Genomic DNA, 69,483 nt, shown 5'->3' with positions numbered 1-69,483 from the left:
GAAGGATGTGGGGGAATTGCTCCATTTCCCAGAGACTAAGCTAATCAAGGAGCGTGAAAGCATTCCTGCTTCCTCAGCCACAACGCTGAGCAAGTTCCTAGCCTGTCATTTTGGACACATCTGTGTGTCAATGGAGACCCATAAAAACTCAGCAGGTTTTACGATCCTGATGGCTTCTCGGCCTTTTCTATTCCATAGCTGTGTGATGCATGGGTACCCTGACACCCTGGGTCTGGGCTGAGCCTATTGCCAAGCCCAGCTTTGATTACAAGCTGGCATTTGGGGGCAGGGAACCACATCTTCTTGTTTGATCATGCTTTGTTGGGAGCTTCATAAGAAAAACTATTTTCCAGGCTGTCAGGAAGTGACACCAACTGAGGAAGAGAATGACCCTGGTATGGTTGGGCAACCCCGCCACGTTCAGGAATTGTCTCTGGTGTTGACAGAGGGGGCAGGCTGGACGGTGGATCTTTACCGAGCCAGGAACTTCCTTGATAAGGGAGAGAAGCATCTTAAATTTCTCCACCTTTATTTGGGAGGGCCTGAGGGAGAGACATGGTGAAGCAATGGCCACGGGGGTTCTGTTTCACCCTGCCCGGAAGGAACTGAGGGCTAACCTTGCCTGCCTGGGGCCGGGGACTGCACCTCAGCATCAGAGGCTTAGAAAGGAAAATAGCGTCAATTTGATTTTGCGGTGGGGCTGCCGTGATTGGAGAACTCCTGAGATTGTTTGTTTCTCTGAGTCATTAGATAAACGGAATTCCTCCCAAGACCTGGCTGGGCAGCTGAAGAAGTCCTATCCCTTCTGGTCCTGGTTCTAGCCAAAGGGTCAGTTCTCTGGCAGTGTCCACAGCAAGGGCCATATAGATGGCTGCTAAAGTAGCCAACACTGACCTTCCGTGTGGCTGGTGCTCCCCGACCCCCAGCTTCCACTTGCAGTATCTGGAAGTGTACAGGGCTTTCTCCTGCTGTCTCTGGGAGTTGAACCTCCTTTCTTGCCCTAAAGTCCTTCATTCCTCACTTTGGGGAGGGGGGTTCTGGTCACCTGACACCTCTAAGGACCCAGGCAGCTTCAATGCAGCCCCTAGAGAATGGGAACCTGAAGATAACTTTGGGGATAGATAAGACCCTGAGGCAGAACACCAGACCCAAATCCTACTCTGGAGTCATCAGTCAGCCAGTCAGCCCAGCCTTCTCCCAACCCTGAGAGGCCCTAGGTCTGTGTCAGTCAAGCGGACCTTCTTGGTGCTACCCCTTGATCACCCCGCCATCGCCATCGTGCTGTTCTCTCATGCTGGCCTGGAGGGCCAGGTTGCTCACTCTCTCAGGACCACCCTTTATACGGCCTCAGGGGAGAGAAGGGAATACTCCCTTACTGGCTCCCGAGGGCCAGGCCACAGCCAGACCACTGGGGCACAGACAGTAGTTCTGGCCCTTTGGACAGAGATAGAACCGAAGCGCAGGTTTCATCCTACACGACGGGGTCGGCGCATTTGAAGAACTCTTTCCTCAGTAATTAGTCATACCCAGGGGCTAGGAGGATTACTCTGACAATGGAGTGCCAGGCAAGCATAAGGACATGATGTTTGGATCCTCTGAACCCTCCCTTTTAAAAAAAAAGCCCGACGAAGGGAATACCAGCACTGGGGAGTCAGGGACAGGGGATCCCTGGAGCTTGCTGGCCACCAAGCCCAGTAGAATCAATGGCTCCACACCTGTAAGACAGCACCTGTCTCAGAATCATTGAAGAAGCTATTTAACAACACCCTGTGGCCTCCACGTGCAAATTCCCACACATGAGCGCACGCACATACACATACACATACACATACACATACACATACACATACACATACACATACACATACACATACACATACACATACACATACACATACACACAAGTATACGGGGAGGGGGGGATCATATCTATTGACATGTATATTCATAGAAAAGTACTTCGTCTGGATGTGCACCCAGAATACTAGAAGGAGACTCTAAGAGATGCCTGAATACCCAGGCTCACGGAAGCACGACTCAGCCAAACCAAAATTCGCTGGTACTTGCACAAGACATCCTGTGTCCACACACCAGGATGCTACCCAGCACATACCTGTAATCCTAGCACACTGAGCCTGAGGCAGAAAGATAACAAGTTTGGGGTCAGTCAGGACCACGTAGAAAGACACCTTGTCTCAAAAGTAGGGGGCAGAGAAATGTGGCATGTGAGATAAGTCAGACATAAAAATATGATAAATTTCTGGGCTGAGCCTGATACAACACACCTTTAATCCCAGTACTCAGGAACAGAGGCAGGTAGATGTCTAGGAATTTGAGGGCAGACCTGTTCCACACAGCCATAGCTATATGGTAAGACCTTTCTTGGATTTAAAAAAAAAAAAGCGAGAAAGAAAAAGAAGAAAAGAAAAGAAAAATTCTACAGGATTCCACTCATAGAAGATCCCTAGAGCCGTCGGATTCACAGAAACGGAAAGCAGAGTGAGATACCTGTTATAGGGAGGGCGTAGCGTCAGCGTTGAACATAGACAGAGTTTCAGTCTAGGAAGATGGAATATTCTGGAAGTGGATGATGAGGCTGGCTTAACACGTGTGACTCAGGAGCTACGCATTGAAAATGACTGTGGTGATTAGTGTTTATGGTCAACTGGGCAATCATGTGGGAAGAGAGTCTCAGTGAGAAAATGTCTACGTTGGCTTGAGCTATGAGTATGTCTGTGAGACGACCAGCCTTAAAGTGAGCAGCACCCTTCCCTGGGTTTGTGGCCTGGTGTGTAAGACTGAGAAAGAAAGCTGGGTGGTAGGCATGTGTGCATTCCTTCTCTCTCTCTCTTGACAGAGGATGTGATATGACTAGCTGACTCATGTTCCTGCTCCTTGACTTCTCCTCGATGATGGCTTGGAAACTTTCTCCCCAACGTTAAAACGAACTCTTCGTCCTAAGTTGCTTTTTGTAAAGGCGTTTTTATCACAGCAACAGAAACGAACTTGGGACACTAAGGCAGCAGATCTTAGGTGATGTATATTTTACTGATTTTTTAAAAATGGAAGGGGGGTTGGGGATTTAGCTCAGTGGTAGAGCGCTTGCCTAGCAAGCACAAGGCCCTGGGTTCGGTCCCCAGCTCCGGAAAAAAAAAAAAAAAAGAAAAAAAATGGAAGGGAACGTCACAGCCACTGTTATTTCTCTGGGTTGAGAACTGTATGTATGCTTTCCCAAGCCTTGCCGACCCTTATGGTGACTCCATTCTTTTGGCTGCTTGGCTGAGCCCCCACCCTCCTCACCCAAAAGTGCTGCCCCTGGGATATCTGACAGTGAGGCTGAGATCACCCCAAACCCTAGCTCCAAGAGCAGCCAGATCAGGGACACTTACATTTTGGGGTGAGCAGAGCCACTCCAACACCCAGCTCTGAAAGCACACAGGCTTGCTTCCACACCTTGCTCTCTGACCATTGAGCAGGTAAACGAACCACAGGTGTCCCGTGTGTGCAGCTCTGAATCACTGCCCCAAGCCAGGTCAGGGTCCCAGCAGGCCAGCCAAGCACTCCTGGCCCACAGGTGCTGGACTCTGCCCTCCTGCACCCAAGTGAGTCCCTGTCAGCCAGTCAACCCTTCAGTCAGAGTTCACACAGAGCAAGCCTGACCCACCATGCTTAACTAGACCTGGTGTGCTCATACACCTAGAGCATACAAGAGCGGCAGCGGAGTCCACCCAAAAGCACCAGGCATGTAAAGAAGACAGGCCCAGCAGCTGGCAGCAGCCCTGAGAGGGGGCACCACACGAGGGGCAGTGCAGATTCACCCACACAGTCCTCAGAATTATAAAACCACAAAGAGGAAGGTGAGGAGGAAAAACACCAAAATGACGGAAGAGCTGAGTTCTGAAGTCAGACCACGGCCTGAGGCCTAAGCAACCCCCACCAGCATGGCTACCTCCATGCAGCTAGCTAGAGTAGTCTACAGCTGCACAATCAGGAGGGGTCTCATCCTCAGGAAAGCTGTGTCTCCTCCCCAGGCCACCTGAGAGGCACAGATATGGGGCCTCCCTGCGGTTTGAGCAGCAATTATTTCCTGAGAACTCAGGATACAGAGATCTGTCTAGATTATTTATGGCTTCCAGGAGCCTAGCTAACACGTATCTGTTCGAGCCTTTTGTCAAGGTTTTTTTTTTTTTTAATTAGGATATACACATCTCAGTAGGGAGAGTGTTTACCAGGCAAATGTGAGGACACGAGTTTGATTCCCAGCACCCATGTAAAAAGCATGGTGGTGCTCTCCTTTAATCTTGGTGCCAGGGGGTGCAGATGGAAGGATCCCTGGGGTTCACTGGCCGGCCAGTGTGGATGAATTGCAAACCCCAGGTTCAGTGAAAGACTGTCTAAAATTGTAAGGTGAAAATTTATGGAGGAATGACATTTTACAATGGCACACGCGCGCACACACACAACACACACACACACGCACACAGAGACAGGTTTTAGGTGTTCTGTTAAGTATGAACTATATTGGGGTTGGGGATTTAGCTCAGTGGTAGAGCGCTTGCCTAGAAAGCGCAAGGCCCTGCGTTCGGTCCTCAGCTCCGAAAAAAGAAAGAAAAAAAAATATGAACTATATTATATACTTTGGGAATACACTGTGATTCCTTGCATTGCCATCTGATGAAGTTCCTGAGTCCGGTGGTACCCAATTTATCAGTTCTCTGTCTTACGCCCAGTGTTCAAGCAGCCTTGGCCTAAGACTCAGTCTATTTTAGGTCAGGCAGACTCGGCCCATGTTTCTCCCAGGATGGTTTGTCCTGGTTCCGCCTGTAAGACGATGATGTACTTGAGTGAGGGGGTTGTGTAACATGAAGTCTGAGGCAGGGTTGTTACTGTCCACTTCCACCTCCAGCTTGCCACCTTGCCACTGTTTTTTCAACAAGGGGCTCAGTGGTGAGTAGAATGGCCAAAGGGTGACAGTGTGTGTCCGGGCTCCTTACTCACTCCATCTGTGTTCATCCCATCTTGACCAGGAAAGGTTTGGAAACAGTATCCTCTAGCTTAGCTCAAGGCCGCTCAGACTGTCCTAGGACCCACAGACCCATGCACACTTCAGAATGACCATGTCACTGTCTAGAAAGAAATCTGCTGACCAGTCTCAGGGGAAATGACATCCCAACCACCCCAAGTGGTCTGTCCTCCACTGATATCAGTCTCTAAATTTCTTCTGCTTTCTCCAGTTTTCAGTGTGGAGGTCTTGTGTATGTTTGTTAAATTGATTCCTAGGTATTTAAGGTTTTTCAAGCCAGCTGAGGAGAGCTGTTTCCTAGTAGTCTGCTGATAGTCTATGACATGTGGATCTAGTGAGTGGAGCATTGGTTTTCACCAACTGTGTTGTCGCTGACAACTGTGTTTGTCTCAATAACATGCCCCGACTTTATATTACTTACCTATTTTGCTGTGGCAGAAATGTCCAATAAAAACAACTTAAGGAAAGATGGTTTTGGTCCCTAGCTTCAGAGTACACTCCTTCCTGGAGGAGAGTGTGGTTGCAGGGCATTTGGCATCTGGTCGCACAGTAGCAGCTAGGAAGCAGAGGTGAGTGTTGGCGCTCAACTCGGGATTTTTTTCTTTCTTAATCAGACTGGCACCCCTGTCCATGGGATGGTGCTGACCACACTTAAAGTGAATCTTCCCACCTAAATTATCACCAGCCAGAAACTGTCTCACAGACATGGTGGTTCTAGACCCTGTCAAGTTGACAGTCAGTATTAACTATCATGAATGTCTGCTAAAGAATAACCTCAAATCTCTTTGCTCAGGAGCTGTCACCTTATGTGAGACAGGATTTCTCACTGACCCAAGCCCACCAAGTAGATGAGGCTCACTGGCCAGTGAGCCCCAGGGATCTGCCTGTTTTGGTCTCCCCAGTGCTATGATGACACATGTGTGTCACCACACCAGGCTCCCCCAACCCCTGGGACTGAGCTTAGCAACCGCCATCTCTTCAATCCCATAGCAGGATTTGTCATTTTCCTGAGGAGATCTTCTGTGTTCCTATCTCTCTGAAGCTTACCACGATTGGTGGTTGAACTTCCCAAATTCTTTCTTCTCTGGCCATGGATTACACAGCCAAATGCTTCTGGTTGTCAAGTGTTTGGAGGGTCACTTACTGTTTTCTGTGCTGATTTCTGACTTGATTCTACTGTCACTGGACTCAGTGTGTCCAGGTTTATTTGAGATCCCAGGACATGGAGTGCCTGTGCTGGTTGCATGAATTTTTTCCGGCAGAGATATAAAGACATATCCTCATCCCAGATAAGGAGGGTACCAGCAGACCAAAGATGAGCCTGTCCGAGTCCAGCTTGGTGAATACCGCGGCTGTGATGTTCATATCTACTACCAAGTATCTAACACGAAGCATCTCAAGAAGGATGGGTTTAGTTTGGCTTTGGTTTAGGAGAGTACAGTCCAGGGAAGACACAGAGACAGGAGCAACTCAGTCTGAGGCAGCGGGAGCCCACACACATCTGGCTGGGGCAAGAAGCAGAACTAGACTGTAAATCCCATGGTCTACCACCAGCGACCCAGTTCCTCCTTCTAGAACCCACCTTTGAAATGTTCCACAGCCTCCCAAAAATAACACCTCCAGCTGGTAACCAAGTTCAAACACAGGCGCTTGCCCGAGGCGTTGCACTTCCAAACCCCAACAGTAAACGAACGATTTTATTGGAGTTATTGGTAGGAGTGTGGGTGACTCTCAGGCAGCTGTGTCACCATAGAGACCCCACCCCAATCAACCCTCCACCCCTTGAATATTCTAGCACCCCTCAAGACCACATACAGTTGGAGCAAGACCGTATAGGCCCCACTGAGGCAGAAGGGAACAGCAACCAGAAGCCCAGTATCCTGTGCCTCTCCCTCTGCATTGGACTATTAGCAGCCCCATTACCCCAGACCACACTATCAGCTGTATTCTTCTGCTTAGCCCCTCGCCATGACTACAGGCCAAGGTCTTCTGTAGATCACTATGTCAGCTCTGCTTCTGGACAACACTGGTCACATAACCTGGAGGAAACAAGTACTCGACAATGGTTCCAGGGCATTTGAGAGGAGGGTGTGTGCCCCAGGGTGGAGTGCCCAGGGATGAAGGCTAGGTCCTGTTGGCGGAGAGTATTAATCTCTGCTACATCCTTGTTGGTCTTCGGTCTCATTGTTCTAACAACTGTTTAAAGAGGGGTGTCGGCGTCTCTAACTATAACTGTAAATTTGTGTTTCTCCTTTTGTTCCTATCAGCTTTAGGGCTTGGGCTTTTCGGCTTTCAGTCCCTTCCCTAAGGTCCTGACCCTTCTGTTTCTCAGAGTTGTCCTTGCTGGAGGGCCATTCTGGGCTGGAGAACAGCTCTTCCCACACTTGGAGGATGCCCTGCCACCTTTGAACTCCATGGTTTCTGATGGGGAATCTGTTGTCAGCTGAGTTGGTCCTCCCTGTAGGTAACATGAATCGTTCCTACAGTTTTCAAAGCTTGTTCTCCTCTGTTTTCAGAAGTTTGTTGTTTCTTAGGTTTGCTCTTGCTTGAGGTTTACATGGCTTCTTGAGCCTTAATATGTTTTGTCATACTTGAGAGATTTTACTTTGTTAAGGGCTATTTTAATTTTTAATTATTTATGATACTGTGTTGTGGAGGCCGGAAGAGGGAGTCAGATCCCCTGGATTTGAAGTCGAGGGCCATTGTGAGTTTGGGTGCTGGGAACACAACTCAGGTCCTTACAGAGCAACGCAAGTCCTCTTTACTGCCGAGCCATCTTTCTAACCCTACTCAGGATATTTTCACCCTTTTTCGTTACTTTTTAATGCCATACCCTCTGCCTCTTCTTCCATGATTCCCACCATTTTGTAAGTCAGCTTTGGTTACTATAACACAAACACCTTTAGATAGACATCTTAGGCTGACAATGGACAATGATAGGGTTGGTTTGGGGCTTGGGGCTCATGTTTTGGAGGTTCTAGTCTATAATCATTGGGCTCATGCTTGAAACTTGTGACAAGGCCACGCATCACAGCAGAAGTGTGCGGGCACTGGAGACCAAGCCTTCAACACAAGAGCCCTTCAGGTAACGCCAAAGACCAAACCACATGTGATGGTTGATATAGAGTGTCAACTTGACATGATCTAGTAGAATCTGGGTGACAAAAACTCTGAATATATCTGTAAGGGAGCTCCTGGATTAGGTTGACAGGCGGGTAAATATCTACCCCAAATGTGGGCATCACCATCCCATGGACAGAATAAAAGGGGAAAAGCTGAGTCCCAGCATTCATCAGTCTCTCCTTCCTGTGGATTCTGTCTTATGATTCTACATCCATGCCTTCCTCACCAGGATGGACTGCATCCCTGAAATATGAGTCGGAAAAAGCCCCGTATTAAGTTGCTTTTGTTGGGTACTTGGTCATGTGAAGAGTAACTGACTAACACACCATGAAGGCATCACCGAGCTCCCTGGTACAGATCGCTGGGGCTGTGTGTGCCTTGCCAGCCTCTGGTGCTCTATCTCCTCTCTAGCCTGTATCATCTTTGTTGACTTATCTCTTCCAGGTCAGAGTGTCCTCCCCTCGCAGGATCTTTCCCCTGCTTTCTGTCACTTAAGTCTACTACGTAGCTACTTTCCTCAGTGCTGTGACCAAACACAAGAGGCAATTTAAGGAGTGAAGGGTTTGGCTTCAGCTCATGGTTTGCAGCGATGCAGCCCATCGTGGTGGGGAAATTATGGTGGAGAGACACTCTGCCAACGGTTGTTCACACCAGAGGACCAGGATTCAAGGAGACTTAGGTAGAACAAAGTTTTGGGTACACCCCTCAAAAGATCCTTTAGTGATTCACTTCCTCCAGCAAAGCCCCATCTAAAGGTTCCACAACCTCCCCAAAACAGGGCCCCTCAGTTGAAGACCAACAGTTGAAACAGATGAGCCTGTGAAGCCCATTTCTCGTTCAGATCCACGCACACTAAACTTTTGACATTTTTTTCTTTCTGTTATTGTAGCTCTCAGTCCTAAAATTTTCATTTGATTCTCCTTGATGTCTTTTGTTTTTTAATGTGAATGGGTGGTTTGCCTGTATGTATGTTTGTGCAAGATAAGTATGTCTGGTGCCCAGAGAGGCTAGAAGAAAGCATTAGATTCCCCGGAACTGGGGCTGCAGATGGCTGAGGTGCCACATGGGTGCTAGGAATCCAACCTGGGTCCCCTGGAAGATCAGCCAGTGCTCTCAATCTCTAAGCCACCTCTCCAGCCCCACTCCAGTATTTTTCATATCTCTGCTTAGATTCTGTGTTCTTTGTTGAGCCTCTATGTGTTGCCCAACGGAAGCCTTTCTACAGTGGCTGTGTAAAGGCCTTGCCTGAGTAACTATACTGTCTGTGCTGTCTCGGTATTGACCTTTACTGATGACCTTAGAGTTCAGCCTGAGATCTTCCTGTTTCTTGCACTGAATTGTTATCACTTTTTATCAAAATTTATGTATTACAGGTTCTGTTGAAACTCTCCATCTTAGAAATCTTTCAGTTGGTTTCCCCTAACACTCAGTGACCAGGAGGCAGAGGCTCACATTCCCTGTAGGTGTCTCAATGCCCAAGGGGCCTCTGCTCCTTGCTCACATTGGGCCTGATGTTGCTTAGGGTGGGACAGGTACCTTGTTACAACTCTTCACAAGTCCTCCACTAACGCAGTGGAGGCTTGGTCACCAGTGAGATGAAGTCAAGAGGGGGAGATGGGTACTTCATTGCTGATAGTGTGGTGGTGGCAGGGGGAATCTGTGTGTGTATCCACGTGGCCTTCATTGAGACTTCACCAGCCCAAAGGGAAGAAGGAAAGGATGCCTAGCTCAGACAAAACCCAGCTAGGGTTTCTTATCTCCACTGGTCTCTGCTGTCCTTTGTGCACTATTTTTTAAGTAGGGTGGACTAAGGCAGTAATCTGTGTGTGTGTGTGTGTGTGTGTGTGTGTGTGTGTGCATGCATATGTCTACATATGTGTATATGTATGTATATTGTGTATGTGTGTATATGTATGTGTGCATATGTGTATGTGTGTATATGTGTATATGTACGTGTGTATATGTGTATGTGTGTATACATATATGTGTGTATATGTACATATGTGTGTATGTGTGCATATGTGTGTATGTGTGCATATGTGTGTATGTGTGCATATGTGTGTATATGTGTGTGTATATGTGTGTGTCTCTGTGTGTGTGTGAGTTTGTGTGAGTGTTTCTGTGTGTTTCCTTTTTATTTGGGAGTGGTGCATGAAGGAGAGGATTGAGACAAGATCTTGCTGTGCAGCCCTGCCTGGCCTGGTATTTAGTGTGTAGATTGTAGAGAAGATCATACAATGTAGCCCAGGATGGTCTTGACCATGTGGAAGTGCCTCATCCTCTCAAGTGCTGGAAATACAGACGTGAGCCGCTATGCCTGGCTCTTTCTCCATCTTCCTAGGGTGTCCCTTTTCCTCATCACTTCAGCTCTAGAAAGAAGATTTTGTTCCCTGCATGTCACTTCTGCTTTATTGGGTTCCACTCTGCTAACCTTCTTGGCTCCATGTCTGAGACATGGAGTACCACGTGCTGAGGTCACCACCCCGTAAAATATAATCTCAGGAGACTCGGCCCTGTGACAGCAAGGATCTTGACTGGTTTTGCACTTCAGTAGATGAAAGGGAGGTTTCTAATTTGCACATGAGTGAGCCAGATGCAGATTCTGTGGGTTTGCTCCTCAGCTCCTTTTTTGTGGTGTTCTAAGATTCCTAGTTCAAGGTCTGGCATCATTGTGCTTGCACCTCAATCTGCTCTATCTAGCAAGCTGCTGCCTCCATCATGAACTCTCCCCATCATGAACCTGCAGACAGGCATCACAGTTCGCATGAGAAACCACTCCCTCCCATCACAGACTCTTCGTTAAACACATGGATTTGGCATTCAGCTTGAGTTCTCTTCCATTCCCTGAAAACTGGAGAGATTCCTTCTGGAGGAGCCAGCTGCCATAGTTTGAAAATGAAATGCCCGACCCCTCTAGCTCATGTGTTGGACACATGCTCTTCACCCTGGAAAGTTCTGGAAACATTAGATGGAGCCTAGCTGGTTGAAGCCCTTGCCTTTGAAAGTGATACCTTCACTCTCTGCTTCCTGTCTGCCACGAGAGCAAGAACTTTCTCTACAACACATTTCTGCCATTACGACGCACAGCGTCCAAGTGGCCATACATAGACCGAATGCACCCTCTGAAAACATGAGTCGAATCAGCCCTCTGGGTTGTTTACATCAGCCGCTGTATCACACCAATGAGGGAATGAGCCACTGTGCAGGTAGGATGCTCACACTTCATTTGCTTCCTTGCACTGGTTTGGATCCCCTCTGATACTGCCCACCTCTCTCTCCACTCCCCAGTCCTCAGCACAGGGTCCTTTCTATGCTGCCTAAATCTGTGACTATGAGTGGCAGATGTGCCCATCTGACGGCAGCCCCTTCTCAGCACTGAAGGGGCCACCCACTCTCTCTGCACACTCTTCCTCCCTATTCACAGGGAACCCTCCATGCCCTCCATCTGTCTTACTACTTTACAATCTCTTTTTCTCTCCTGGACATTTTTCATGGGCCCCACTACAGCTAGGGATGTGTGTGTGTGTTTGTATGCGCGCGCATGCGCACTGCATGTGCCTGTGTGTGTGTTGTTTGCATGAACATGGCCTCCCTAGCCTCTGGAGCTCTCCCTAGGGTCTGTGGATCACCTGGCCCTATGAGTCATCATTTGGATGGTCTAAAAGCCTATGATTTAAAAGCCCGAAGGACTTAGGCTCCCTAGTATGTCAACTGTGGGCTCACTGGGCCTCTCCCCTGCTGATGGAGGATCAAGAGGATCTCTGGGCACCATAGCAGAGGACAGAATTAATGACAACTGGAAATCTGCCCAAGAGCATTGTAAGAAGCGTTAATTTCCCACCAATTTTTATTCCCCAGGCAGGGATCTACGTATGAACAAATAAAGAAGTGTGAATATGGAATACCAAACATGACGGAGGGGACCTAATCCTGGAAAAGCAGGGTTGAGAGTTTGGGGGATGGAATGCCCTAAGACCTCAGGAATCGGGGTCACATACAGTGGCTTCATGGTGACAGTGGCAGGAATGGAGGGTGAGAAGAAGCTGGGGAAAAAGAGAAGAGCTTTGTTCAGAGCTCAGGCAATCCCTGTACTGACCATAATTTCCAGGACCTCAGGAGGGTCTCATGTCAGAAAGAGAGGCAACAAAACTGAGTTTGCCCTGAGCTGCCCTTCCTAGAGTTACTGAGGTCCAGAGTGGCTCAAAGCCTCTGATTGCACTGAACCATCTTCCTGCTGAAATCCTTGCCCTCCCTGTGGATCAGGGATCTGGCAGTCTCAGGGACACCCAAGCTCCTTCTCAGACAGCTTCTGCTTCAACCCAGGTGGCCCCTCCCCCTGCCTAGGTCTAGCGGGTGAGGCTCCTCAGCACCCCCAGAGTGCTTGGAATAGAAGAGGAGGCCCCACACACAGAGTTGTTTGCCTGTCCCCCAGCTCTGGGACAGTACTTTGGCTGTGAGCCAACCTTGGGGCCCCCGGGCCCACTAGCTATAGGCTGCTATTACTCATCCATTTGAGGATAAAGGGTGGGTCGGAACAGGCTCTAGAGGCTGCATTTCCTGCTGAGAGGGCAGGGGCTTTGTGAAGGGGTCTTGGACATAGAGCATTTAGATAAGTGGATGTGGGACTTACGGGGGACACCATGTTGAATGAGGTGCATAACTCTGGCCCAGACTCAGAAGAGACATGCAGGATGTGATAAGGTGGAACCTGATGATGCTAGGTCTCAAGTGGGAAGCCAGGCTGGCTGGGGTGAGACGGGCTCAAACCGGACTGGATGGGGCATGGCTGGATACAAGTGAGCTCTGGGGGTGGGGGTGGACAGAGGAGGAAGTAAACTGCATCTGCTGCTCAAGCTCTCCATTTAACACCTTGTGCCTCCTCACTGTCCCCAGGACCCCTTTTCTTGAGTCCTCCAGCTGTCTAGGCTCCCACTCCATCTGCCCCTATTCTCGGCATCCCATTCCTGCCACCTACAAGCCAAGCCCCTAGCTTGCCTCTCAGCCCGGGGCTCTCACATCTGGGATTCTCTTACAGGTTCCATGCTGGATTTATTTTGGTTTTGGTCCCGGGTCACTATAAGATGCTCAGGACTGCCTTGGGTTGAGATCTGATTGCAAAAGAGACAGCAACGTTCCCCAGTTCCGGCTCCCTTACTGCCGGTGCAGTCTCAGGAGCTGGGCAGAGCAAGCATAGGGATGCATTTGGTCCCACAAGTGGCCAGGGTCAGCTACAAATCCTAGTGTTTGAAGCTGCTCCTCAGTGCCCTCCCCAATGGCCTTCTTGATCCACACACGGGGGACACTTGATGAGGAAGGCTGCCTTTGAGGACCAAACAGGAGCTCAAACTGTCAACCTTGGCTCTTATCCACCTTGGCCCCTGGGGCAGAAGGCCCCTGGCCTGGCCTCTCCAGCCCTGCCCCTTCTTGTCAGGAGCTAGGCAGTGCTGCCTCTCTGTAGCCTGGGAACACCTCTCCCCTGGGCCTGCCCAACTCCACCTGAGACAACATCCTGGCTTCGATAAAGCCTAAGGGCACACGCCAAGCTAAGCAGCTTATCTACCACAACGCAACCGCACCCAAGAGGAGACACATTGAGTGTAGATAAAGGGACAAATGGGTGGGTGGTGTTCCCAGATATCCATCAAGGCCTGTGCCAGAGCTTGGCAGGCCCCTCTGCCACCTTAGTGGGGGAGCCTCAGGTTTCTCTCTGCCTGCACCCCATACCTGTGGGTCATTTGAAGCTGTGGCAGGTATCCTAGGGAATGGTCCACCACAAGTGGCAGTGGCTGAGCTAGGGCTACCATCTACTGGAGGGAATCATGAGGAGCCTTGATTGCCTTCTTCATCAGCTGCCTCTTCTTAGACTTTCAACTGTCTGTGCTCCCTGGCCAGGCCACAGTGGCAGATAGCTCTAAGCAGGGCAATGTGTAGTAGGAGTGGGCCCAGCTCTATCATAAAGTCCTCTGATGTCCCTTCAGGGTCAAGGAGTGACAGAGAGAGAGAGAGAGAGAGAGAGAGAGAGAGAGAGAGAGAGAGAGAAACAGAGACAGAGACAGAGACAGGAAAGAGACACAGAGGGAGAGAGGCTGAGCTGGCATGAGCTTGAGACACCCGTAGTAGGGAAAAGAGAGTGTTGGAGAAGGCGGGCTTCCATGCCCACCAGTGGCCTTGCATGGTGGACAGTACTCAGCCTCCACTCACTAGGACCAAGGTCTATTGTTACCAGTGGCAGGTCTGACTCTCACTGGGAACTGCCTTTTCTAATGTCATATTCCTCCTCCAGCAGCCTGCTAGAAGGAAGGCACGAGGCCAGGGCTGGACTTTCACAGCTTATCTTGTACCTTGTTCCAAGAGTAACATCCTGAGAGTGTTCGATAAACCACTGCTCACAGTGGTCCTATCCCTCGGGTATTATGGAGAATGGGGTACGTATACTGCTATCAGGATATATGATGCATGAAGCCCCCTCTGGTCTGAGTTCCACCCTGGTGTCTTTGGTGCCTGTGCAGGCTCAGGCAGGCCATGTAAGAAGCTTCTACCTGCGGGGCATGGTGGATGGTGGCTTTGACTAAAGAAATGGACCATGGAGCAGAAGGTACAGGTTCACTTCCCGGAAACCAACAGTGGGAGGATGGGGTTGGGGAACCTGGCATCCCCAGCCTCCTCTGTATTCAGGGACCTGTCACTAGTCATGCTCATGCCCCTGCCCCAACCTCACACCTCTCCCCCACTTTCCTGACCTCCTGAGGACACTTGGGTAATTACTCATCTCATTGGCTTGACTTGGGCCCTCCTTGACAATTCCCTCTCCATGTTGCTCTGGTTTGATCCTTTGGCCACTCCTTTCTCTCATCACACCAAAGGCTTGAGGTGTCCCTGGGCTCAGAATTCATAGAACCCTCATTTACATTCTGGTGTCCCTCCCGCTAGCCAGACAAGGGGCTGTAAGACGTAGACAAGCTGTGAGAGACACACTGTGTGAATGGGTCACATGCAACAAGATCTGAAGGGCTGGAACACAGAGCAGAAGACAGCTGTGGCCCCACATGTAATTCTACTATGTAGGGCATGGGGGGCTGTCTGGATGAGAGCCCTCACTGCCGTGCTCATCCTACAGAGAGCAAGGGAAGGCAAGGCATCCATGAGAAAGCTGGACAGGGGTTCCGAGGCCCGCTAATGCTCTCGTTACAAGCATTAAGGAAAGTTTCATTTGGACTGACCATTTAAGAACACAGTCCATTATGGTGGAGAAGACATGGCAGTAGGAGCATGAGGTGGTTGGTCACACTGCATCTGCAGTTAGGAGAAAAGGAGAGATGAATGCTGGTACTCAGCTCACTTTCTCCTTTCTCAGTCTAGGACCCCACCCCAAAGAGTGGTCCTGCTCACATTCAGGGTGGGTCTTCCCACCTCAGTTGACCTCATCTAGAAATTCCCTCACAGACATGCCCAGAGGTATGTCTCCAGGGAGCTTTTATCTCCTGTCAAGTTGACATCAGTATTAACCGTGACAATGGATGCCCATCCCAGGATTATGCAGACCTGTGATACCGAAGGCCTCAGAAGCCTGACCTCAGGAATGGGGGATGCAACTATATACTCAGTTGCTACTCCCTACCCTGATATGCCTCCCTCTGAGATGCACCTGTGGTGGGGGGTTGGGGGGCTATGGAGTGAGCTAGACACTTGGAGCAGTGGCCACTGGTCCTGATACACAGCACGCCACCCAGAAGGATCAGGGAACTAGCCACGTGGATTGAAGATCTCACCCTTGTGCCTCTGAACAGGGCCAGGATGATTAGAACAGTTTGGTCCCTCTGCCAGAGCTTTAATCCCATCTTGGTCAGACTACCTTCCTGAGTGGACACCACATACACACATGCTTGATTCTAACAACAAGCCAGCTTTTTGCATACCCAGGTTCACGTGACTTTACTTCCAAAATCCAAGAGGTGGATAATCAAGTATCTAACAGCTAACTGGACAAACAAAGTGATCCTCTTGTCCCATGTGTGGTTGTCCTCATAGGAGGACATTACTCAACCTTTAGAAGAAGGACACTCACCATAGATGACCATCAAGGATGCTGCACTAAACCTAGCAGGATTCTATATCTTGAAAGTCCTCATAGTTGTCAGATTCATAGAAACAGTGAGAAAAATAAGATAGGATATTGGGTTCTGAGGAATCCATGCCTGACAGGAACAGAGTTTGGGCTTTTTTTTTTTAAAGGAAGTTCAGGAGGTGGATGATGGTGACAATTACATGACATTGTGAGCGAGATTTATACCACTGAATGTACACTCAGACCTGGGTATGGTGGTGAGTGAGATTTATACCACTGGAACATACTCAGACCTGGGTATGTTGTTGGGAAGCTGCTTCCCCGGGCCCTTTTTCTTATAACATGCCTTGCTGTGTGGTAAAGTACAGAATAGGAAACACACCCTTGTGACCGTGCTAATTGCACTGTTCTATGGCACTGATACATTCACACAGCTGTATAACTCTCACCCACAGAACTTCCCTGTGTGCCTAAAGTGGAGACTAAGGCTGGATTGGGCTATAGGATACTTGTCACAGTCAGTACAGGACAAAAATATCCACTGTACAAAGGAATGGAAGGGTTGCTTGAGGATGCAGACAGTAGTGACCCCCCTTCCTGATATTGTACCAGATGCACTTGCTAATCAGGAACCAGTAAAGAACTGATGGAAATAAGAAGAAAGGAGAAGAAGGGGTTGGGGATTTAGCTCAGTGGTAGAGCGCTTGCCTAGGAAGCGCAAGGCCCTGGGTTCAGTCCCCAGCTCCGAAAAAAAGAACCAAAAAAAAAAAAAAAAGAAGAAGAAGAAGAAGAAAGGAGAAGGAGAAGGGGAAGGAGAAGGAAAAGGAAAAGAGGAGGGCAGAGAGAGTGAGGCAGGGTCCCTGAGACTTGTTTGTCCAGACCACTGTTCACCACAGAAAGACTCAACCTGAAGCCTAAATAAGAGACCTGGGACCTTTCTGTGGGCCTGTGGTGGACACATAGGAAGGTGGTGGTGGTTTGGGCTATTCATTCCTCCTCTGATTCAGCAAATATTGACCAAGCCATGACCATGGGCTACTGGCCACTCTGCTCCCGCAAAGTTCATTCAATGTGGAAAGAGCCTTCTGACCAACTTATGGGCTGTTCAAGCCTGTCTGAACAGGGTACCTGGGGAAATACTAGGCCAAGCACTGGTGGTTGTTGGTAGGTTCCATGATCACTTGGAAGATACCTTGTGGATGATAAAGGTGTATAGGCTGCCTAGGGCTAGCCTAGGGTTTCTTCCGGCTAAGATGGGTGGTTCCAGATTCCCTATGGAAGTCTGAGTCACAGGCTATAACCTAGCCAGGTTCCTTGCCTATGAGTCGTGTACCTTGGCATGCATACTAGCAAAAGACTCATTTATTCATAGAAAAGAAAAATATCTTCTCCTGCCACCCTCCTCCTTCAGAAAACAAACTTTAGGTTTATCTCTCCTTGGAGCATTGGGTGGAGAGTGAATTCATCAGACAAAGGACAGACTGGCTCAGACCAAGGACTCAGAGCAAGAACAGCACCTGCCACCAAGGTTGACCAGATGACTGTGCAGGCATGCTTAGCCCTTAATCCCACTTCTGGCTAAGAGAGAAGGTAAGGGGATTTCAGGGTCAGTAGAACACACATGCTGACATACATTCTCAGAAATGGTACCAGAACCAACTATGAGACCTCCTCAATCCAAACCCTTCTTGAAGCGAACTCCAAGAGGAATGTACTGCAACTCCATCTCCTTGCCCAGCACCTCTGGGGAGTCTTAGGACTCTTCTGAATGCATGAAGAAGAGAAACTACTCACGAACTTTTAGCAATGCTAGCCAAAGTCTGAGAGGACTGTGGCCACCACCCTCACTCAGGCTAAAGAAAATAAGTCCGATATAGGCCATCCTCAGTTTTCTTGTTGGACTAGAAACCAGTGGCTCTGCTTGACTGCCTGGGGACATCCTGGTGTCATTAACATCTCCCTGCCCCTAAAGACATGCTGCGGTGCTAGGACCATACCTAGAGTTGAGGGTGCAAGTATGAGAGGTGAACCAGATTCTCAGTTCACAGGAAGGGACAGCCAGCATGTCTAGTGACCACATAAGGTGAGGAGTGTGAGATTGAAAAGGATGGTGAAGGGGGATCTTCCTGGCCCTGGGATGTGGAAAGCATAACTGTGTTCATTGTGGGGTAAGGAAAGATGGCCAAGTGTGGACATCAGGAAACATGGGGCAGTCTAGACACCAAAGCAGGGAAACCTCAAGAAAGGGGAGCAGAGCCTGACCCCTTACCTCTGGGGCTCTAGCTGGGAGCATGTCGAAGGCTACATGGTTTATAATTGTCCCACAGTGGTCTCAAAGTTCCCACAGTACTACAACAGTCCCCACAATACTTCCACGGTGTCCACAGTACTCTCCCAGCCTCTTGCACCACACACCATCCCTGCCTTGCAATTCAGTGTAGATGCCATAAATCCATCCCCCAGGCCTTTGTCCACTCACACCTTGACTCCTATCACCCTGTGTGGCTGCCACATCATTAGTTTAAGCTATCAAGGTGTGTACTCTGTATCCACAACTGAATAGTAGCACAGTTACAACCTGAAGGCAGGACTCCTGGCAGCCATGGCCAGGCCCCAACCAAGAAACCAATGTCACAGTGCAGGGGTGGAGTATATGACCCTGCCGTGGAGTTCCAAGACAATTGGAGCTCCTTATGACCTGAGTCCAGTCCCCTCCTGTGGTTGTCCATCATTCTCTTCAATGAGTTCACATGTTTGGTGACACAGACCCTCTCTGAGCCTGGCAGAGAAGCTATGAACTGGCTCTACAGCACACTGTCACTCTTCTGTTCTGAAAGGACTCTCAGAACCAGGTAGTGTCAACACATGGCTTGAAGGAAAAGTACCAGAACTCTAGTGACTGGAAGGAAGGAGGGGGGATTCTGAGTTCCTACAAACAATGGGGTAAGGTTACATGGATGTACCATGTTTGACCTTAGGGCTAGACCAGCTGCCTTGTTTAGCTATAGATTTGTTAGGATTCGATGAAGCAGTGTCTAGTAATGCCATCACAACTAGATGATCAGCACGTGGGGAATGATCCCACAATCCCTGGAAACACAAAGCCTCCATGTCTCTATGTTCTAACCTTCTAGAACTAAGGTCTGAACCCACGGTCTTTCAGCTACCTACCAGCAGGTCCCCTACATGCTGAGTCTATTCAGAAAGACCTTTCAAAGATTCTAGGTATCTAGCACTCTTATCCTGCTACTTGTAACCACAACTCCCATCTACCTTCTCTCAGCCTCTGATAATTCTCCCAGAAACATGGCCTCACTCTTCTGCTTTGTGGAGAGTGAATTCATCAGACAAAGGACAGACTGGCTCAGACCAAGGACTCAGTTTGCCCTTCATTTGCCCTAGCCCAGCTGGACAGCCAGTAGCTTTCACCTTGACACCCACCTTCTTCCTCCCATGAATCCTTTCACCATCCTCCTCCACCAATCCCAATCCTATGTTTTTCTGGCAAGGTCTGTCCCAAGCCCAGGCATGAGGGCTGTCCAGGAAGCCCTCCCTGATCCTACATTACTAGGCTTGCCCACCTACAGAGGTAAGAGGACTCTGATCAAGATCAGTGACAATTACAAGCCCTTGCTTCTCAGTCACCACACATCCTTATCTCACAACCAGACCCACTGGCCAGGGGTGAGTGGTTAGGCTTTTGGGGCTGATCTGGAGTTAGCCTGGGAGAGGAGTTCCCCATGAAGTATCTATAAAAGATAAGGAATAGGCTGGAAACTGATCTGAGCCCTAAAACCACAAACACAGACTCTGTGTCTAAGTTACTCCCTCACGAGGTAAGAGGGAGAGTCATCCACTATGCACACTTGGCATTGAGGAGACCCTGTGGCACATCTGACATTTCTAAAGTTTTCCCCACCAGCCAGAAGAGAACATAGAACTAGGACAACCCAAAGATGGAGGATTCCTGTGAGAGCCATGCAGCTATCACCCTGGTGACTCTCTTGAATGCTACTTGGACTGTTTATCTTTTCCATAGCTCAGTGTAGACATTAGTGTGGGATAGCAGGCAGTTAATTTCTACCATGGCGTTGCCTGTATCTGAGAAGCCAGTGCAGTTACAATAGTGCCTCACTCCAGAAACCAACGACTCAAGGCTCTGTGTGGTTTGATGGAGAGGCTGCCTGGCTCTGATTCCCAAGGAACCCACAGGATCCTGCAAATAGGTGATTAACGACAGTCCTGGGTGGGTTCCCATACCAGGGGGCTGGATGAAATTGTTGACAGAATTAACTCCCCAAAATTAAGAAGACTGGCTACTTGGCCCCACCATATCCTCTGTCTGCCCTGGGAGGAAAAAAAAGCAAATCTAAATCTGTCTGTACATAGGGCCCCGGGGAGAAGGGCCTTGAGATCCTAGGGTCAAGCTGGAGGCCTCTAGTACCACAGAAGCTAGAGCTGCCAAGCTAATGTGGCCTGCAGAGACCACTAGGAGGGCAGGAAGGGAGCACCTACAACTCAGTAACCTTGCTATCCTACACAATGAGGGCTCCTGAAGTAATCTGGTTTCCAGAGCCTGGGATTAGGCCTGGTAGGACTTTGCCCCCACTGTGGTGGGGTTAGAAGGGCCTCTTCATCTGTGGGAAATGAACCCTTGGAAATGAATGTAGCCCTTGGCCCTCCACCATGCCTACACTGCAGAAAGGAGTGATGTGGAGGAAGTCAAACTCCTGGACTAAGATAAACAGGGACACAGAAACAGACAGAAATAGGACACAGTGAAAGAGACAGAAACAAAAAAGTCAGAGACAGGGATACAGGGAGTTTCCAAGATCCAAAAAGAGAAGGAGGACACAGCAACAGAGACAGAAAGACACAGAGATAGAACGCCTAGATGACATAGAGGCAGAGTAGCACAGAGAGACAGAGATGGACAGACATAGGGAGACACAAACAGAGATGTCTGCATTGATAAAGAGACAGAGTTGTGAAGATCCAAAGACAGAAAAACAAGGGGAAACAGAAAGACACAAAGACAGAAAAATAAAGAGGGGCATCGAGACACAGAAGCAGACAGACAAAATCAGACAAAGTCGAAGGAGACACAGAGATAGAGACCAAGACATGACAGCTGATCTCCAACACTCACACCAACATTGTTGGCAGAGGCCAGAAGGTGGAGCACCGTCAGCAGGAGGAAACAATGGAGAGAAGAATTGGGTCTCTCCTGGAGTTTAATAAGATGAGTAAGGGAGGATGTGTTGGCCTCACACAACATGGCTGCCTCGAAGAGTTGTAAAAGAAAACAGTTACCGTGTGCACGGATTTCAGTCAAAGCTGATGCCAACAGGGCCTGCACTTAAGATTCAGAAAACAGGAAATATACAAAAGGGGGAAAGAACCAGAATGACTTTAGCAAGAGTCTGAGTTCTGGGAATGTTCTAGGTCTTACCTGGAGCTGGTTATGTATGTGTACCGTGTGGACACTCACCAGGCCATTCACCTCAGATTTCAAGGCTCGATTCAACTCAGAGAGACTGTTCTTGCTTCATTTCTGTTGCTGTGATAAATATCCTGACAAAAAGCACCTTAGAGGATAAAATGGTTCGTTTCAGCTTATAATTTCAAGTTACAGACCACAATTGAGAAAATCAAAGGAGGAACTTCAAACAGCTGGTCATATCACATCCACAGTCAAAAGTCATGAATTCATGTGTGCTCACTTATTTGTCTGTGCTCACGTCCATTTCCCTACTCATACATTTCATAATCTCCTGCCTAGGGAATGGTGCTGCCCACAGTGAGCTGAATCTTCCCACATCAATTAACTTAGTTAAGACAGTCTCCAACAGACATGCCCACAGGTCAGCTGAATTTAGATAATCCTTTATTAAAACTCTGTTCCCAGGTAATTCTATGCTATGTTTAGCTGATAGTTAAAGCCAACAGTCAGAGAGAGCTATCAACATTGTCAACTCAGGGCCTCTATGGCCTGGGGAGACAAGAGGCAATGTCTGTAAGAAAAGAAATTGATACTAGCATTCTAAATGAATTGTTTGTTTTTCTTATTGCTATGACAAAATAAGTGACAGAAGCAACTTAAAGGAGGAGGTCTTTTTTTTTTTAATCATAGTTTCAAAGATACATCTCACAGCACAGAAGCCATGGTAACTGGGATAGCTCCATCTGTGCAAGCAGAAGTTGCAACTCAGCTTGTTCACTTCTTGGGGAAGCAAAGGGCTCAGAACAGCTCTAACACCCATCCCTTGTGACTCATTTCTGGGCCCAAAAGTTCTATAACTTCCTAAAATAGTACCAGAAACTAAGGACCAATTGTCAAAACACACGAGCTTGTGTGGGACACTTCACATTCAACACACATCGGACTGTGTTCACCACAAGAACAAAACTGACCCCTCGTCTCTGCGACTGAGGTGGGTTTGGCAGAGGGTTGAAGATCTGTGAGGTGAAGGGCTCGGTACAGGAACATGCCCTGACACCTTGCAGACATATAGCAGGCAAAGTAGAGAAGATGCCTCCACAATTGGCTGCCATTCCCTCTGAAAAGGAAGACCTGGGGAAGCAGAAATCTGAAGTCATGACTCAGCAACTTCTCAGAGGCAGTAAGAGTAAGAGTGGGTCAAAGAGCTTGGGACACTTCTTTCAAGGAAAGAAAGTAATGTGCTACCCCCAGACTGCCTTGGCTGTGGCTCCTGATACCCATGTCTAGCTCTTGGAACTCCCTACCCACTCTGTGTGTTAAGGTTCCACTGGGGTTCTGGGTAGCATAGCCACATGGTCCTCTGTTGAGTTAACATTTCCCTGGCTTGGCACATTGGAGTGACAGCCTCAACCCTCTCAAGTCAGAAGGATGTGACTGACCCTAAGGAGAGGGCCCTGTGGGCTCCAAGATTGAACCAGGCACCCTCATCCTTCCTGCAGACTCTGACCTAGCTTAACACTTGTCTTCAAAGAGGCTCTGCCACAGGAGTAGGGATAGGAGGCCATCTCTGTTCTTAGATAAACTTATGTGGCCTGGATCATGGCCCATTACCCTACACACACACACACACACACACACACACACACACACCACACCACACACCTAGCCAGAGCTCTGAGGTCCTATGGTTCAGCTGGATTTTGTTGTTTTAGGTCTGGGTTCTACTTAGGCTCTGGTCTCATGGGTAGGAGCCTCTGGGAATGCTTCTGTTTAGTACAGCATGTCCTCTGCCTGCCACCCATGACCTGGCCTCAACAAGGAAGGAGCTCAAAGGCACATCACAAAGGAAAGCCACAGTGTAGACCCTACAAGTAGACATTAAGTTCAACTTGCACTAGGGCCTCTGTCCTGAATGAGTGAGGAGTCTGGCCAAGATTCAGTTTTCCCAAGGGTTTTCTACGAAACAGAAGCTGAGTCACTACACATAAGCAGAGTGGCCAGTATAGGGTCAGTGTATCCAACAGTGCCCAGTGCAAGACAGGCAGATCACCATGGCCAACTTGATAGTCCAAGAGGAAGGCTCTATCTTCCCTCTGACAACCTGGCCTAAACTGGTCTCAGGTCCCCTCTAATAGGACTGATCATACACTCATCCTGTGGCTACATTTCCCAGTGCCCATGTGAGAAACGTGCCGTAGAAACGAGGTGTTGTCAGAGACACTGTGCTGACCAAAACAGACCAATGTTATCTCTATCCCATACCCCAGAGGCTGAGGCTAGACCAATTTGAGTCCACAGTAAAGGAAGGGGCTCTAGTTACAACTGTCTTAGCAGGGAATCAAATCACAGGGCCCTGGATCAAGGGGTCAGATGATCTTGGAACCATGTGCTTCTCTGGAGACCCCTAAAGTTGGAGAGCAAAGTCACAGATGCAGAATGACAGCCAAGCCACTACCTGTATCCCTGGGCTACTAAGAACCACTGTCATCTGCACAGGAAGTGTGAAGACAATTAAGTGACTCATGGACGGATGCAGGAAACCACCAAGTCCTGATAACCAGCATTTTGTGTCCCAGTGACAGCCCCTGAGATGAGAGGATGCCGCCAGGCTTGCCACCAATGCCACCTCTCAACAATGAGCAATGGGAGTGGTCTTACTGGGGCCTTGTTAGATAAGCCTGTGGGGAGAGAGAGGCTGTGTGGAAAGCGCCTGTATGCCAGGATCATGCCAGGATCGGACTTAGCTTTACACCTGGACTATTCAAGTGACCCCCAGATTCATGAAGTGGATCTGGTCCTGATTACAGCTCCATCTGCAAGGTGGGAAGACAGCATCTTGAGCCAGCTAAACCAATTTGAAGCTATAAACAGTGGGATAACACCACAGACTTCACCACACACCCGGAGTTTCAATGACCATCAGACCTCTGGGGTGACAATAGGGTTCCCCGAGGTAGGGTGGTCAGGCAGTCTCTACCTCTTCTAGCCCAATGCCAAGGTCTCGTGGGATCCATCCATCCAGTCTTGTACGCTGTTGCTGTCAGGTTTTGAGTATTGTGCCCTCAGCATAAGATCTGGATACATCCTCCCAATAAAGACTACTCCTGTTGTCTCCTCCGGGGTGTGATTTCTCTATAGGAATGCTTTGGGCATTGGCTAGACATCTCCATGGCTTCTTTTTTTTTTTTTTCCCCGGAGCTGGGGACCGAACCCAGGGCCTTGCGCTCACTAGGCAAGCACTCTACCGCTGAGCTAAATCCCCAACCCTTCTTTTTTTTTTTTAAAGATTTATTCATTTATTATCTATAAGTACACTGTAACTGTCTTCAGACACACCAGAAGAGGGCATCGGATCCCATTACAGATGGTTGTGAGCCACCATGTGGTTGCTGGGAATTGAACTCAGGACCTCTGGAAGAGCAGTCGGTGCTCTTAACCGCTGAGCCATCTCTCCAGCCCATCCATGGCTTCTTGAGAGTCACATTCCACTCATCTGACTTCCCTGCCCGTGTATGGTCATACTGTGTGTCTGTGTTCTGAATATATCCAATTAGATTAGACACCATTAAAATGACTTAACTGTGGTTTAATTATCTCTTTAAAGACCATATCTTCACAGGATGGATAAATGGTTTAGTGGTTAAGAGCACCTGTTCTGGCAGAGGATCAGGGATTCTGTTCCCATCATACACGTTGGCTCACAACCATCTGTAACTCCAGTTCCAGGGGATCCTGATATCCTCTTCTGACTTTGGAGGACACCAGGCATGCAAAACATGCACATTCATACACACAGGCAAAAACACTCGTACACAAAAATTTAAAAAATGAATTTTAGAGAAAAGAAACCTCTTCCTAAACGGTCCCTCAGGTGTTAGAGTTAAAGCTTCAATGTCTCCCACAGCACATACAGTTCAGCCCAAAGCACACAGAAGCCAAGTAGAGAAAGGGTCTAAGTCACAGGGAAAGACTGGGTCCTCTCCTGGGCTCTGAAAGAGGGTGGGTTGCTGCTGGGGCTGACAGAATCCTGCACAGACTAGGTCTGACTGGACATCATTCCTTCTGCAAATGCTGGATCTGCCAGCACTGTGAAGTTTGCAGAGCCCATTCCCTGTGCACAGCTCCTACTCAGCTCTGGTTTCTGGCCATTGATGTTAGATTAGTGTGCACAGCTCAGGTCATGGGGGGAGGGGGGACAGAAAGATCAGAGTGGTGAGACCTTGCCAAGCAGAGAAGAAAGGCAACAGACTCCAGACCGTGTGGCCTCAAGAGCCCCTGCTTGTGGCCCAGCACACACTCACTGACTCTCCAGAAGGTTTTCTTGGTTTGGTTTGGTTTTTCAAGACGGGGTTTCTCAGTGTAGCCCTGGCTGTCCTAGAATTCCCTCTGTAGACCAGGCTGGCCTCTGGTTCTGAGTGCTGGCATTAAAGTTGTGTGCCACCACTGCCTGAGTCCTTAGCTCTTCTTATGATGAGTGACTTTAAACCTCACCACCCTCAGATTAGCCTGTGGTCAGTTTTGCTTTCAAACGTTCTTCCCTGAAGGAATAGACATTACAGTCAGAGCAACTTCTGTCAGTCCACCCACAGCCACAGCCATGATCCTGAATCTAGTGCTTCACAGGTTTTTCTCATATTTGTCTGCTTGCTTGCTTATGTGTGTACAGGATGTATGTATGCCAGGACACATGTGTCAAGGTCACAGAACAACTCCTGGAAGTCAGTTATCTCCCTCCACTATGTGGGTCCCAAGGACTGAAGACAGGTGGCCAGGCTTGATGACAATTGTCTTTACCCCCCTGAACCATCTTGCTGGACCTCAAATGTTTCATGTTTGTTGCATTTGCAAATATTCAACTTGTATGGTATTATTTCACACTTGTAGAAACCAGAAGACACCACCAATGCTGGAGAGATGGCTCAGTCAGTCAGTAGCTCAAGACTGAGGATTTGCATTTGATCCCCTGAACACATGTGCAGAGAGCTGAGGAGAGAGACGGGAGATCCCTGGATCTCTCTGGCTGGCTAACCTAGCCTAGTCAGTATAATTCAAGTTCAGTGAAAAGACACTGTCTCAAAAACAAGGTGGACGGCACCTAAAGAATGACACCCAGGGTTCACCCACACATGTGCACACACATGCACACAACACACAGATCCATAAATATACAACTCCCTGTAACTCCAGCTCCAGGAAATTCAACTCTATTCTTGACTCACTCTCTCTCTCTCTCTCTCTCTCTCTCTCTCTCTCTCTCTCTCTCTCTCTCTCCACACACACACACACACACACACACACACACACACACACACTTTCTTTTCGTTTTCTCCTTGCATCTATCTATCCAAGAGCCATCATCGCAATCACTGGACAGCCACCAAGTGTCTCTGGCTCCCCCAGCTGCTCAATGGTAGTATTACAATCCCAGCATCCAAAGTGTGGGACCACTTGAAGCATAGAATCTGGGAAGACACCAAACATACACACACACACACACACACACACACACACACACACACACACACACACACACACACACATACAACCCCCACCCCAAGCTGGCTTTAGACACAACAGAAGAGACCTTAAAGATGAGAGCTCCCCTGTCATCCATCCCAGGCTCTAGGCTGCTGATGCGTGCATTATGATGCCAGCCAAGCTGCAGCAAGCAGGAAGCATGAGGAAGATGGGCCTCGTGCTATTGTAAGCCTCTGACCCTTGACAGCTTTTGTCATTGCCACATGACTAATACATGTTAGAAAGTTTTCTGTAAATGAATCCTATTCATGATTATTGGGTCCCTGGGTAGGAGAGGGGGCTTCATATACAACATCCCCACTCTGTGTTTAAAGCCAATACAAGAGCAAGCTAAAAGAGTTGACATTTTCCCAAAGACCACATAAGCTCGTGCTGGTAGGTCCACGTGGTTTGACAGCTCTGCCCAACAGTCTTTGGGGAGCCATGTAATGGTTTGTGTATGGAGTATCCCTCCCCCACCCCCCAAAAAAAGTTCACATATTGAAAGGGAGTTATTTGGGGAGGTTCAAGAAACTGGGGGTTGCAAAGACTATACATGGACTGACCCTGGGCTCCAACCTCATAGGTAACAATGAATAGCCTAGTAAGAGCACCAGTGGAAGGGGAAGCCTTTGGTCCTGCCAAGACTGAACCCCCAGTGAACATGATTGTTGGGGGGAGGGCGGTAATGGGGGGAGGATGGGGAGTGGAACCCATATAGAAGGGAAGGGGGAGGGTTAGGGGAATGTTGCCCCAGAAACTGGGAAAGGGAATAACAATCGAAATGTAAATAAGAAATACTCAAGTTAATAAAGAAAAAAAGAAAGAAAGAAACTGAGGGTTGGGGAGTGAGACCTTGCTAAAGACTATGAAGGGCTGAGTCCTTGAAGGATATTATCTCTGGCCTTTTGCAGTCATGCTGAGTCAGATTCCTGGCCAACCAAGCTGTGAGCAGCTTGTCTCTCCACATATTCCTGCTGTTGCATTGGTGTTCTGCACAAATGCATGGGGTCAAGCAACCATGGGCTGAGCCCTCAGAACCCTGAGCCAAATAAATTCTCCTTGTTTTATTTGTTTTGAGGAATCAGTGTCACTCTGATACAGAAGAAAACAATGCAGTCCACCGTTATGGCTGTTTTTCTTTCAGTTTGCAGCAGAGGTCAATGCCCTACCCCCAGTCTGTGGCCTGAGACCTCCTCAGTGACATGCTTACACCCCATGGGCACAGACACATAGAAATACACAGGTGTGCAGGCACATCTGTGTTCTTGCACCTACACACACACACACACACACACACACACACACACACACACACACACACACACACTGTCCCCATAGCTCGTGGACACAGTTCTCACCCATTAGCAGAAAACCCTCTAAAGGAACTTGAGGGCTTTGTCACTCATGGTGGGAGGGGGCTTCACTCAGCCAGTGCTCTGAACACTGCCTGACAGAGCCAGGAGCCCAAGGGAAAGGAATACAGATGGCAGAGTCACATTGAGTCTGCTGTGCAAAAACCAGTGACTGAACCCCAGGGCTCCCTGAGGATCCTTTTCAAACTAGCTGGCCCTACCCAGTTCCCAGAAGCCATCCACATAGGGGCCCCCTCGGATTCTTGAGAAACCAATTTAAATCACAATACCAGAGTGGCTATGCCTGAGTTTATTATCAGAAAGCAAAGAATGGAACAGAAACTCCGAAAATAAATATGTGCAGAGAAGAAGTCAAGCAGGAAGTGGGGAAGCTCAGAGAATCAGCAGGATGGCTCAAGATGGGAAGAGATGTGCACGGTGTAACCCGTTCACTTCCTTCCTAGAAGCCGGGGACTAGAACGCCTGGTGCGGCTTTGCTGGGCCTGTGGCAGCTCACAGACGGTGCCCTGGCACAGACAGCTCTCGATGTGTGTGTAGCTATGGCTCAGCTTACTGCCATCTGGGCAGTCCAGGGAAACCATTCGTACACTGGTCCTCTCCTCCCTGCAGCAAGAACACCCATGATCCAGATCCTGGGCCTGGGCAGAGTACCTGGGGACGAGAAGGGCAGAATGAGTGCCAGCCTCCCTGAGAACAGCATCACAGTTCTCCCTCCTTGGGAGCCCATCCTTGAGCTCCTCCACCCCTCCATCACACTTGTAGCCTGAGACTCACATGGCAAAAGTCCCACAGGACCCAGCGCAGAAGTTCATGGAGATGTTCTTGGCGCAGCCATTGTAGGAAATCTCCTTCATGACGGGTATGGCAGAGCAAGGGACTGTGTTGTTAGGGTTATGGATGCCTGTGGAGGGAGACGCAGGTGCAGAGGATGATCTAAGACATCTATCTATCTATCTATCTATCTATCTATCTATCTATCTATCTATCTATCTATCTATCTTCCTTCCTATCTATCTATCTATCTATCTATCTATCTTCCTACCTACCTATCTATCCATCTATCTATCTATCTAGCCTTACCTTTACCCTGGCCCTGGCCCTCCCCCTCCCTAGCCCTCTCTGGTCCTGGTTCTTCTCCCTTCTTTCCCACTTTCCTTTTAGGAACTGAGTCCCAGCATGCAGCTGGGCTCCACCCAGCCTCTCCCTGGAAGCGGACTCGGATCCCTATACATTCGCATGAGTGTAGGAGACACAGCAGGGGCAGGAGTCCCGAAGCACCCTGTCCTGTGTCTTCTCAGGTCTTCCTGCTCAGGGTTCTGAGGAAAGCCCACCCATCACCCAACACTTCCCCAGCTGTACTCACATGTCTTACAGCAGCCATTCGGCATGTATGTGATGGAGCCCTGAAGAGAAAGAGGAGTGAGAAAGAATCCCACGGCACCCCCAGCAGGTGAGCGCCCCTTCTTGCTAGGATACATAAGGACTTTCCTACAGGAGGGTATGGAACAAGTCCCCTGGAAACCAGGTAGCTAGTGCACCAGGGTCCCCTGCCCCTGGCAGAGCATATATGGACAGGGCCATAGGGGTCCCACTCACCGGAACACAATCACTTGGGTCAAAGTCAGGGCAGGTGATATTGGAGACTGAAGAGATGAGCTGATTGTTGATTTTCATGCAGCTGAAGAAGGTGCACCTGTCGTTGGGGTTTTTCTGTATCTCCCCAGGCTGTGGACACAATAGGATAAAGATGAGCAAAAGTGTTCACCAGAGGCTAGCCAAGGAAGACCTGGGAGGTACAGGTTCACAGAAAGGAAGCCCAGAGTCACTGGGCAAGTGACACCCATTAGAATCTTGGGGACAGGAGCTTACCTACCTGTGGTTAGATAACACAAAAATCTCTAACCTACGTCTAACCCGTGAACTAGAAAGTGACTCTGAATGGAGAAATGATCTCTGAAAAGCTCAAGAAAATAATCTGGAGATGAAGTCGCCCTACATCAAAGAGGTCCTAACTTCAGGAATGAGCATCCTTGTAAGAGACAAAAGAGGAAACATAGGCTCAGATAGAAGGCAGACGGCTACGTCAGAGGCGATGCGAACACAAACCAGTGTTGCCTGAAGCCCAAAGGAAAGGAGGCAGGAAGGACTCCTCATAGCTTCTGCCAGCCTTGATCTTGCCCTCCAGAGCTCCGGAAGTGGGGCAGTCATACATGTTGTTTTTAGCCACCCAAATATGGCCACTCATACCAATGTGGGATCTAGGCTGAGGCAAGCCCGAAGTCATCTAAGCCTGGCCTGCAGTGGTTGACTAGCTTATGGGTGGAACACACACACACACACACACACACACACACACACACACACACACACACACACACACACACACCTTCAGAATGATGTACTGCTGCTCGGATCTCTTGATGATGCAATGGGTCTGCTGGCACTTCTTGCAACATTCCCCAGGAACCTCCACAAGCTCAAAGCCCTGTGAACACAGAAGATGAGGTTGAGATCAAAGACTTGTCACCGCATCCAACCAGACCACGGAATTGATAGAATGTCTCACTGGGGGGGGGGGGCTGTATATAAACAAGTGCCAAGGTGGGAGGTAGATTTGGCACTGTTTGGCAAGAAAGACTTAAGAAAACTTGAAGGCAAATCATGGAAAATTAACATGAAATCGTGTTAGGAGATGGGAAGTGGCAGGAAGTGGGAGAGAAGGGGGAGCCACACTTACAGAGCTGCAGGAGATGTTGCAGGGCACATGGGTACAGGAGATGACATTGAGCTGGGTGCTGTTGTCCATGCTGTCGGTGCATACACAGTCCTGGCACTTGTTAGAGTACACTGGGGATCCGGGCTTTGGGAAGACACAGAAGTAAGGGAACCGCACACACCATCACACATGCATCACTCCATCTTCAGGCAAGGGCAACGCCACCCGTCCCCCACCCCCATCCCCTCCCAGCTCAGAACTCACCTGGTATTCAGCATTCTCGTGCACGCACACACCCTTGGGCACTTGGAGGAAAGAGTGGGGAAAGCCATCAGAGGCTATCCTGAGCCTCAGCCTGGCTGGCATACACATCTGAGCAGATGCTCAGGGCCGATAGGCACATAGCCGTAGCCATGACAAAGAAGGCCAAGGAGAGAGCATGTTCCCTCCGCTGGCCCCTTGTTCACAGCCTGTCCAGCCTGTGGCCTTCCCTCACCCCGGTGGCCTCACTTACCACAGGAGTAGACAGGACAGCATTTCCCAGGCACGTGCTCACTCTTCACTTCGAATCCCAGCAGACATGAGGGGCGTTCAGCTTTGCACCGTTTGGGGTCACACTCTGAGGGCAGAGAAGGAGGGTGGTGACCAGGATGGACCCCACAGGCACAACACCACCCCCCCTTGTATAGCAGGAGTCTAAGCCTCTGTGGAGCCCACCAGGACCAGTCCTTGCATCAGGAGCTCCTGGCCTGATCCAAGAGCTACTCTCGACACCCTCTCAAGTGAGCAGAACCTGAGCTCACCAACGAGGGAGTGGCAGAAAGCCTCACCTACAGTGGGCATGTTTGGTTACACTAAAAGCATCAGCCCCAGTAGTCTGAGAATGGCTCCCACGCCCCAGGGTTGGCCTTACTACATGAGGTGGTGTTGCAGCACTTGTCATCTGGGTCGGCCTCCACAACAAGGTAGGTGCCATCCTCCTCACATGTGGTCAGGTTGCCCCTAGCACACTTCTTTGGTTGGCAGACAATACCACTTCCACCCTCCAGGCAAACACAGTCCTTGCAGTCAAATTCAAAGTGCTCTCCAAACTACAAAGAGGAAGGATTAGATTAGCACCAGGCTAGCCCTGTGGTAGCACATCCATGACCAAGCAAGGAAAAAGGGCTGGACCAAGTAGCTAGATGAGGTGTCAAGTGAGAAAGCTGTATCTCTCACTACCTCGGAACTCACAGGACAGGTTCAGGGACAGATCAGCAACTGTTCATTCAAGGGCACTGATATCACACAGATGTGACCTGCTCACTAGCACCCATCAGTATCTGCCCAGTATGCAGCAGATTACCTACTGAAGGCATTTTTTTTTCTTTTTTCTTTTTTTCGGAGCTGGGGACCGAACCCAGGGCCTTGCACTTGCTAGGCAAATGCTCTACCACTGAGCTAAATCCCCAACCTCAAGGCATTTTTTTTAATTGAGCCAAAAAGTCCAACAATAGCTGTGAGGAGCACATACAGGAAACAACACTGAAGTAGCCAATGTGCCGTCTTATATTTAGTCAGAGTATTATATGACTGGTGGGTAGATGGGTGGACACATGGATGGATGGGTGGATGATGAATGGGTGGAGAGTGGGTAAGTAGATGAATGAACAAGAGATAGATAAGATACATGGATGATAGAATAGTTAAATGAATGGATAGTAAATGGGTATATGGAGGACGAATGGTTCAGATGGGTGGGTGGGTGAATAGATTGATGGATGTAGAATAGGCGAGTGAATGATGAATGAGTGACTGGATGATGGATGAATGGTTGGATGAATGGATAATGGATGGGTAATTGGATGGATATATAATACATACATAGATGTATAGGCAGATGTGTGGCTTGGGTGGATATATGGATAGACAGTGAGTGGGTGGATAGATGGGTGTTGGGTGGCTAGTAGGCAGATGGATAGATGAGAGATAAATGAATGGCGGGTAGGTGATTACCTGGATAGGTAATTGATGGGCATACAGATGGATAATTTGGATGGGTGGGTGGGTGGGTGGGTGGATGGATGGATGATGGATGGGTGAATGGATGGATGGGTGGACGGGTGGATGGATGGATGGTTGAATGGATGGTAGATGAATGAATGGATGGTGGATGGATGAATGGATGGTGGATGGATGGATGGGTGAATGGATGGTGGATGGATGGATGGTGGATGGATGGATGGGTGAATGGATGGATGGGTGAATGGATGGATGGGTGGATGGGTGGACGGGTGGACGGGTGGATGGATGAATGAGTAAACAGATTGATGGGTGGTCTGATGGAAAATGGATAGGCAAGTGGACAGATGGGTGGATGGAAAATGGATGATAATACATTGTTAAATGGATGAATACATGGATAACAGATGACTCAAGGATAGATGGCTGGATGATGGACTGATGGAGAGGTGCACCAATGGCAGGAGAGTGAGTGGATGGATCTCATCTAGTAGGACTTACATGGCTTATGACTCAGTCCTTGGGCCTCCCAGGCTGTCATACCACTTCACCCCACTCATTCCCCCAAAACTTGGGATTTTAAGGAGAATTCTCCTAGCTCAAGTGGGAACCTACCTCTCTGGGCACATTGTCCGGTCCCACACATCCTAGAAAGAGAGAAGAGACAAACTCTATTAACACTGTCGTGATATATAGAATTAGGATCAGCCTTCTGTGTGTACACAAAGGAAGTGGGAAGGGGGTGACGGAAGTAGGGCATACCACATATCTTCACACAGACGTCATAGCCAGGGGCAAACTTTGTGGTCCCTTCAGGACAGAAGCAGCCTTCCACCAAGAGCGTGGAATTCTTAGGGGAGCTAGAATGGCAAGACACATGCCTCAGGAGGGAATGACAGACATTCGGGCACAGCTCTGGAAAAGGAGCTAAAGCTGGCTGGGATGCATGAGCAGGACTAGGGAAGCAGCAGGGATCTTGGGTGCATACCTGGACTGGCAGGTGGGTTCCTCTGAAGGGCCACAGGCCTGATACTGCCTGTGAGCTGGACACGTCACAGCTGCAGGGAAGGGACGAGAATAAGGAAGGCCATATCCAGAGAGAAGCCTGTCCCTCCCTGCAGTGACAGAGCTACCCAGCCTTCCCACACAGGACTTCACCCGATGCCAGCAGAGGATGGGTAGTTGCCCAGTACCCGTGCCTGGCCACAAGCCCCAGCACAGGGCAGTGAATGGGAAAGGATAAGAGGGACTTACCGCAGGCCCCCTGGGTGTGATTCCGCCAGTCAATGCAGACACCTTCCTGAGCACAGAGGGCAGCATAGGCCTGTACACTGGCACACTCCATACCAGAGCCAGCCACAAAGCAGCTATCAAACAGGCAAGCTTCGTAGTAGTGCTTGGGAGGCACGAAGGGGTGGCACTGGGAGAATAAGCTATGAAGGGGAAGATGGGTCGGGTCACATTGTGGTCAACACTGAAGCCTCTCCACATGATCTCCCAGCTGTCCCCCATCCCCGCCCTACTGGAGCCTGCTCAGAGGCACCTGCCAAAGACAAGATACACTATGATAACCAGCTGCAGAAGACAGGAAGGGCTGGCCTCTAGGAAAGGAAGGACATTGTCTGTTTCATCGGACATGTAGAAATACACTATGTACACCTCAATGGTCAGTAGTTGCCAGGATGTCCCCTTCAAACAATCCTTGCAGAGACTCAGCTAACTTTGACCTCACCCCGCTACCTTCAGGGACAGGGAGCACCCTCCTGTGGCTACCAGATTTAGAAGTCCCTGACCTGTGTCCAATCCCAAACCTACTTCCCTGAGATGCTGCCTTCTGGTTAGTTGATCTACAGCTCAATGAGGCTGCACCTAGCCAGGAGGTGAGAAATGTCTGAGAGCAAAGAAGGGTGTTGTGGTATGGGGTGTCAGAGAATGGCTATGGCCTGGGGAAGCAGAAGCCAAGTCCTGGGACCCCTGGGACCCAACACCCATCCACAGTAACAACCTCGGCTCTTCCAGGCCCACATGGGCTGCTCTTTGCCTACTTGGTAGACAGCAGGGGTCATAGAGATGAGACCTCATGAGACTCTGGGTTGGGTTGGGTTGGATTGGTTTGGTTTGGGTTGGGTTGGTTTGGGTTGGGTTGGGTTGGGTTGGGTTGAGTTGGATTGGTTTGGTTTGGGTTGGGTTGGTTTGGGTTGGGTTGGTTTGGGTTGGGTTGGGTTGGGTTGGGTTGGGTTGGGTTTGGTTTGGTTTTTTGAGACAGGATCTCATTAGCCTAGGCTTGCCCTTATCCTCTCGCCTTCACTTCTCCACTTCCCACAGATCACCTGTCCATGATGAGCTGACAGACAGGAGACACAGTGCAGTTTTCAGGGAAAGGTCCTGGTGTCGTGATGGCTGGGCGCTTAGTGGTGAGGCCTTTGTGGGGACAGTGTGGCTTGGACGGGTCATTCACCAACCACTCATCAGCAGCAACTTCACAGTTAGAAATGATCTCCCCACTGGGTAGGATACAGTCATCAGCAGTATTGTTGGTGCAGGTGCCTGTGTGCAGAGAAGTAACCTATTAGGCCAGCATTGAGCCCTGGCCCTTCTCTGGTCTAGAGTCTGTGTGTCCCACTAGTCAGGCCAGAAAGCAAAACCAAGAAGGCCAAACCAACATCTGCTGTCTTCTCACAGGGACCAAACACAAGACAATGCCACAGTGACTGTCCACAGAGGAATAGAGAACCCCCAGCTGGGTGACAGAAGCTCACACCCAGTCTTGCCCTCCAAGGAAAGAGGCAGGGGAAGGGGGCACTCACCACATTGGCCCTTTGTGTTGTTGCCAAACAGGTGGTAAGGCAGCCGGATGGAGAAAGACAGGCCATTGTAGGAGACCTGGGCACCCAGCCTGGGGATGTCCACCACAAAGTTGATGCCAGATTGGTATACCTCCAGTCCATACTTCTTGTAGGGCAAAGCCACTAACTGCTTGTTCACCTGTACCTGTAGTCAACACAGCTGAGTCAGAGAAGACCTCTGAGACAGGAGCTGCCACCTGTTAGAAGATTGCCCTGCTCTGTCCTGTCCTTCCATGAACCTCTCTGGAAGCCATAGAGCTGATCAAGAAGACAAGGTTGCACCTTGGAATAGCACCAGTGATATCTCCAACACTATCTGAAAGGGGGAGATTTTCCTCTCTTTCCATCTTTCTCTTTCCTTCTTGCTTCCTTTCTACCATACTGACCTTTGTCTCAACTCATTCCAAGAGAGCACAAGAAGACTCTCCCAGAGACTTTGAGGCTCCATGAAAGAATCGGGGCTCCTCATCTGTTTCCATAAACATCATCGGTGACACCAGTAGATAGAGAGGACTCAGACACGGTCACCACCTGTTCACCTATCCTCACAGAGGGAGTTTCTGTGTTCATTTAGAGAGCCCATTAGAAGAGCTGACAGGACCCTAAGGAGCACCAACAATGTGCCACAGCCCCAGCCTGGTCCAATAGATGTGCAGCCTAGTCCTCCGTCGCCTGTGGCCCACAGTCTAAGGCCATGACAAGTTTACTGTGGATACCCAATCAGCCCCAGCTACATACCTCCACCTCAATGGGCATCATGTGCACAGTCTTGATCAGCACTTCCTGGGTCTCATGGTGCACAATAAGTGTGCGGGGGCAGGACACCTTGTCGTTGGCATCGCAGTGGTAGTTGTCAATGTAGACCCCAAAGTTGTCCACTGTGGGGGTAATCTCCTCTACCAGCACATAGGTACAGTTACCCTGGTAACTGTAGTAAAGCCCATCGAAGGTGACAAAGTGTGGGTCCCCCCAGCCAGTGCAGTAGCCTGTGGAAAAAGGTCCATAAATTGATGTCACCAAGCCAGAACCACCGGAATCAAGTCATTGTCAGGATTCAAGAAATAGGCTAGAAAAACTATCAATCATTAAAGGAGTCTTAAAAAAAATAAACCCTGCAGGGGCAAGCTGGAGCAGATCTTCCAAAAGCAGCTTCCCATTTGGTCCAGAGACCTCCTTCTGCAGGGTGAGTCCTTGCTTAGGGGCCAGGGCAACCCCACCCTCAAAAGCATCCTTGCTCTGAAACATGCTTTGCTCCACCAGACAAGGCTTCTACCTGCCCAGGCTCCTACTCATAAACATAAAGGGTGTTGGGAAGTACCTAAGACTGTACACCCAGCCTTCAGCAGGTGCTTAGCAATTAAAGTCTGCTCCCAGGAGGCTGGCCCCGTAGCCACCAATACCAAAGAAGAAAGGACCCTGGCAGGTACATCCCAGGTAGCTAAAGGCCTTACAGTCACATTCCCAGTGCCAGCAGCAGCCATCAGGGTCAGGGACACGCACGGGTTTGAGGCCATTGGAACAGGTGGGCATGGGTGGGGGGTTGCACTCCAGCTCCACAATCTCCACTACGTTGTCATATTTGCAGATGGCCATGGTACAGTTACACAGCCACCAGGTCTCATTGACCTGCAGAAGAGATAGTACCAAACTATCAACATGCAGCTTAGCTTAGCTTCCCCAGTCTACACAGGAGGACACAGTCTACACCCAGGTCACTCTCAGGGCTGGAGCTGAAGGCAGCTAGGATTAGGACATGGAAAGGCAGGATATGATAAAAAGAGAGGAGAGTAGAACCTGTGCCCATGCTGTGCCCAAAAGGGAAACATCCACCCCACTGTTCAGTGCCAAGGTAACAAAGCCACATACTGCCCACTGACCTGTCTGGGAGGATCAAAATCGAGGCACCCAGGAAGGGTGGTTTTGGGTGGTGTGCTGGGCGTTGACTTGGATGATGTGGATTGGGGCGTAGAGGGTGTAGACTTCGAAGATGTGGTAGATGGTGTGGAGGGTGTGGTTGTCTGGGAGGATGTTGGTGTTGTTGGTGTTGAGGGTGGGGGAGTTGAGGGAGTAGATGGACAGGACCAATTGAAGACCTGGAGTTGGCAGTCCACAGAGCAGTTTACAAAATAACAGGTGTCCCCATAGGTACTGTTGTAGACCACTTCACCTACAAGGGACGAGAAAGACAGTCTTTACACTATCCAGGGGCAGAGCTGGCCACTAGAACACAGTGATAGACACCCATGGAGGTCATGGGGAGGGACTCAGTGTACTGGGGGAGGGACCTTAGGGGAGATAACTAGGTTAGGTGAGGTATAACAGTGATCCCCCTAGCATAGCATTAGTGGTATTTAAAGAAAAGAGAGACTCAGAGTCAGCACATTTGTGCCATTCCACCACCTGGAACCTGTTTTGATGCACATAAGATGTCAGTGCCACTCCTGTACTACCTAGCCTCCAGAACTGCCAGATAAATGACCCTCCATTATTTATAAATCATCTGGCCTCAAGTGTTTTGTTACAACAGAAAATGGACTGAGCCCCACCTCTACTTGTTCTCCAAGCCTTGGAAGAACCCCGAATTCTGGTTCATGTTACCAACAAGATGAAGCTGGCCACAAAACATCCACCCATGACCACCCTCCAGCCTTCGCCCTCCTGATCAAGCTTCAAGTTGAGGTCTGACCCTGGTTCTACCTACTGGTAAGAGCAGGGACAAGTCTAAGCTGTGTGAACATTAGATATGAACACCATAGATACCTGGACCATAGAACATCTCATCCACAACACAGCAGGTAACTAAGGTTGCAATGCTAGTCCAGACAGTGCTGGGAGAGGTGATTGGGGAAGCTGAAGAGACTGTCCCCCAAGACGAGGTCCTGGTGGTTTCCATGGTTGGTGTGGTTGACGAGAGCCTTGTCTGGGTGATTGCTTCCGTAGTAGAGGTTGGCACAGTGGGGGATGTAGGGGTGGATGTGGAGGGTGGTCTTGTGGTAGGTGAGGTTGGCCCTGTTGTGGTCTTTGAGGAAGTGGGCATGCCTGTAAGAAGAGTTTCCATGTTAGCTGATGGCACTGATTATCTCAGAAACCACAGAGCTCTACCACCAGGCCCCACCACTGTAAGATAACAGCTAGGTCAAGAAGTCATGGTGAGGTGTCAAGCTTTATATACACTCACCAGGATTTGATAGCACCATGTACACTGTGTGACTGTCACACTGAACACTGGACATCTGCCAGTGCCAGACTAGCTACCCTCCAAGACCTCTTGTGCCATGCCCAGGCAGGAGTATCTTACACCAGCCCTGACTCCATACAGCTCAGGACTTCCCCGGGAGATCTTTACCCATGGAGTCCCATCAGTGTCAGACTGCAAACTCTATACTATCTACAATTCATTCAACCCAGGGATCTGACTCAGTAGGCAAAGAAGGCCCACTTAGGCTACTTCAAACCTTCCAGGGGACTGACCTCACTGAGCAAGAACAGGGTCATGCAGGACAAAATGATGACCCCAGGCTTAGGTCTTGAGATCATAAAACTTCCCTTGCAAAGAGAAGCTCTTGTAAGAATGGAGGAATGGGGATGGCTTCCCATGTCTGCTTACCTGAAGATGTGGTGGGTCCTGATGTTGAACTTGGAGGTGAAGAGGGAGTGCTGCCCACTGATGAAGTGGAGAAGGGTGATGTTGTTCCAGGGGATGACGTGCTAGATGTTGCTGTGGTGGTTACAGGGGTGCTTGAAAGGGTAGTGGACTCCGTAGGTGGAGAAGGAGTAGATGGAGAGGTCATGGGCGTCGAGGATCCAGTTGGAGGTTTGGAAGAGGTTGATCCTGTAGTAGGTACTGTGTTTGTAGGGGTAGGGGTCTCTTTGATTGTGGTGGTGGGTGTTGGGGTTGGGGTTTGGCTAGTAGTAGATGTTGGGCTTGTGCTTTCAGTGGTGGGAGAAGTTGAGCTTGCTGTCTCTGAAATGGTGGAAGGTGGGGATGGAGTCTCGGTGATTGTGGTGGTGGGTGTTGAGGTTGAGGAGCCTATGATGGTGGTAGTAGTAACATGAGAGGTAGGGGTAGAAATCTCTGTGGTTGTAGAGATTGGGGTTGGTGTCTCTGAAATAGTAGGCGTGGAAGTTACGCTCACTGTGGTAGTAGTTGTTGTAGCCGGAGTCACTATGGTGGTGGGGGGAGGGCTAGGTGTCTGGGTAGTGGTAGATCTGGGAGTGAAGGTCTCTGTTCCTGTAGGTGTTGGGGTTGTGGGCCCTGTGGTGCTAGGTGTCGAAGGTGGAGTCCCTGTGGTTGTAGGGGTTGGACTTGGTGTCTGAGTAGTGGTTGATGTAAAAGTGGAGGTCTCTATGGTGGGTGTTGGGGTTGTGGTCTGTGTGGTGGTAGTAGATGTTGGTGTTGTGGGCCCTGTGGTGGTAGGTGTTGAGGGTGGAGTCCCTGTGGTTGTAGGGGTTGGACTTGGTGTCGGGGTAGTGATTGATGTAGGAGTGGAGGTCTCTATGGTGGGTGTTGGGGATGTGGTCTGTGTGGTAGTAGATGTTGGGGTTGTGGGCCCTGTGGTGGTAGGTGTTGAGGGTGGAGTCACTGTGGTTGTAGGGGTTGGACTTGGTGTCTGAGTAGTGGTTGATGTAGGAGTGGAGGTCTCTATGATGGGTGTTGGGGTTGTGGTCTGTGTGGTGGTAGTAGATGTTGGGGTTGTGGGCCCTGTGGTGGTAGGTGTTGAGGTTGGAGTCACTGTGGTTGTAGGGGTTGAACTTGGTGTCTGAGTAGTGGTTGATGTAGGAGTGGAGGTCTCTATGGTGGGTGTTGGAGTTGTGGTCTGTGTGGTAATAGATGTTGGGGTTGTGGGCCCTGTGGTGGTAGGTGTTGAGGGTGGAGTCCCTGTGGTTGTAGGGGTTGAACTTGGTGTCTGAGTAGTGGTTGATGTAGGAGTGGAGGTCTCTATGGTGGGTGTTGGGGTTGTGGTCTGTGTGGTAATAGATGTTGGGGTTGTGGGCCCTGTGGTGGTTGGTGTTGAGGGTGGAGTCCCTGTGGTTGTAGGGGTTGGACTTGGTGTCTGAGTAGTGGTTGATGTAGAAGTGGAGGTCTCTATGGTGGGTGTTGGGGTTGTGGTCTGTGTGGTGGTAGTAGATGTTGGTGTTGTGGGCCCTGTGGTGGTAGGTGTTGAGGGTGGAGTCCCTGTGGTTGTAGGGGTTGGACTTGGTGTCGGGGTAGTGATTGATGTAGGAGTGGAGGTCTCTATGGTGGGTGTTGGGGATGTGGTCTGTGTGGTAGTAGATGTTGGGGTTGTGGGCCCTGTGGTGGTAGGTGTTGAGGGTGGAGTCACTGTGGTTGTAGGGGTTGGACTTGGTGTCTGAGTAGTGGTTGATGTAGGAGTGGAGGTCTCTATGATGGGTGTTGGGGTTGTGGTCTGTGTGGTGGTAGTAGACGTTGGGGTTGTGGGCCCTGTGGTGGTAGGTGTTGAGGTTGGAGTCACTGTGGTTGTAGGGGTTGAACTTGGTGTCTGAGTAGTGGTTGATGTAGGAGTGGAGGTCTCTATGGTGGGTGTTGGAGTTGTGGTCTGTGTGGTAATAGATGTTGGGGTTGTGGGCCCTGTGGTGGTAGGTGTTGAGGGTGGAGTCCCTGTGGTTGTAGGGGTTGAACTTGGTGTCTGAGTAGTGGTTGATGTAGGAGTGGAGGTCTCTATGGTGGGTGTTGGGGTTGTGGTCTGTGTGGTAATAGATGTTGGGGTTGTGGGCCCTGTGGTGGTTGGTGTTGAGGGTGGAGTCCCTGTGGTTGTAGGGGTTGGACTTGGTGTCTGAGTAGTGGTTGATGTAGAAGTGGAGGTCTCTATGGTGGGTGTTGGAGTTGTGGTCTGTGTGGTGGTAGTAGATGTTGGTGTTGTGGGCCCTGTGGTGGTTGGTGTTGAGGGTGGAGTCCCTGTGGTTGTAGGGGTTGAACTTGGTGTCTGAGTAGTGGTTGATGTAGGAGTGGAGGTCTCTATAGTGGGTGTTGGGGTTGTGGTCTGTGTAGTAGTAGATGTTGGGGTTGTGGGCCCTGTGGTGGTAGGTGTTGAGGGTGGAGTCACTGTGGTTGTAGGGGTTGGACTTGGTGTCGAGGTACTGGTTGATGTAGAAGTGGAGGTCTCTATGGTGGGTGTTGGAGTTGTGGTCTGTGTAGTAGTAGATGTTGGGGTTGAGGGCCCTGTGGTGGTAGGTGTTGAGGGTGGAGTCCCTGTGGTTGTAGGGGTTGGACTTGGTGTCTGAGTAGTGATTGATGTAGGAGTGGAGGTCTCTATGGTGGGTGTTGGGGATGTGGTCTGTGTGGTAGTAGATGTTGGGGTTGTGGGCCCTGTGGTGGTAGGTGTTGAGGGTGGAGTCACTGTGGTTGTAGGGGTTGGACTTGGTGTCTGAGTAGTGGTTGATGTAGGAGTGGAGGTCTCTATGATGGGTGTTGGGGTTGTGGTCTGTGTGGTGGTAGTAGATGTTGGTGTTGTGGGCCCTGTGGTGGTAGGTGTTGAGGGTGGAGTCCCTGTGGTTGTAGGGGTTGGACTTGGTGTCGGGGTAGTGGTTGCTGTAGAAGTGGAGGTCTCTATGGTGGGTGTTGGAGTTGTGGTCTGTGTGGTAATAGATGTTGGGGTTGTGGGCCCTGTGGTGGTTGGTGTTGAGGGTGGAGTCCCTGTGGTTGTAGGGGTTGGACTTGGTGTCTGAGTAGTGGTTGATGTAGGAGTGGAGGTCTCTATGGTGGGTGTTGGGGTTGTGGTCTGTGTAGTAGTAGATGTTGGGGTTGTGGGCCCTGTGGTGGTAGGTGTTGAGGGTGGAGTCACTGTGGTTGTAGGGGTTGGACTTGGTGTCTGAGTAGTGATTGATGTAGGAGTGGAGGTCTCTATGGTGGGTGTTGGAGATGTGGTCTGTGTGGTGGTAGTAGATGTTGGGGTTGTGGGCCCTGTGGTGGTTGGTGTTGAGGGTGGAGTCCCTGTGGTTGTAGGGGTTGGACTTGGTGTCTGAGTAGTGGTTGATGTAGGAGTGGAGGTCTCTATGGTGGGTGTTGGGGTTGTGGTCTGTGTAGTAGTAGATGTTGGGGTTGTGGGCCCTGTGGTGGTAGGTGTTGAGGGTGGAGTCCCTGTGGTTGTAGGGGTTGGACTTGGTGTCGGGGTAGTGGTTGCTGTAGAAGTGGAGGTCTCTATGGTGGGTGTTGGAGTTGTGGTCTGTGTGGTAATAGATGTTGGGGTTGTGGGCCCTGTGGTGGTTGGTGTTGAGGGTGGAGTCCCTGTGGTTGTAGGGGTTGAACTTGGTGTCTGAGTAGTGGTTGATGTAGGAGTGGAGGTCTCTATGGTGGGTGTTGGGGTTGTGGTCTGTGTAGTAGTAGATGTTGGGGTTGTGGGCCCTGTGGTGGTAGGTGTTGAGGGTGGAGTCACTGTGGTTGTAGGGGTTGGACTTGGTGTCGAGGTACTGGTTGATGTAGAAGTGGAGGTCTCTATGGTGGGTGTTGGGGTTGTGGTCTGTGTGGTGGTAGTAGATGTTGGGGTTGTGGGCCCTGTGGTGGTTGGTGTTGAGGGTGGAGTCCCTGTGGTTGTAGGGGTTGAACTTGGTGTCTGAGTAGTGGTTGATGTAGGAGTGGAGGTCTCTATGGTGGGTGTTGGGGTTGTGGTCTGTGTGGTGGTAGTAGATGTTGGTGTTGTGGGCCCTGTGGTGGTTGGTGTTGAGGGTGGAGTCCCTGTGGTTGTAGGGGTTGGACTTGGTGTCGGGGTAGTAGTTGATGTAGGAGTGGAGGTCTCTATGGTGGGTGTTGGGGTTGTGGTCTGTGTGGTAGTAGATGTTGGGGTTGTGGGCCCTGTGGTGGTTGGTGTTGAGGGTGGAGTCCCTGTGGTTGTAGGGGTTGGACTTGAAGTCAGGGTAGTAGTGGAACTAGGAGTAGATGTCTCTGTCACTGTAGATGTTGAGGTTGTGGTCTCTGTGGTAGTAGATGTTGAGGTTGAGGTCTCTGTGGTGGTTGGTGTTGTTGTTGGAATCACTGTTGTGGAGGGAACTGGGCTGGATGTCTGGAGGATTGTAGCTGTAGGAGTGGAGATCTCTGTGGTGGGTGTTGGCATTGTGGTCTGTGTGGTAGTAGATGTTGAGGTTGGGGGCCCTGTAGTAGTAGGTGTTGAGGTTGAAGTCACTGTGGTTGTAGGTGTTGGACTTGGTGTCTCTGTTGTGGTAGATGTAGGAGTGGAGGTCTCTATAGTAGGCGTTGGAGATGTGGTCTGTGTGGTAGTAGATGTTGAGGTTGAGGTCTCCGTGGGGGTTGGTGTTGGTGTTGGAGTCACTGTGGTGGAGGGAACTGGGCTGGATGTCTGGGTAGTGGTAGATCTGGGAGTCAAAGTTTCTGTTACTGTAGATGTTGGGGTTGTGGTCTTTCCAATTGTTGGTGTTGGAGTTGGAGTCACTGTGGTGGTGAGGACTGTACTTGGTGTCTGAGTAGTGGTAGATCTAGGAGTAGATGTCTCTGTTACTGTAGGTGTTGCAGATGTGGTCTTTGTAGTAGTAGATAATGACGTTGAGGTCTCTGTAGTAGTAGATGTTGTAACTGGAGTCACTGTGGTAGTAGAGGATGGACTTGGTGTCTGGCTGGTGGTAGATATAGGAGTGAAGGTCTCCGTGATGGGTGTTGGGGTTGTGGTCTGGGTGGTAGTAGATGTTGAAGTTGAAATCTGTGTGGTGGTTGTTTCTGGAGTTGGAGTCACTGTAGTTGTAGGAGTTGGGCTTGGTGTCTTCATGGTAGTTGATGTTGGAATGGAAGTCTTTGTTGTTGATGTTGTAGTTGAGATCTCCGTGGTGGATGGTGGGGTTGAAGTAAAACATATTGTACTACAGCAGTAAACATTGATTTCATAGTTGAGACATACGGGCATGGGGATAATCCCTCCTATTCCCTGATCTGCATTTTTGCACACTAGCCCAACTTCTATATTACAAAGCACTTTTTGTCCAAGCTGATCAAGTGGAACATTGGAATACATCACAGCTCTGCAGGAGATGTTTCGTTCTTCCCAGTGTGGTTCACAGACACCTTTAATTGGTTCATAATCTCCACTTCCTTTATCATAGGAGGGTTTTCCAGAATCCAGCCAGCCAGTCCACTTGCAGTCATCAATGCATGGAGTGGAGGATGGGATGGATGATGATGGGGTTGGTGAGGTGGTTGGTGAAGTTGTAGCTGAGGAGGTTGGTGAGGTGGTTGGTGAGGTGGTTGGTGAAGTGGTTGAGGTGGTTGGTGAGGTAGTTGAGGTGGTTGGTGAAGTGGTTGAGGTGGTTGGTGAGGTGGTTGGTGAAGTGGTTGAGGTGGTTGGTGAGGTGGTTGAGGTGGTTGGTGAGGTGGTTGGTGAGGTGGTTGGTGAAGTGGTTGAGGTGGTTGGTGAGGTGGTTGAGGTGGTTGGTGAGGTGGTTGAGGTGGTTGGTGAGGTGGTTGGTGAGGTGGTTGGTGAGGTGGTTGGTGAGGTGGTTGGTGAGGTGGTTGAGGTGGTTGGTGAGGTGGTTGAGGTGGTTGGTAAGGTGGTTGAGGTGGTTGGTGAGGTGGTTGAGGTGGTTGGTGAGGTGGTTGGTGAGGTGGTTGGCGAGGTGGTTGGGGTGGTTGGTGAGGGGGTTGGTGAGGTGGTTGGTGAGGTGGTTGAGGAGGTTGGTGAGGGGGTTGGTGAGGTGGTTGAAGTGGTTGGTGAGGTGGTTGGTGAGGTGATTGGTGATGGTGAGGTGGTTGGCGAGGTGGTTGGGGTGGTTGGTGAGGGAGTTGGTGAGGTGGTTGGTGAGGTGGTTGAGGTGGTTGGTGAGGGGGTTGGTGAGGTGGTTGGTGAGGTGGTTGAGGTGGTTGGTGAGGTGGTTGGCGATGTGGTTGGTGAGGTGGTTGAGGTGGTTGGTGAGGTGGTTGGTGAGGTGGTTGGTGAGGTGGTTGAGGTGGTTGGTGAGGTGGTTGGTGAGGTGGTTGGTGAGGTGGTTGATGAGGTGGTTGGTGAGGTGGTTGGTGAGGTGGTTGAGGTGGTTGAAGTGGTTGGTGAGGTGGTTGGTGAGGTGGTTGAGGTGGTTGGTGAGGTGGTTGGCGATGTGGTTGGTGAGGTGGTTGAGGTGGTTGGTGAGGGGGTTGGTGAGGTGGTTGGTGAGGTGGTTGGTGAGGTGGTTGGTGAGGTGGTTGAGGTGGTTGGTGAGGTGGTTGGTGAGGTGGTTGAGGTGGTTGGTGAGGTGGTTGGTGAGGTGGTTGGTGAGGTGGTTGAGGTGGTTGAAGTGGTTGGTGAGGTGGTTGGTGAGGTGATTGGTGATGGTGAGGTGGTTGGCGAGGTGGTTGGGGTGGTTGGTGAGGGGGTTGGTGAGGTGGTTGGTGAGGTGGTTGAGGTGGTTGGTGAGGGGGTTGGTGAGGTGGTTGGTGAGGTGGTTGAGGTGGTTGGTGAGGTGGTTGGTGAGGTGGTTGGTGATGTGGTTGGTGAGGTGGTTGAGGTGGTTGGTGAGGTGGTTGGTGAGGTGGTTGAGGTGGTTGAGGTGGTTGGTGAGGTGGTTGGTGAGGTGGTTGGTGAGGTGGTTGAGGTGGTTGGTGAGGTGGTTGGTGAGGTGGTTGGTGAGGTGGTTGAGGTGGTTGGTGAGGGGGTTGGTGAGGTGGTTGGTGAGGTGGTTGGTGAGGTGGTTGAAGTGGTTGGTGAGGGGGTTGGTGAGGTGGTTGGTGAGGGGGTTGGTGAGGGGGTTGGTGAAACTGTTGAAGTGATATGCGAGGTTGTTGGTGAAGTAGCAGATGAAGTCAGTGGGGAAGTTGTAGGTAAGGTGGTTGGTGAAGATGTAGGTTGAGTAGTAGATGAGATTGGTGTTGAAGTTGTAGGTGAGATGGTTGAAGGACAGTATTCCATTGGAATGCAACAGTTGACTCGTATCTCATAGTCATAGCAAAGTTCAAACTGCCCAGATCCATACTGGTCCTCATTATTGCAAATGAGCCCCTCTGAGACATTACACTGTACCTTCTGACCCAGCTCTGTCCAGTCGAGTTTGGGATCTGTGGCTGCCCTGCACTCAATGTCCTCAGGAGCGCTGCAGACATGTTCAAAAGTCTCTCGATCACCACCATTGCCATTGGTAGGATGATTGTTGTTGATCCAGTCAGACCAGAAGCAGCAAGGTGGTGCTAGGGAAACAAAATTACATACAGGTCTTAGTGCTTGAGAGAGGATAGGTGATTCAGAGTCCTCAGTGACCTCGCAGGACACACACACACACACAGGAATGCATGCACGCACATGTCCACCCTCTCCATCTCCAAAGAAGCAAGTTATATTAACCCAGTCAGAGTTCCATTCCCACTTTTCTTTTTGCAGCTGAAAGACTAAGGCTCAGAGGGGAGGGGCCACCCAGGCCCATGTCTAGGTGGGACATACCCTAGTCTCAGAGCCCCAGCTTAGTAACTCTTTCTTGTCAATGCTGAATCTTTGTGAGAGAAAAATAAAAGACTAACAAGAGAGTAACCCTTAAGGAAGAGTGTGAAAAGGGCTTTGCCTGTTCCTGACCAAGAACATGATCATCTACACAGGTCCCACCTCTGTGTCTATGGACTTGGCAGACACTGACTAAATACACCTGTGACATTCAAGCAGCTAAGTGCAGCCTGTGCTCACAGCTGCTTCCAAAGGAAGCCCAGGAATCACTTTGAAAGATTATCTCTTCTTGGCCCTACTAATCATGGGAAAGCATTGTCAATGTCACTTACTAGGAGTTCTTGATGGAACTTCAATCAAGGAAAAAGGAAGCTATTACTGCACAGTTTAAGACCTTTTGGCATGGTCTTGCTATACAGGCCTAGCCTGGAACTCTCTAAATAGACCATAGGCCTCAAACTTATGGTGATCAGCCTGCTTCTGCCTCCCAAGTGCTGGTTGTAAGTGTGCGCCACCATGCTCAGCCTGCATTTTATGTGTGTGTGCATGTGTATGTGCATATTTCTCTGTGTACAGTATCATCCTCAAGAGTACCTTGTCCTTCCAAATAAGGTCTCCCATTGGCCCTAGAACTTGCCAATTAAGTTATATGGGTTTGCCAGTGAGCCCCAAGAATTCTGCTGTCTCCATGTCCCTGACAATAGGATTGCAAATGTGCTCGCCATGACTGGCATTTTACATGAGCTCTGGGGAACAAACTCATGCTTGTGAAGCAAGTGCTTTGCCAACTGACCAAGCTCAACCTAGGTCCTCAAATTTGCAGGTGATCTCCCCTGTGTCTGTTATACCCCGACTGCTCATTCATTGTGGATATGGTTTGTACTAGAGCAAATCCAGAGGAATGTATGTCCTCTGCCTTCAAAGAAATGTCAATACCACTTTACATTCTATTTTCAAAACAAAGGTAGGATACACAGAACTGGCTCCAGCCCTAAGGGGTGCTCTCTATGGTAGATTTTCAAGAAATCAAAAGCCCCAGAAAAACCCTCACCTGTCGTGACTGTGGTTGTGGCGGTGGCTGAGGTGGTGGTAATGGTGGTGGAGATGGGAGTGGTAGAGATGGGGGTGGAAGTTGTGGTGAAGCTTGTCAGGGAGGTTGGACTTGGCGTGGAGGAGCCACAAATATTGAAGTATTTCTCCGCTGTTCCATTGGATCCACAGATCTCCCAGTAGCAGAAGATACCATCTTGTGTCTGGTTAATAATCTTCCCTGAACAGAAGTTATAGGGCCATCAACCCAACAGGAAAGACACCCTTTCAGGCTTCCCCAATTTATCACATGTGAGGGATGATTGGGGATAAATCCCAGCAGGACTGCATACCCAGAACCTCTCACTTTGAAGGAGCCTCTTTGGCTCCCAGAGTCAATGAGCCCAGAACCTGGATGAGAGATGCACTAGAAATTCCCCAGAGGCCGTACCATTCCCATTAGAGAAAGGGAACAATGATGTGTAATGTGAGTCCCTAGGGGCTTGCTGCATAGCTCAGCAAGTCGAAGATGGAAAGAACTTGGGCAACAAAGAAACAGAGCCCAGGAGGAAACTCAACCCCACTAGAGACCAGGTCCCATACAAGAACAGCACAGCCCACAGACTTCCTGGGTTGGGCCTCTAACCATGTACCTCCAGGATCCCAGCAGAGGGCAGCTTACCTTCATCTGGACGGCAGATGATTTCTGATGTGTTGGTACATGTACTGCAAAGGAAGTATAGATACTACAGATTCTCCACATGCCCTTCCTGTCTACAGTCACCACATGCCCGTCTACAGTCCCAGTGCCCAAAGCCCCAGAACACTGCCCCAAACACAAACTACAAAGGAACCCACCCATTGGGTTCTAAATGTGGCCAGCTAGATGGGATGAAGCAAGCTGAGAAGAAGCTAGGCCTAGAGGATAAGGTGAGGTCAAAAGGCCTCCACAGCCCTCAAGGACAAGAACCAGCACCTCCATACTCTAGCTCCTATGACCATGTGTGTACATGTGTGATTGGGTGTGCAACTATGTGTGGCTGTGTCCATGTATGTATGCACACTGAATGGGCTGTGCATGTATGTGAGTGTGGCAATGATCCATGAGTGAGTGTGTGCTTGCATGTGCATAAGCACCTAATCAAAGTGACCACACTTCCAAATATATGAATACGGTCTGTGTGTGATGTGTGTGTCTGTGTGTGTGTGTGCATGTGTGTGTGTGCATTTGTGTATGTGCATGTATATGTACCATGCACACATACACATGTATATGCCAACCTTTCCCAGACCCTGTGCACTGTAGGCTCAGTACCAAGACATGCAGATCTCATCAGTGGGAACAGATCCTCCAGGTGGGTAGCGAGTATCCTCAATATAGCAGCCACACTTGTCCCCACTGACACATTTCTTCAGGTCCTCATCATAGATGGGCCTGTCCTCAGGGCACCGAGGGTAGCAACCTAGTGGATACAGGAAACAGGGCTCAGACCACCATGGAGGATCTCTGGTCCACCAGACCTTCCTCATCAGTCCCACCCCACCTAGTGTTTTGCTTGGAGATGTTCATCTATGAAGACCAAGAATCAAAAGACAGAGTTTGTGTCCCCCCCTAGGGTTTTCTGCTCCCCAGAGACCCAAATCGTTTCCACCCATGAGTTTGCCTGCTCCTCTGCCCTCCTCTTCAGGAGGCAGGACCTTAGCATGGCCCCAGTTCATTAAACAGACTGTGGTGAAGTGAGTCTTGTTCCCTAAGCCACGCCTCTCAACCCTTGGTCCCCTCTCAAAACCTCCATGTGTGTCCCCCAGCTGGTGGTAGCTCTCAGCCTGACAGGGGCCCGTCCCTTGGTGGCTACCTCCCTGGAGGGCCCTGCCTGCTCACCCTCCAGGTAAGACACTGAGATGTTGGAATGGATGCCGTTGAGGGTCCTGCAGGTCTCAAAGCTGCGGTTCCCACAGGGTTCATAGTGCCATTCACACTCATCTGGGGGGTTGTAGTAATCACAGAATACAGCTAGAGGGAGAGAGGATGGAGACATGGTCAGGCTTCGGAACATACAAGTGTGTGCCCAAGTATGCCTGAGTCAGGGAGTGTGAGCAAGTGCAGGACCAGTTCACTCCTATCAACACAAGTCTTACTACAGCTCAGGAAAGGACATCTGGGGGCAAGTGTGGGATGGTTCACACTCAACCATCGCTTGGATGGAGAAGGAAGTACTGTCAGCCATGGGCACTCACGGCATAGATCTGGCGTCCTCCAGAACACACAGGCCTCGGCCTTGGTGCACTCTTGAGCGTAGGAGGCCACAGCAGAGCAGAAACATTCACAGTCACCACCAGTGTCACAGGAGCAGGAGTCATGAACACAGGCATCATAGAAGACTGTGGGGTCCACCTAGGAAGAGGACCTCAATGTGCCCTAAGTCCACACTGCCCTTAGAAGGCCTAGAGCTCAGGCCCAGGGCCAGAGTGGCTGATGGAGGGAGAACACTCAAATTGAGGCCACTCGGGGCCAAAAGATCTGTCGCCCATACTCTGAGTGCCTTGATGACCATCCTAAAACCAGCCCACCCCCTGATGTCCTCCAGGAACTAACAAAATAAGTCCTTTTTTTCCCTCTCTAGTGACCATGTAGTCATGGTAGAGGAGGTCAGGGTCCAGCCAGGCTCTCAGAGAGAAAGGCTGATCTTCTAATTACTGACTCAAAGAACAAAGTGCACAGAGCCAAAGAACAAACACCTCATGGGGTGCAGCAACATGGCTCCAAGTGTCCTTAGCCTACTTGGAGAGGCCAGGAGCCCCCAAAGCAACTATAGTAAAACTAATAACAGGTCACACCCCTCACATGGCCACAGTCATCCTAGTCAGTCTCTTTTAGTGACCCCAACCATGGCCACTGACCAGAACCATAACACACCTATAGTGGGACTCTGCCTACAGAGCCCTTTGCTTGTGTCCACAGTCAACCCATACATGTGCCCCTGCTGACACTTGTGGTCCCTCCTATGCATGCAGCCCTGCCTACCTGGCTGTGACCCCACCATGCCTGCAGGCCCAATGTACCTTGCCGTGGCACGCTAGGAACACATCACTCTTGATAATGCTGCATTGCTTCTCTGCCCAGGAGCGGCGATGTGGGTTCAGGCTGCAGGGGTCTGGGTTGTGGCTCACATCTGGGCAAGTGGAAGCTTCCTTCCAGCTATTCCCAAAGTCCAGCTCGCTGGCCACCACCATGTGATCCCGAGTGGTGAAGTCATTTTTGGTCTGATCATCAAAGTTCCCACACAGACCACATACATTGCCCTGCAGAAAGAAAAGCAGGACTCTCCAGCCTGAGAAGAGCTTGAGGTAAGGGAGAGCAGCATCCACTGGGCCTATGCTGGAGGCAGCCCAAGGCACAGCTGGCATCTTGGTGGCCTACCTTGTAAGAGGGATCCAGCTTGATAAAAATGGTGGTCTTCTTGTCCCAGATAACAATGATGCCAGAGCTGACCTCCACCACTAGGTACAGGCCCACTTCCCGTGTGATAAAGGGCACATGGTGTCCCTCTTCCAACTGCTTTACCACACGGTGTTTATCCACCAACTTCAGCTCTGTCCCCTATCCAGAGGAAAGGATGGTCATTGTCTGTTTCCAAGGGTTCCCAAGGGATCCCCTGTCCCAGAAACCAGCAGCACTCACCCCAATAAAGATCTTTATGGCCTTGGAGCAGGTAACACCTGTGGTACCGCAGGGGACATTCTCAGTGATAATGCTAAAAGAACCGGTAGAGTTCTGGCCACAGTAGTCCTGGGGGCCAGCAAGACAGTGTCAGTGAAGAAGGCCAGGACACACAGGACACACAGGACACACAGGACACACAAGACACAGGTGCCTACCCCAGCTGGCAAGACTACAGCATCCCTCTGAGTAGAAAAGAAAGTGCTCTGCCCTTCCCCATCTGGGATGAGAGACCCTAACTCAAACCTCACCCAGCCAGATCTTCTGTTATCCATGGATAATGGTGCCAAAAAGCACAAGGAATAGTAGCTTGGTCTATCTATATACATGTACACACACATGCACACATGTGTGCACAGATGTGCACACACATTCGAACACACATGCACACACACACATGGACATGCACGCACATGCACGCACATGCACGCACATGCGCGCGCGCACACACACAAACACACACACAGGACGGGGGGCTTTCTCAATAACCCTCATCTCTACGAATGGGTAGGGCACTGGAAGGAGGAGAGCGGTTTACCACACCCTCTCTATTCATTGCTGGGAACCCAAATCCTGGCAGTGTGTGGGTTCCAGGGTGAGGAAAGGCTGGCCTTCCCACTCCCAGGACCCTCTTCCAAATCTCAGGGCAGGCTTCTTCCCAGACAGGTCCACAATCGCACCTGGACAGCCACATAGGAGCAGTGTCCATCAAAGTCATAGTGCTTCCCGTCGAAGGTGATGTAGTGGCCACTCCCATAGATAGAGCAGGTGCTGTGGCATGCATAGCGGGTGCACTCCCAACGTCCTTTCTGACAAGTACTGAGGAGAAAAAAGTACCTGAAGGGTCCTGAAGCCAAGACTCTCATCTCTTAGAGAGCAGCTTGGTAAGACCCTGGACACCATGGAGATACCTCCTGAGGAGGTCCATGTAGGAAACCTGCAAGCATGTCTGGCCTAAAAGTGACTTCTAGGGTAAGGGGTAGATACTAGACTTGCTCCATCAACAGAGTGGGGACCACCTTGTATCCCCATAAAACCAGCCCAGTCGATCAGTGCAGCCTGATTGCCAGCTCACCATGTGTTGTTGCAGTCCAGTTTGATAGTTTTCCCAGAATCGTAGAATTGTTTGTTGTGGATGCAAGGACACTCATCCTCCACCACACAGCCACCACGGCCATTATCCAGGAGTCCATCGGGACACACACAGCCACTGATGCACTCTGTATGGTACTGGAATAAGAAGGGCTCAGATAAGGGCCCAGCAAGTACAGATACCCGCGTGAGATCTAACAGTGTCCGAGACCCCCAACTTCTTTTCCTCTCTCCTAAGACCCCTCCCTTCAAACTCACCCTGGTCAGGGAGGCCAGGTAGAGTTGCAGGTCAAGGCCGCTATTACTGACCACTGCACTGATACAGGCTACCACTTCTCTTCCAGGGTCACAAGGAGCATCAACCCGCATGTTTGCAAGACTCAGCTCCCAGCCCAGTGAACTGTCACTGTGGGAGTCTGCCTTTACCCTCCACAATGGACCGGGGCATCCAGAACACCCGCAACCAGCCCACCCACAGCAGCCCTCTCTGGCACTCACATAGCCAGCCACCAGTGTCTGGCAGCTAGTGGGACGGGGTTCCCGGATGGCCAAAGCAGTTAAGTTATTACAGTCCACAAGGATCTGGGGGCTCGGACAGGCTGTGGGATGAAGGAGTCTGTGTTAGCTCAGGGTGAATTCAGGGCACCCAGTGAGTGGGAAGAAGAAACAAGACTCAAGCTGTGGCCATACAGGGGCAGCATCCACTTACTGTGGCCAATCAGTTTGACCTGGGTACATTGCAGCCTTCCGTTTCGGCAAATGCTATGAAAGAGAAGTGGGAAGGGATGAATGGGGCCCAGATCTGTGTCCACACAGGACAGCTGCCAGCCGGGCCACTCTCAGAATCTCACCCCTGGCATTTTTGCACCATTTGAGAGCCTTGGGTCTCATAGGTAGTGTCTGCCATTTTTTCACTCATGGGTAGAGATTCAAGAGCAGTCCCCTGCCCCACTCTATGGGCCCCTTGCCAAGTCCAGGACACTTACCAACGCTCCTCCTGCCTCAGAATCACATCTCCTGCCTCTAGGTAAAGACCATGGTGGTAGCAGGAACACTTAGACAAGGGCACACAGCGACCTTTCTCATCCATGAAGGTGTGGTCAGGGCAGCCACAGCCTTCCACGGGTGCAAATCCCTTGAGGCAGTGGGTGTCGCCTTCTGAGATTGAGCGGCAGGTCTGCTGGCAAGTGGTCAGGTTGTACATGAAGATCTGTGAGCTGGGGCAAGCGTGCACATCTTTGTCTGCAGAGGAAACCACGGGAGTAAGGAAGGGGGAAAGGGAATGGACTCTGACTACTGTCCCCATAGCCTGCCTCTGAGTTTCTCCCTCCACCAGGACTGCAAATACCTGCCTAGCCCAAAAGCCAGAAGGCCAGCCACCCTGAGAATCCCTCCTGGGCCCCTGAACTCAACTTCCAAAGCTGTGGCTAGCCCATAGTCCATCTCTACAGAATTATGCCCCTTGCTGCAAGCAGAGAGTCTAAAAACTCAGGGAAATCTGCTGCTTCTGGCAGAAGCCGGGAGGCAGCTACAAGGAACTGGCCCCTCTCCCTGGACTGCTGAGCTCAGGGCTCCCAGCCCAAGCCTAAATCATCATCTTAGGTAGGAATCAGTCAGTGGGGAAGCACTCACTGCAGACACTCTCCCGCCAGCCCCACAGCATGACACCCTTGGCTGCACAGGCACGAGCGTAGGAAGAAAGAGCTGCACACATGCAGTCCTCGTTGTTCTGACAGTTGCACGTGTCATATTTGCACCTCTGGGAGACAAACCAAACAACAGACAGTGAGGCGAGGAGGCCAGGTGCATGGCCCTAGCACCCCGTACACTCAAGTGAACATACATGCACACGCATGCCAGCACTCAGGTACACATGCATACCCAGCCCCTCACAGCTCAGCTAGGTGCCCAGAGCACACTGTGGTGGCACTGAGTGTGCAGTGTTGGGGGATGAACTCACCTTGTAGTATTCAGTGGGATCCACAGCCAGGTGGCATCTGGCAAAGGGCGTCTCCGACCTCTTCAGTAGGGAGCACCAGTGTTCAGCGTAATTGGCTGGGGAGTGGATCAGAACCTTAGCATGGACCAGTCTCCCTTTCACATGCCCTGAGCCTGAAGTCTGATCACCCAAAGGGAAGGTGACATGGTCTCCTGTGAGACCAAAGCCAGACCCCTTCCTTCCTTCCTCCCACCATAACTCCAGGCAGCTATGAGCAAGATGAGACCTCTCTGCATAGCACCCACTTCTCCCTTTCCACTTATAGGACAGAGAGATGGGTAGGAGCACATGTCATCCTAGATGAGAGCCACCACCTAGCAGTTAGCCTGCCCAACCCATCTACTTTATCACCTGGAACACTGCCACCCTGGGGCCACTATAAACCAGCTGAAACAACAGGCAAATGTGCTGACCCCCGGCACCATGGGCCATGTGACCTCCACCCACCCCTCACCCACAGCCTGCGTGTTCATCTGCTCACAGCTGTACTGTCAGGATTGTGTGTCCTTGACAAGTCAGTGGACAGCAACTAGCTCCCCCCAAGCCTTACCGCTCTCAATGTTGAGGGAACAGGGGTCATCCAGCCAGTCTAATTTGTCATGGCAGCTTGATTGGGCCTTCCAGGTATTGGCGAAGCCAGCCCCCGTGGCCTCCACCATCCCACCAGACGTCATGAAGTCATCACTCTCTAGGCCGTTAAAGTTTCCACAAAGACCTACAGGACCAGGACACCATTAGGAAGAATCTGGGGGTAGGGGGACTGGGAGAAACAGGACCCTCGTGGGGCTCATTCAGAAACAAGACAGGAGAGAGCCCCTCACCTTGCACTTGTCCCTGGGCAGACTGGTCCAGAGTCACAAAAAGCTGCATGACTGGGACCAATTGGATCTGCAGCCGCAGCCCAAACATCGTGTTCACAACAATGTGGTAGGAGGAGGGTTTGAAGATGGAGAAGCTCGCTGTAAGGCAAGGACATGGTGAAAGGCAGCAGGGCTCCATGGTCCCACCGTACTATGAAGTGGCATGCCCACCACCCCCTACCACTGGCCAGGACCCAAGAATAGTCTCCTGGGGACACAAGGTCCCTCGTTGGCCCAGACCATTAGGCTGTTTGAATCTCATCTGGCTCTGTTGACGGGCAGCAGAACCACTCACCTGCCACGTGGGGCAGGGACACCTCCATTTCATTGAGCAACACACTGCCACCTGACTTGAAGGCCACCACCTGCAAGAAATGTCAAGGGCGCATAGAGCTGAGAGGGCCTGCACACAGGACCCAGAAATACTGGGGAGGGAAGGGTGGAGGCACTCACGTTCTTCTTGTTGTCAGTCAACAGCACTACGGTCTTCAGACAGGTCTGCTTGTCTGTAGAGCCACAGGAGGCCAGCTCACCCAGGAGGGCATAGGAGTCATTGTATTTGGTCTGTATGAGAAAGGTCGGTGCAGTTACTGAGGATCTGACAGCCTCCTTGCACTCTACATCCCCCACTTCCCATCCTGTTTCTAAGAGCAGTATTACCCACCACCCCAAGGACAGCCTTCTCCAGAATCCGTCCTTCCACCCTCCTCAGAAGACAGAGGGCCCCCAGCCCCATCCTGGCTGGCCTACCTTGGTCAGGACATAGTAGCAGTCCCCATGAAAGGTAAACTTTTTCCCATCAAAGGTGGTGATGTGGGAGCCACCTTCCAGGGCACAGGTCTCAGGGCAAGGCAGGTCTTTACACATCCAGCGACCAGCATTGCAGACACTGCCCAGAAGCAGGGCACAGCGTCAAGACTCGGTAACACCCCAGCCTGTCTGACCCCCAACCTCTTTACTCTGAGACTCACCACTGCTCACAGTCATTGGTAATCTCCTGGCCTGGCATATAGAGGTGTCCGTGCAGCTTGCAATGACACTGGCTCACAGGGATGCAGCCACTGCCCGTAATGTCATCATACACAGTGCCTGCGATAGACGGCCAGAGATGTAAACTCACCCTGAAAGCCTCAGGAGGTCCCAGTCTCCCCCCAAGGTGAGGCTTCCAGCCAGACCTCCACCCACAGGTGTCTGGAGCCCTGACCTGTCAATGAAGGTTCTCATCTCACAGCCCTCAGGGCTCTTGGGAGGGTCCCAACCCTCCCTGCCTGCTCCCTACCCAGTCCCTAGGACAAGGGTCATTCAGAGGACATACCTTCTGGGCAGAAACAGCCATCCATGTAGTGTTCCTCACACAAGCTGCTGACCTCCAGATGTGAGCAGGTGTCGACGCAGGGCGAGCCGCTCTCCAGGTACACCATGTTACCAGGGCATTTCTTGGCTACAAGCAAAGTCAGCGCCATCAGTCCCCAAATAAGGAGCTACCAAGGCCGCTGGTACATACAGCACAGACATGGCTCTCACCAGGGTCTCACTAAACCCAGCGATGCTAACATTGAGCACCAACCATGTGAATGGCCTCCAAGCACCCCATGGGTCACTAGCTACTTACGGCAGAGAGAGGCAGTCCTCCAGTTCTCAGGTCTGCCACCTGCATGGGAGCACTGGCGGGAGAACTCAGCAAGGGTGCTGCACTCGCAGGCACCACCCTGCGGACACTGGCAACGGTCATGCATACAGGCGAGCACATACAACTCCACGGGCACCCGGGCCTGGCAGTCCTCGAAGGCTGTGGAGGTCAGCAGCCTCTCACATTCAGCTCGCTTAAGATGGAAAGACATGAATGAGGACAGCTGTTCATGCCTCTCTTCCCTCCCCGTAGAGCATAGAGATCCCCAACGAAGGTCAGTAAGTACAGGTTTCCAGAGAGCCTGGAGTCCCCCAGTGGTGGCTCACATGTTCAGAGCAGGACTCCGGCTCTTGTACTTCCTCAGGGTCCTCACATACAACCTCAGGCTTGTTGATCTTCTGCATGTTCCCAAACTCAATAGCACTGAAGCGTATGCCTAGGGAGACAGCTGGTCAGCATTGGTTCCTTGGGAAGGAACCGGGAGCCTGCAATCACACCCTTGTCTCCCTCTCAACAAGACCCGCTTAACACTCACCATCAGAGAGGAACTCATTATTGGCCTGCATGCCATTGAAGTCCCCACAGAGACCACAGGTGTGGTTCTGGAACCGGCCGTCCAGCTCCACCTGTTGGAGAAGAAGGGAAGGCAGGTGAGCAGACCTCAGAGCCCAGCACATCTTCCAGAGAGCCCCTAAGTCTAGGCAGCTTTTCAAACAGGGCAGCTTGGGAAGAAGGCAGGGGTCAGCCACTAGAAAGATACTTCAGCATAGAGTACCAAAATGGCCATCTCTGAAGGACACTTAGAGACAGCTCACTGCACCTATAACACAGAGAGCAGAGCCTCTCTCAGGACAGGATAGTGGAGTCTCTGGTACTAATCACCATCTCCGGCAACCTTCTCTACCACACAGGATCCTACTCCAATCATGAGGTATGGGTCTCCCACCCTTCTGCCCTTCTATGGAGCCACCAGGCCTCTAGCCAGACAGAGGAGTCCTACCACCCCAGAGCCCAGGATGCTGGTACCCACCATCAGGGCATCTTCCCGGTTCCACATGAGGGAGAGGCCAGCACGGGAGTAGACCTTGGTATAAGCATCGTTCTTCTCAATGAGCAGCCCGGAGCTGTAGTGTGGGGTGCTGACCCTGTGGGAGCCACTATGGGGTCACTCACCAATCCATCATCCCAGAACCCACCCACTTGTCCTCATGAGGGTTCTGCTGTCCATACGGTGCTGAGGCCATGGGCATTATCTGGGTGAAGTCAGTCCCAGGCTGACTCCTTACATGGCCTGTCTGTTTTCATCTGAGCCAAGCTCAGAGAGGAGGCCAGAAAGCCCTTGTCCTGGGCTAGGTGGATTTCCTTGGGGCAGGGCCAGGCCCTTCACCCTATTTCCTTCCTGTGCCCTCTCTGAGACCAGAGTAGAGGCTTTCCCAGGAGTCCTAAAGGCAGTGGATCTGGGATATCTTGAGGACTGAGACCCCCCAACCCTCTCTAGGTTATCCCTCATAGAATCTGCCAGGGTAGGACCTTCAACTCCCACCCAGCCCATCATCCTGGGGCTGCCCTTATGCCAAGACCCCATCCCATGCCTGTGCTGGCCTGCAATTGCCATACAACAGCCCCTGAGCCTCTAGCCCTAACCCACACATGACAGCATAACCCAGACAGACCAAACAAGCAAGGTAAGGGAACGCTGGGAGAGCCCCATGCAGGACACAGAAACCCCGAAGCAGGAAAAGAGCAAATCCCCAGGAGGTGAACCTGCAGGACAGGAATGCATTTAAGAGGACCTCATTGTTGCAGAGACAATACCAGGGAACAATGGGGCAGGGCAAGCAGCCTCTCCCTTCTGAGCTTCTGCAACTTTAGTCTTGGGGGACATGCTCTGGCAGCCACCAACCTATCCCATATGACCCCACTAAGGAAAATCTACAGGGGACTCACAAGATACCCAAGACCCCTGGTCTACAGAGGGGATCTCCTCAGTGTTTGTTGAATAAATCCATGGCCTAGCTCAAACCTCAAACTTAGACATGTACCAGAGAGGAAGAGGGTATCCTGGAGGCTGGCTAAGTTATACAAAATGTTCAGGGGGAAAGTTGCTCTGAGGAGCCAGAAACATCCCCCTAGCTGCTGGGACATAAGAGAAGAGTAGTAATCCCACTCACATGGCCCCATTCACAACTGCCAGCTTGTGGGTGAGGTAGATGGTGTCATCCTTAATGGTGATCAGGACGGACTCTATGCTGGAGTGACCCCCAGCCTTGTCCAAGCCCCGCTTCAGGTGCACAGCAAATTCCTTATAGGAGTCTCGGCAGTCAGAAGCAAAGTTGTAATCACAGAGACCAGGGAATCGGAAGACATCGCCGTCAAAAGTTTTGTAGTGGAAGTCACCCCAGGTGCTGCAGACATGGTTTCGGGATCTGGCTTCTGGGAGAACAGTGGGGACACAGTGAGACATCCAGATGAGAGGAGGGCTTCCCTGAGCCCACCCTCCAAGTTAACCTCAGAGGTCCCGCCAAGGGGATCGAACCATCTGGGGCCCCGAACCAGGGTTTCTGGTTCCCCCTATAGACACAGTCTCTGTTAAATATTCATCACCCCTCTGCAGAGACTCTCAGACAAGGTGGAGTCCAAGCAGGGAGAGGGTAGAGGGATCTTCAGGCAATGTGGTCGCTCTGTCTACCTCAAACCTCTCAACTGATGCTCCATTTAGCCCCTCTCCACACACTCTTCACCCAGCAAGAAGCTCAGTCTTCAAGAGTTCCCCCTGGGACATCCCCCATCTACAGCTTTATCCTGATGGGACAGAAGTGTCCCATATGAACACTCAGCCCATTCTCCAGAGACACTGTCTTGCCAAAGGTCCCCTATACCTGAAGCCATCCTAAGCTTGGCTTCTTCTGGACATCCAATGCTTCCCCACTACCACGGACAATGGTCCCTCAGGGATCCCCGCTTCTCACCCACCTGGTGCAGGAGCCTCAGTTTTCAACCTCAGAGTGGTGGTACAAGCCTTAAGACCAGTCCCACTGCAGTGGCTCTGACTGGGGACCCTCTCCTATTCCAGAAGCCCCTTGCTAATTGCTCTGAACTGCCTTCCCACCCTCAGGGTGTTCTGCCCGTCCCTTTACCCAGAGTACCCAGCCCCTTACCTTTCTGAAGTTCCAAGCCCTTGGCTAAGGCCAGGACTAGGCACACAGCCACCAGGCGAGCTAGTGGCAGCCCCATGGTGGCTCACGAGGGTGGCACAGAAGAGCATCCCAGGACAGGGGTCCAGGACTTATATGCCTAGCAGGCACCCGAGGGCGGAGGACGAGGGAGGTGCGAAGGGTGGGTGGGGCATTTGCCGAGTTATCAGGAAGACAGCTGTGGGGGCTCCACAGGTCCCAGAGAGGAAATATTGATTCAAGTTATCTGAGTTTATCTTTATATGACTCCCTGGGTAAACTTGGCCTTCCTCAGGATGTCATAGCCCCAATTATCCCAATGCCAGCACACACCCCAAGCGAACTCCATTCCTTTAAGCTACAAGCCAGGCCACTGTCAGGTGGGGAGAGCAGGAGATACCTGCTGGAATTACATCCCACAAAGTCTGCCATAGCCCCCAAACCTCCGCCAACATGCTCCCAGGCTCAGCCCTGCAAGCTCCAACACAGCCTAGAATACGGAGTTTTCAGGTGTCCCCGGCTCCATTCTATCTCTCCACAAGCTGTGCGGGCTGAGGCAACCATATTCCTAATGCACCTCACTTCACATCATCTGGGGAAGACAAAGAAAGAGTGTCAGGAAACCAAGACTCCAGAGGGAGGGGGTGCCTGACCCCATTTCGTGATCCAGAAGGCAAGGAGCAGTGGGGACACGGGGGCCACCTGTCTCCATGGAGCCTGCTGTACTCAACTGAGCCCAGCTAAGACTACTCTCTAATCCCCTTATTTTCTCAGGCTCTGCCAGTCTCTGGAATTACATGTAATTAAAACTTGGGCAGCCCTCAGCCCAGGCAACAACTCTCATTGGATTCGTGTCCCCAGGGTACAAGAGGAAGTAGCTTGAGTGGCCACTCTGTGAGAATGCAGTCTGAGAAGAGGGGTTAGCCCCAACTCCAGCAGGTCCTGTCCCTGCAGAGTCTCCTAGGGCTAACACTTCTCCCGAGGATATGTGGGCTCAGGCAGCCTGTCCTGTGTTCCTAGCCACAGCTCTTACTCAAAGGACATGATCCTTTGGGTGACCCTGGTGATCTTCTGTCCATCCCTGAACTTAGCCCAAAACTATATGTAGCTGCCTCCCCAGTATCTGGAAATGCCTCCAGGAATCAGGATGCTACATCAGAGTTGGTAAAAACCACAAACAGGAGCCTATGAGAGACACCGGTTCCTGAGGTCCACACAGGATGGAGAGGCAGGGGTGGTCACCCATGCTGTGAGCATGAACTGAGACCTGGGGAGCACCCCTGCCCTTCATGTTTCCTCCTCCTGAAAACAAGGATAGGTCCTGACTTAGGTTAGAGCACACATAGTGGATTTGGTCACAAGGTGCCTCACGCTCCAATTTTGTCCCCAACTTGCAGAGGTGAGTGAGGAGAGAGGCATGGATGGTCATAGGTTCCCTGAATGGGGAGTGTCATCTCCTCCCCTAGACTCTCCCTCCAGTTCTGAACAAAGGCCACATCCTGGACTAGAGAGACAGTACTGCTGGTCATAGTAGTGTCCTATGATGCCACCCACTTAGTCCTCTGGGACCTCTGTGCCATCCTAGCTGGAGCCAGAAAGGGTTCCAGGCACTGGAAAGACATCGAAGATAAAAATGACCAAGAGCTTGGGCATGGGTGGGAGCCAGTCTTCCCACCTCACTGTGCCCATCAGCCCTGGTCTTATGCTCTTCTCCCCACCATGGCTCAGGCACGTGGGGGAATCTGAGTGTGGCCTGAGCCCAAAGAAATAGGGATTAGGGAACTAGAACCAGCTGGGCCAAGGAAACCATTGTTTGGATTCTCTATGTGGGCCCCTCAGGCTGGCACCATGCCCTGAAGAAACCAAGGATAGACCTGGTCCCAAGAACCTGTGGTTTTCCATGCCGTGCTTTCTCTGCTACACTGGGAGTCAGAGGGATTTTGGCCAAACTCATGATGCCCAGGGCAGACCTCTGAGCTGAGCTCTGAGAAGATGGGTCCTCTCCACATGGGAGATATGAGTCCTTCCTGGATGAGGAAGCTGGAATCTCCTTGGGTAGAGAAGGTCAGTACTGTGTTCCTGCTGAACGAAGCTGTGGTGACTGCAAGCTGAATGACCTGATACTCACAGACCTCCTGGCCCATTGCAGTATCTGGAGTGGCTTAGGTGAGCTTTGATGCCATGCAGCCCAGCACAAGGCTGGGCACAGCGGTCAAACCACAACGCTAGTAGTTGAGGGAGCTGATGTAAGGGCAAACGGCAGCAAAGGCTGTCAAGCTTTTGTTTCACCGCCTGCTTCTCAGCCGCCGATTTTGGTTTTTGTGGTTCCCTAGTGAAGGATGAGGACCAGGACACCCTGGGGGGCAGGGACAAGGCTCTGCAACAAGATGAACAGGAGCTGGACAGCACCGAGGGACCACACAGAGGCCAACACACATGTAGACACATTCTCAAACCACCATTGGATGTGGCAAACACACAGAGGGTGGCTTTATCCACCTGATTGACCTTCCTCTGTGCTGGGGTCTGACAGGCAGCTGCCACGATCTCAAAGCTCAGTTTTCCACTCTCGGCTCCAGAGGCCTCTATTCCACCTCCTTGCAGCTCTCCCCCAGGACTATGGTGAAGGAAAGGAGACATCAATACTTTGAGGAAGCTCCTGGGAAGTGTCACAATCTTCAACAAGGATGTGGTGGCCCAAGGTGACAATAACTGTACCACCCAGTCACAGGTGGACCGTGCTGGACGTCAGACTTCCTGCACAGTCCTTATTAGACTGGAAACGAAACCAATAGTGGACAGGGTCCCAGGCACCCTGGGCCTTCTTCTGCCGGCCCCACACCCTGCAGTGTTTATCTGGACAAGACACTGTTTCTAGGGACTGCACAAAATTTACAGCCTTGACGACAGGGAGGAGGTAGCAAAGACGTCACAGGCTCCTGAAGTGAATGTCCCACTCTGCCTGTCCACACACTGACTCATCCGGAAGCTGGGGGAGGGGAGGGGCTGCGAGAGGAGAAGGGAGAGGGAGGCAGAAGACCTGATGAGGGAAGAGAGAAGAGGGAGTCCTCCCCCAAATGAGAATCATCCAAGCCTCAATCCTGTTCTCAGTGGCCTTCTGTGGTGGTTTCTGTTGTCTGTCGACATGGCTGAGTCTCAGCACTCAGTGTTCGGTCAGACACTAGTCTTGATGCTTCCATGGAGGTAGGTTTTTGCTTTATTCCAAATGTGAGCAGTTGGTCCTCCCTGGAGTGGATAGTAAAGAGAGACTAAGGTCTACAAGGCCAAGAGGAGGCTACCTCCGGCTCGGCTTTGAGTCTCCCACTTGCTGACTTTCCTTCAGATTTCAGACAGCCCCACCATTTCACGAGCCATTCCTTAAAGTAACACTCACCTATATGTGTACACAAGCACACACCCTGGCGCTCCCGTTTCTCTGAAGAACCCTGACTGATGCATCCTGCCCGACACAACCCCTCCTCACTCAGGGTGGGAGGCAGCCATACAGCCCATCCAATCTGCAGCTTTAGGGCTCCCTACCCCAGACAGCTCCTCTCTCTTCCCTATCCCATTTTGATCTCATGTTACCTCACTGACCTTTACTGTGTTGGCCATATGTATGGTCGCAGGCCATCCCCCATGATGCTCTGTGATCCGTTTGATTATTAGCATCTGTAGCAGAAACCGAATTACTGAGGATCTTATGTCTCAGTTACCTCAACACAGTCTTTCTGTACACAGGAAACGAGGTTGGCTTAACACTCATGTAGACCATTACCCTTGCCTCTTGTCATCCTGGCCAAGTATCCAAGCCCAGGCTACCAAACCCCAGAGAGTTGGCCTTGACTGAAGTGGGAAACTAATGATTCCCACCATGGTAAGTAGAGGACTCCCAGAGAAGCCGCAGAAAAAGTTCTCAGTCCTTCCAGATTAAAGGAGACCCCAGTCCCAGTCATGCTAGCACAAAGTAAACACCAAGTCCCGAGCCTAGGCCCAGACTGCCATCTGTCACACAACCAACTCTGTAGGTCCTCCCCTGAAACATGAGAAAGGCAAGGTCCAATATGGCAAATCAGGTCAGAGAGTATACAGTATGGATGGATGGGCTGGTGTGTGAATGACGACTGATGGGTGGATGAGTGGCGGATAGATGTCTGAATGACTGAATTGAGAGTAGGTAGGTAGATGAGCGGTAGGATGGGTGAGTGGGAGAGTGGGTGGTATATAGATAGTCTTTTATGTTTTAAATTGGAAGGGATTTTGATTGAGGTTGCATTGAACACACAGATCAGTTTGGAAGAATCAACCATCAGAAAGCTCAGTCCTCCAGCCTGTGGCTCTGCGTAGGCCTCTGTTTAGGTCTTGGTTCTCTCAGCAAGACTTGTCATTTTCTTACATCTTGTCAGATTTTTTTCTTCAGTATTTCATATTTTTGATGCTTCCATGATAGGTATTTGCTCACTCCTATATCAAATTGCTTGGTGCTAAGATATAGAGACCGAGAAAACACGTAACATAACGTTTCCCACCTTAGCTACTGTTAAATACAATCTTCATTCTACCCTCCTGCCTCCTCTCTCTTGACAACTCTAGGGATTTCCATAAGGGGGCAGGGGGGTGTGCAGCATCAGTTCACCCTTCTGACTGCAGTGGCCTTGACGCCATCCATTCTGTGACACTTCAGAAGTGCCCTCCTTTGCAGGGCTGGATTAAGCCACATTTTTCCTTATCCGTTTACCTATTAATGGTACTAGGGTTGTTTCCCACAGCGCAGTTGTCGTCTTTCCTGCTGTCTTCATCATCAGTGTACAAATATCGTTAAGACTCTGCTCTGGATTCTTCTGTTTCTAACCAACAGAGAGAATTTCTGTATTATATAGCGCTTCTATGCTTAGCTTTTTGAAGGACCACCAGACTCTTGTTATTTTACACTGTCACCAAAATGCACAATTCCAGTTCCCTTCCTCCCTCCCTCCCTCCCTTCCTTCCTCCCTCTCTCCCTCCCTCCCTTCCTTCCTTTCTTTCTTCCTTTCTTTCTTTCACCTCCTCCACCCACACCCCACACCCCACTCCCGCCACGTTGTCTCCAGCTGTCCTGGAACTTGTTTTGTTGACCAGGATGGCCTTGAACTCTGAGATCCAGCTGCCTCTCTCTCTGCCTCTGCCTCTGCCTCTGCCCCTGCCTCTGCCTCTGCCTCTGCCTCTGCCTCTGCCTCTGCCCCTGCCCCTGCCCCTGCCCCTGCCCCTGCCCCTGCCCCTGCCCCTGCCTCTCTGCCTCTGCCTCTGCCTCTGCCCCTGCCCCTGCCCCTGCCCCTCCCCCTGCCTCTGCCTCTGCCTCTGCCTCTGCCCCTGCCTCTGCCCCTGCCCCTGCCCCTCCCCCTGCCCCTGCCCCTGCCCCAGCCCTTGCCCCTCCCCCTGCCTCTGCCTCTGCCTCTGCCTCTGCCTCTGCCTCTGCCTCTGCCTCTGCCTCTGCCTCTGCCTCTGCCCCTGCCCCTGCCCCTGCTCCTGCCCCTGCCCCTGCCCCTGCCTCTCTGCCTCTGCCTCTGCCTCTGCCTCTGCCCCTGCCCCTGCCCCTGCCCCTGCCCCTGCCCCTGCCCCTGCCCCTGCCTCTCTGCCTCTGCCTCTGCCTCTGCCTCTGCCTCTGCCCCTGCCTCTGCCCCTGCCCCTGCCCCTGCCCCTGCCTCTCTGCCTCTGCCTCTGCCTCTGCCTCTGCCTCTGCCTCTGCCTCTGCCCCTGCCCCTGCCCCTGCCCCTGCTCCTGCCCCTGCCCCTGCCTCTCTGCCTCTGCCTCTGCCTCTGCCTCTGCCTCTGCCTCTGCCTCTGCCTCTGCCTCTGCCCCTGCCCCTGCCCCTGCCCCTGCCTCTCTGCCTCTGCCTCTGCCTCTGCCCCTGCCCCTGCCCCTGCCCCTGCCCCCTCTGCCACCTCCCCATTGCTGGTATAAAGGAGTGAGACGCCACCACTGCCTGGAAGTTCCAATGTCTTACCATCCTTACCAACACTTGCAGGTTTTGTACAGGCTTGCTTGTTTGTTTTTGGGTTTTTTTTTTAATCTGTGTGCATGTGTGTGTGCGTACATGTGTACATGCATGCACAACTGTGTGCCTGTGTGTGGGTATGTAACAGAGACCAGAAAAAGGTCTTAGATTCCCTGTCACTGGAGTCATAGGTGGTTGTAAGCCACCTATGTGGGTGCTCAGAATTAAACTGAGATAGATAATCATGTCACCAGTGAATAGTGAAGGCTTCACATCCTTTCCAATCAGTCATTTGTATTTATTTCCCTCCGTGGGTACACGGGCTATGATTTCCAGTACAGTGCTGATGAGAATCGAGGAAAGCAGATACCCTGGCCTGGTCTCTGGAAAACCACTCTGTCCTCTGTCGTCCCAGCAGCCCTGGCCTTGATGATACCCTTTACCTGAATAAGGAAGTCCGCTTCTATATTTAGTTCATGAGTTTACCAGGAATGTGTGTTGCATTTCTGCAAGACTGCCTCTCTGACTTGATTGAGAGGGTTGTGTGGCTTTCGGTCTGTCAGTACGTTGAATGACACTGCATTAAATCATTAAGCCTTCCTGACTAGACTATATCTGATTACACTTTTAAATTTTATTTATTAATTGAATTTGATGTTAGACCATTTTTCACACATGCAATGCATACTGACCATTCTTACCCACCCATGTCACATCTTAATCACTTTGGATTTCATTTGTCAACATTTAGAATGTTTTCCTCTGTGTTCATGAAGGGAGTATTAGTCCAGGTTTTTTTTTTATCTTAATTCCTTAATATTTTATTTACTGCATATGGTGTATGCCTGTTTGTCTGTATGTGCACTGTGTGCCCTCTGTGCCTGTATGGGCCAGAAAAGGATCCCCTGGAACTGGAGTTACAGGAAGTTGTAAGCCTTCTTATGTGGGTACTAGGAACAGAGCTCTGGTCTTCTGCAAGAGCCCAGAGCAGTCTTTACCTTCCAGCCATCTCTCCAGCTCCATTTTTAGTTCTTGTGATGCTTTTGTGTGCTGCTCAAGTTCCTTAGAGAAAGAATTGAAAGAATTTAGTCCTTTTCAGATTTCTGAGTTGTTTGATTCTCTTCCCCAAATATTCAGTAGAATTTACCAATGGTAACATCTGAGCCCAGAGTTCCCCTTGTGAGAGAGGCTTTGTTGTTTTCTTTTGCTTTGATTTTAATAACAATTCAATCCCTTTAAAATCTAGCCTTAGTCTCATCTTTGATCCAATATGTGCACTTTGATAAATTGTATCCTCCAGAACTTTCCCATTCCATCTAAACTGCTGCTGTTCCCTTAGTGTCTGTCCCTCAGTGACTGTAGTTGGAAGTGACATCGCCACCCCTTTGTCCTCTCTTTTCTTCTAGCTGTCTGGCTTATCAGTTTTGCTAATCTCTTTAAGGTACTTGGTTTTGGTTTCACAGATTTTTTTTTCTTAGTTTTATTTCTTCAAGGATTTATCTTTTTCTGCTACTTTGGAGTAATTTGATATTGTTTTCCTTTCCTGGTTTTTAAGGTAGAAGGCCCCTGGCTGGGGACCTCCTGCTCCACCACAGCAGTTAGTGTTGTAAGTTTCCCCTAAACACTGCTTCAGTGGCATCCCACAAGTCACAACACTGCTCACAAGTCTAGGCACACACTGAGTGTCTCTCTCCTTGTCTGTTCCCTGGCATCTCCAACACTGGCACCATTTCCTAATCTTGAGAACTCATCCAGGGCCCAGTGCTTTCCAGTGAGGGAAAGAAAACCTCACTAAAGGGAGCCAATGAGTAAAATGACTACCCAGGCGCTGGAAGAGCAAAGCGGAGTGTGAGGTCCCTGCCAAGATGAACAGAAGAAAGCAATCTCTACTCCCAGGTCCTGGGATACAAAATGAAAGCGGTGGGGCTACTAGAATTTAGGAACAAAAAGGCAAGGAGGGGCTCCTTTTCAGTTCAGCAAATTGGTTCAGGAAGTTTCAAAAGAAGCTTCCTTCCATCTCTAGAGGGCCTTTGAAAGAAGTTTAAAATAAAAACCCTCTCTTCCCACCACTCAACACTGCCTTCTAGGATGCCATCAGCCAGGGAGGCTGAAAATTTTGTAAAGTCCTAGCCTCGTGCATCAGTCAGCTACCACTGCGTAACAAAGTTGTCTGAAACCAATGGTTTCAAACATTTAGCAGTAAATGCTTGAAAAGTGGATAGACAGATGATTGGAGAATTTGTGTGCTATGTGCACACACATGTATGCACAGTTATTTTCTAGTTTCTAGCCATATCTTAGAACCATATCATCCTCCTAGAAGAGGAACCAGGCTCTTTGGAGGAGCAGTTGTGTCTTTAGGAAAGGAAATGAGAACTCTGCAGTATTTCATGGTGTCAGAAAATGAGGACGAGCTCAGAATAGGATGAGGCATGTCAAAGGAATGCTAAGCCAAGGTGAAGGGGCTCCCAAAAGCCAAAGCTACAATCTGAGCCAGAAAACAAAGTAAGCCCAAAAGTTAAAATAAATGCA

The 69,483-nt window shown here is 50.6% G+C and overlaps 1 protein-coding gene across 2 annotated transcripts; it reads right to left on the bottom strand.

The window, feature by feature from the left end:
* Positions 1-28,821: 28,821 nt before the first annotated feature.
* On the bottom strand, positions 28,822-64,327 carry Muc2 (mucin 2, oligomeric mucus/gel-forming). 2 transcript variants are annotated; one of them, XM_063280773.1, is made up of 49 exons: positions 60,963-64,327; positions 59,976-60,237; positions 58,835-58,949; positions 58,340-58,430; positions 58,131-58,240; positions 57,787-57,997; positions 57,490-57,615; positions 57,146-57,263; positions 56,925-57,063; positions 56,628-56,738; positions 56,470-56,539; positions 56,136-56,273; positions 55,865-56,029; positions 55,276-55,370; positions 54,948-55,074; positions 54,302-54,557; positions 54,025-54,077; positions 53,814-53,914; positions 53,299-53,453; positions 52,904-53,042; positions 52,185-52,292; positions 51,924-52,103; positions 51,566-51,805; positions 50,741-50,897; positions 50,385-50,516; positions 49,818-49,965; positions 49,185-49,228; positions 48,525-48,743; positions 46,942-47,226; positions 39,718-46,800; positions 38,871-39,149; positions 37,988-38,277; positions 37,562-37,736; positions 36,849-37,096; positions 36,072-36,255; positions 35,595-35,811; positions 34,519-34,697; positions 34,253-34,322; positions 34,027-34,124; positions 33,880-33,911; positions 32,177-32,354; positions 31,778-31,882; positions 31,528-31,568; positions 31,285-31,407; positions 30,934-31,032; positions 30,144-30,272; positions 29,911-29,950; positions 29,322-29,448; positions 28,822-29,198 (listed from the first exon to the last, which is right to left on the bottom strand). In XM_063280773.1, exons 1-49 carry the CDS (start codon positions 61,036-61,038, stop codon positions 28,976-28,978), a joined length of 14,091 nt encoding a protein of 4,696 aa, XP_063136843.1. In that variant the 5' UTR covers positions 61,039-64,327; the 3' UTR covers positions 28,822-28,975. The 2 variants fall into 2 exon arrangements, with proteins under 2 accessions (XP_063136843.1, NP_071510.1); NM_022174.1 differs by having other exon boundaries at positions 39,718-47,226; positions 48,519-48,743; positions 60,963-61,067.
* Between the last annotated feature and the right edge of the window lie 5,156 nt (positions 64,328-69,483).

This window comes from Rattus norvegicus, chromosome 1, assembly GCF_036323735.1.
Source record: "Rattus norvegicus strain BN/NHsdMcwi chromosome 1, GRCr8, whole genome shotgun sequence".
Classification (NCBI taxonomy): domain Eukaryota; kingdom Metazoa; phylum Chordata; class Mammalia; order Rodentia; family Muridae; genus Rattus; species Rattus norvegicus.
Note: the sequence above shows the minus strand (reverse complement) of the source record. Positions and strands in the feature narration are given on the sequence as shown.

Bases quoted from the DNA above. Each gene is read 5' to 3' on its own strand.
- Muc2 (NM_022174.1), bottom strand. From the start codon at position 61,038: ATGGGGCTGCCACTAGCTCGCCTGGTGGCTGTGTGCCTAGTCCTGGCC. The intron at 39,150-39,717 runs GTAAGCAGACAT...CTCTTCTTACAG, and splicing joins AGGACCCACCACATCTTCAG to GCATGCCCACTTCCTCAAAG. The intron at 37,097-37,561 runs GTAAGGCCTTTA...CTTTTTCCACAG, and splicing joins CTGGCACTGGGAATGTGACT to GCTACTGCACTGGCTGGGGG.